The sequence below is a fragment of the Lactuca virosa genome, chromosome 6 (genome assembly GCF_052849685.1).
Source record: "Lactuca virosa cultivar CGN04683 chromosome 6, Lactuca_virosa_CGN04683_v6, whole genome shotgun sequence".
Classification (NCBI taxonomy): Eukaryota; Viridiplantae; Streptophyta; class Magnoliopsida; order Asterales; family Asteraceae; genus Lactuca; species Lactuca virosa.
Window position 1 is genome coordinate 112,722,408 of NC_136431.1, and position 71,431 is coordinate 112,793,838.

Genomic DNA, 71,431 nt, shown 5'->3' on the forward strand with positions numbered 1-71,431 from the left:
ATTATTAACTATTTTTAATTAATATATTAATCATATAATATATTAATAGATCATTTATCTCTCCCATTTTATCAATCCAAGCTATTTCATGGTTATGAGGGTAACCCAATAAGGACTTTACTTTTATTCATCAATATTATACAAATTTAGTTATGATCTTAGACACCTTAATCCAACAATTGTGGCAGTGAAGCGAGTCAACGAATAATAATCCCATCGATCTAAAAGTGGTCTGAGGGAGAAGGAGATTCGGGATGGTCACCGTCTTGAAGGCCTCAGAGATTGAGATGATATAGATTTAAGCCCCAAATAAACATTCACCATTAGAAAATGGTGCTCCGACAAAGTGGGCAGCGATGAAGTTATGGTTCTCCAACATGTATGGTGTCGCGGCGGTGGTGTAGGGAGGATGGCGTCCGAGAGAGAGAGAGAGAGAGAGATATGATGATGATGATGATGATGATGGCCCCTTATTTATTTCTTAAAAACAAAATTAAAAATATTTTTTTAAAAAATCATAACTACAAAAAATATAAATTAAATTTAAATGTTATGAAAATCAGTTTATAAACAAACATGACCTACTAAGCAATTAATAAAACTATATTAACCAAACATATAAGACTTTCAAATCACATGGACATAGTGGTGGAGCCAGGAATTTTAATACAGGGTACAAACATTATCAAGATATATTTTATTTAGTTATCCTATCCTGCGAATTAAAAAGGCATTGTAAAATCCTTTTAGTTGGGGATACAATAACATGAAAATGCATATAAATAACTTTTTTATATATATAAAATAATTTTTTTATATATATAAAATAATTTTTTTGGGAATGTTGTAGTACCCCACCGCCCCATGTAATTCCTCCATGGATAGATCTAATTTTGTTTAGTTAATACTATAAAGAACACTCGTATAAAAAACTAAGAAAACAAAAATAATTGCATAAAAAAGCAAGAGATACAATGAATGAACATTTACGTGAAACTGAAAAAACCTAAACAAACCTTTTAATGGTATGTCAAACAAAAAAGAATTGATATTGACCTTGATAATGATAATATTAACTGACGTAAGCAAATACGTCATCAAATTCATTCTCTGCCATCGTCTTTTGAGGGAGGTAGAAACACATAAAACGTCAGCAGTTGCGTATGGAGCGAGCTGCTCTTTTTGAAGTCAAGTTATAGTTTTTTTAAGTCAAAGTCAAAATACTAAAAGATTCTCAATTCATTATTCATTATATGGAATCTGAAACAGTTATTTAAAATTCATTTCAGTTCTTTAATACAATTCAATATATTATATTTCTTTTTTTTTCTCCTTATCAATTGGGTTTGTACTTTGCAGCAATTATTTATCTCGTATAATAATAATAAAATATGTCTTTGAAAACTTCCAGTTTAGACCTGATGAGTTGCATAATTAATTTATTTTAATATACAGGTTTCAGTCAATAAGTGTTAAATTTAATATTTAAAACGACAAGTAACTTTTACAAAAATCATTACTATATGCACTGAATCTGATATTAAACTCTAATTGGGTATGACTGAAAGTGTTTTTATTAAATTATTCATTGGTTACAATCAATGGTATGTAAAGACAACATCACCCTTAAACAAATAGTAAATATCGTTTGACCCATCCAATTAATAATGTAATAGAAAAATGGTCCCAGTTTTGAAGAAGGTTCCCACACAACCTCCCTTAATAAATATGTTCAAAGACAATAATAATAATAAATGTTGTGTATTCAAGAAAATTCTGCATTTAATACCACGCATACGTTTTTGCTGAAAATGGAAACCGTTCACACACTTTCGTCACATTGTAATACAAATTCGATATGGGTTAAATGCATCAATACTTGGTATCCTTTTTATTTGTTGGTGCTTGGTGTCAACAATAATTAAAAACGTGTGACGGGATTCTTTTCGTTTTTTTAAATAATATATGAACTAGTACATATAGGCATAATACTAAATAAGGAAAATTACTATAAACCAAAGAAAATCTCGTTGACCTAATCTTAATATTTATTATTAAGTAACGATTTTGCTAAACAAATGGCACCTTTACCAAGCCTTTAAAAATTAGGGTTAATGTCTAAATTATTATATTATGTAATGATTTTGCTAAACGAATATCACCGTTACCATCCTCTGGTGGTTCCCGTAGATCATCGCAAAGAAGAAGGCACGACCGAAAAGAGAAAGATGATTTAGGAGATATCAAAGTTGATCCACCAAATTTTGAAGGCTCCTCAACCACAGAAACTATCTCGAATGGATCTAAACCATGGATAGAATCATTGAGGTTAACGAATATGATGAAAAGAAAGTGTCAAAGCTAGTGGTGATCAAACTTGAGAAGCATGTTTTGTTGTGATACAAAACATGAAGCATGAAGGAGAGTTTGAAGGAAATAAGAAGGTCAAGACTGATAGGTTTTCTATATACTTACTTAGACTAACAATAGCATCGGAAACATACAAATTAATCTAAGACAAGCAAACCATTAAAACCTACAAGGATTTTTAACCTAAATAATAAGAACAACTACAAGAGGGATCAAGAACACTAACCTTTAGCAAAATCGATTTGCTTGAAGAACCTTTGATGAAGATATTGAAGTACTCCAAGCCAAGGAAGATAGTAACCAAAGTAGATTACTTCTAATGGTTCACATCCAATAAGTCCAAATTATTAGTTTTTTAAGAAGATTAGCCCTTAGAACAATAGAAATCGATTAAGGAATTAACCAAGAGATGAGAATAACCCTTAGATAAGAGTGTGACGAATTTATGAGGTGATAGAGGGATTTATAGATTCTGGTTGCTTGGAAAGAAAGTTGATTTTGAATTGGTAACTAGATAAATATAATAATTAAATAATCCAATTTATCTAAATTCAAACCTCCTTCTCAGAATAGCATGGGATAAAAATCACAAGGCTTGTCCCTTGTTGATTTTCGTCCCCCGTCATATGGGATCCAGAACCTTCCAATATTCAGCTATTGAATAATTAACATTTATCCCATGCACTTTTAATTAGTATAAATTAATTACATATAAATTTTAAACTAGTTTTTAATTAATTTATCATCTTATGAATAATTAATAAACTATTTATGTCTCTCTCTCATAACATTCTAATATTATTTGGATCATTGAGAGCAACCCAAAAAAGATCTTGATATTAATGGAAAGTCTTACCAATTGGTTATGACATTTGACACTATTCCAACAAATACATGGTCCAAACTCAAATAATGCATGCAAAAGATGTTCGTTCCTCATTCCTACAAATAGGACATTTACATTTGGATGAGTAGCATGGGGCAAGGAACTAAGGAAGTGATGGACTACATCAAAGAGTTTGAGCAACTAAAGATCTACACCAACATTAAGGAGGTCGAGGAACATACAATATCAATATTCCTCAGAGGCTTAAACACTTCCACTATTAAAAATTAAGTTACATCCTTTATGGACCTTTGAAGTTGCTTGCAAACTTGCCATAAAAGTAGAGAACATACATAGAATACAAACTCCCTATAATCCTTTAACTAAATCTACTATCCCCATGAAGGATACTAAGAGAAGGAGATCGTTTCGGTTCGAAAGTCCTATAAGGGTAAGGAGAATATGAGAGAAGGATCTGGAGAACTAAAAAGAATTAAGGGGGTGTTTGGTACAGAGAAATAAGAAGTGGGGAATAGAATTATTTCCATTTCTCTTGTTTGTTTTGTATTAAAATGAAGAGAAAAGAAAAAATATTGAATTCCATTTCCATCATTTTTATTATCTATTATTTATAGGGAAATGGTGGGAAACAACATGTAAACGCATCCGAAAAAAAATCGAAGAATTGTGGAACAGCCAAGCTCTCCCCATTTCGATCCCTAAACACCACATTCATTGATATTTTTTCTACCTTCAAAGATTATTTACCAACATATATGATTATCCCATACTTAACACGTGGTCGAAATGGGGAAACCTATGAACGATCTAGCAAAATGTACACCTGGAAAGCATGGAAAGACACAATCTCTAAATTAGGATTTAAAATGTTTATTATAACCATTAATTTATATTTAAATTGTTTTTGTTAATAGTTAATATAATCATTGTAAATTTTCATTCTTAATACATCTCTTGATTTTGTGTAAGTCTTACAATATATACATACGTAGATTTTGAGAACACAAGGTTTTAGTAAGAGGCGGCCAAATTAAATTGTATCTATAAAATTGCAACAATTAAAATTTTAATGTGATTTTGTATATATGTAGATGATATGATCACAATAAAATGAAATATGAAGACAATAAAATAAGGAAGCGTGTGATTTTATTTCTCTAGTGAATTCTCAGTTCTACCAACACAAGATAAATGATTCTCATAAATATTTCTCTAGTGAATTCTCAGTTTTACCAAATAGGGGAGTCAATTCTTTTTCTCCACCTTAATTATCTTTCTCTGCATTTCTATTCTCTGTTGTAATTCTATTTTTTTGTACCAAACGCACCCTAAGTGTTTTAAATGTCAAGTTTCAGACATTTCACTCTCAATATCCCAATCTAAAAGCTCTCACACTAAAGGAAGTTGAGGAATTTCAAAAAGGAGATTGAAACAGAAGAACAATCTACTTATGATGAGTCTGAAGAAGTTGTATGAGCTGACTTATAAGAAATATTGATGGTTCGTAGAGTTATATACGTTGTAGAGGCCCTTACGAATAAATCTCAAAAAGAGAATATTTTCCATTAAGTTGTATTGTTCAAGGTAAAGTGTGCGACTTGATTATTGATGGGGGAAGTTTCGCAAACACAACCTTAACCGATATGGTTGATAAGCTTGGTCTTTCCAAATTACAAGTTACAATACCCACAACCCTACAAGCTTTAATGGATGCTTCTGATATTGATGAGTCAAAGTGAAGTGAAAAAGGAAACTAGTAAGGATGTGTGTATTGATGCTTCTAATATTGAAGCATCAAATTTTAGACGAAAATAAATACTATCCATAATTAACCCTTTATTGAATGGATTTGTTGATGTGTTACTAGAGGAATGTCCTACTTTTTTTTCACCCATTGCAGACTGCCTTAAATAATGAACTTTTGATTGGTCCAACTCTACACAGAAGGAATTTGAATCCTTGGAGAAGATGGTCAGTTCAACACTTATAATTGCCCTTCCTAACTTCGAGACACTTTTTGAATTAGAATGTGATGTGAGTGATGTAGGAATCATGGTGTTTTGATCCAAGTAAAGCAACATGTAGCTTATTTTAGTGAGAAGTTCAATAGATCCAAACTCAAATATAATACACATGATAAGGAGTTTTACGTCATCAGTTAAGCAATTGATCATTAGTCACATTACCTCAAACCAAAGTAGTTTTTCGTCTTCTAAGAGCACGAGGCTCTCAAATATATCAATAGCATGCATAAACTCCACCTAAGACATGAAAAATGGGTTGATTTCGTTTAAATGTATCCATTTGTGTCAAATACAAGGCTAGTTCTTTGAATGTTGTGGTAAATACATTTTCTCATAGATACTCAATGTTATCTATCATGGAAGCTCAATTCCTTGGATTTTATTCATCAATGAGTATGAGGTTGATTCAGACTTCACCCTTATTTTACAATCCTCTCCAGATATGTCTCAAGGACTTTATGTTATTCAATATGGGTTTCCCTTAAAGTGTAATAGGCTATGCATTCTTAAGGGCTCTATTTGGGATTTACTAATCAAGAAGTCCATAAAGGAAGGTTAGTTGGTCACTTTAGCAACATAAAGATTGATGAGATTATGAAAGAACATTTTTTTGGATAAAAATTATAAAAGATGTTCAATCTCTCATTATGTGATATGTTACCTGCCACCAAGCCAAATCCACTTCTCATAAAGGACTATATATTTTGCTTACTACTCCGTAACTGCCTTGGGAAGATTTGAGTATGGATTTCATCATGACCTTACAAGGACTCAAATAGGTAAATAATCGATTATGATGGTTGTTGGTAGATTTTCCAAAATGTCTCACTTCATATCATATCAAAAAACTAAAAATGCATCTAGATGCAATATATATATATATATATATATATATATATATATATATATATATATATATATATATATATATATATATATATATATAAAGGCTCCCCTTGTAAGGTAGATTTTATATGAATTAATATGTGTGATTTAAAACTCTCTCTGATGAATCTTCATTACCTTTATAGGTCTTTGATCTTGGCGGTTCATTCATGGTGACTTGTTCGTTTGTAGAGTATCATGGTGGATTTCGATTCCTTTATCATAAATCAAGATGGTTCGATCTTTATGGATGATTGTGGTGGGAGCTATCTTTATTCTTGTATTTATCTTTAAAATCATGTTAGGTAAAAGAGTTTCACATCATTACCACCCAACCACAATTTTATGGTCACCTTTAGTCCCAATTTCCCCACTAACAATCGTTTCCTGATATATATATATATATATATATATATATATATATATATATATATATATATATATATATATATATATATATATATATATATATATATATATATATATATATATATATATATATAACGTTTACATCTTGTTTGTCACAACAGAGCTTAACACCACTTCCATTCGACATGCTCCGCCTTTGTAGTTACTAGAGTTTGATGCTGGGAAAAAAGTGTAGATGGTTTACCATACACACACTCATACTTACTCCTAGCATGTTTGGTCGAACCCACCGGAGACAACATTATTTTTCTTTCTCATTATCTCTCATGATTTTGCTAGACATCACACTTTCAATGCCCAGGACCCTTACTAAACTTTATTGAGATATACAGGAGACTTACATTAAGATTTCATCATTTTTGGTTCAATCTTCATTGTGTACCGGTGAACCCAATGAAAATAAAACAACCACCAAAAAATCATAATTTAATTGTACTTTTTTAGATAATGGTGTTGGAACCTGAAAGTGAACCTCTAGCAATCCTAAGTCCGGATTCGGAAGTACTTGCATTCCGGAACAAAGGGTCAGGAGTGAAATGTGAAGAGTGGTCTGGAATCTGTCCGGACCAGGAAAGAAGAAGATGCGAAGCTGAAGGCATTCTGGAATGTATCACATGTCCGGAATGAATGCTAATCCGGAGCAACTCTATTTTGTCTTTGTGCATTTATTTAGTTTGTCTTTGTATTGATGTGACATTTCATAGGACTTAGTCTTTTGTTGTATTTAGACAATCAGAATGTCAGGAACATTTCTATTGTCCAGTCCTATGCAAGTATTCAAGTTAATTCGCTGTAACTTTCACTCCTATTTATAGGAGCATTCAATACAAGTCAAATACGGATCATTCACTCAACCTTTTGGCATTTCACTAAGTTTATTTAAAACATTCTTCTTGTTCTTCATTTATTAGCTTTACCTTGATCATTCATTCTCATTCCTCATTTAATGACTTGATCATTTGTTGAATATATTATCTAAGACTTGACTGGTCTTTCCAGGCTTGACTTGAGCATCTATTAGCAAGCAGACATTGATCTTCATCATTCACTCAAGGTTTGAGTTCTCAAACCTTGTCCCTGCGCATTAGATCTATCTTGTTCTCACAACTGGTATCAGAGCTTGAGTGGTTGTCCTTTAAATCCATAAGATCATATTATAGTTGGTTTGAAATTACCTTGGTATTTCAACCATTTCTGTATTAAGGATAAAAGTTCTTCTATATACCACTTTAGCTTGAAGATATCTTAAACTTCAATGGCTTCTTCTAATCCTCAGCAAATGATTTCAATGCAAATCGCAAATAGTGTGGGTGGCCCTACACGTGCCCCATTACTAGTTGTGGAAGAATATGATCACTGGAAAGTTAGAATGGAAAGATTTTTACTTGCCAAAGATAAAGGTGAAGAAATATGGAGATCCGTCAAAGAAGGTCCTCATGATCCTGTAAGAACAGTTGTAAGAGATGCAGCTGCTCAGCTCATGCGAGAAGATGAAACTCGCCCAGCTCCTCTGACTGCAGATGATATTGAGAAGCTGCATGTTGATCAAGTTGCTTTCTCAGAAATGGTGTTTGGTGTTCCTCCTTCACTCTTCGAGCACATCAAGCTATGAAAATTAGCCAAAGAGATTTGGGACACTCTTCAGGACCTGATTGAAGGTTCGGAAAATATGAAAGACAAGCGCCTCACCTTAGTTGTCAACGACTTCGACACCTTCACTACCACTCTTGGTGAATCATTGGCCTCAGCCTCCAACCGTTACCGTATCGTGGTCAACAACATAACTGCTCATGGGATTGTCCGAACTCCTTTGGAGTAGAATCTCAAATTCATAAACAGTCTCGGCAAAGGATGGAGAAATGTAAAATCTTGTCTCCAAAGCAATGGTTCCTTGAAAAATTTGAAGCTCTATCAACTTTATGATGAACTTCAAGGACATGAGTCAAATGTTGCTCAAACCATAAGGGAACTCTCCGGAGGTCCTCTTGCCCTTGTCAGTTCTTTCGAATCAACCATTCCGAACTCATCTTCTTCAGATCCCTTTAAACCTATTGTTCCATCTGTTCAAACATCCGCACCCATCTTACCCACACAAATTTATCCTGTTGATGATTTCGAAGCCATGGACTCTGAACTCTGTTTCCAACAGGAGTTCGCTCTACTCTCAATGAAATACAAACGTCCTTTCAATCCTTCTTACAAACCATACCAAAATCGATTCCATGCTCCTCACCAGAACAATCCTCAACCATACTCAGCTCCGGAACCAAAATCAACTTCGGAAAATCCTCCTGCATACAAACCAAACATCACTAAACCAAACTCTGCTCCGGAACCCTCTCAGAGTTCCAAATCGGACAAACCAAAAATTGTGTGTCATAGGTGTGGACATGCAAACCATTTTGCTAAAGATTGCTTGGCTGATGCTCCGCATAAACCAAAAATCAAGGATTCAGCTTACTACGTCCGAAGAGCACAAGAGATGGCTGAAAGCGAAAAAGCCTTTGTAACTACGGTTACAAGAGATGTTGAATGATATTGTTCATCCGGGGATGATGATGATATGGTAACTGGAAGGAACATGTGTCTGATGGCAAGACAAACGGTTGAATATGATGAAGGATATTGGTCTTCTGGGTCGGAAGATGAAGATGATGTTACTGAACCTCACTACTGCTACATGGCCACCAATGATCCACCCGGTCGAAGCATCGTTCAGCAGGTAAAATCAATGATCTCTGCTAATAATTTTGATTTGTCTCTTTGTGAACCTTATCTGACCCAAATCCAAACAGATATGAGCACCATTTATAAAGCCTATGAGTCTTCCATAGAAGCCAGTGAGAAGAAGGACTGTGCAATAAATCGTCTTAGGTTACGTTTTGAGGATAAAAAATTGAAAATCGAGTCTTTAGAGCATGAGCTTGTAATGTCAAACAATGAATGTATCATTTTGAAAGATAAATGTGAAATCACCTATTCTGAACGAAATGTTTTAGTTTCTGATAACAAACGTCTCAATGCAAAGATAGATGCTTTGCATAATTCTGTAGACATGCTTGAAGCGGACATTCGGATGACTCATAATTTTCGTCATCCATGGTCTAAAGCACCTGGTCTCGGAAGCGAGTTTCTGAAACCAATTGTTAGTCCCCTGAGGGAATTGCAAAATTTGACATTCATGGGAGAGGTTCCAAACATCAAACATTCGGACACCCCTGTTTCTCCCTTGTCTCCATTTCCTGAGACTACAAACCATTTTGAGTCCCTAATTCCTGAGTTCAAACCAATTGTTGTCAAGTGTCCTGATTCCACGCCACTTCCGCCTCTGATAAACCTGGACCTGAATCAGACCACGGATTTTCATCACAGTCTTGCAAATTACGTAGATTATGTTCCTAGAAGTAATCACGTGAACAATTGTGTGATTGAAGAAATCATTCTGGTGACAACTGAAACTACCGCCTCTGAGTTTGTATGGGCATCCTTAGATGATAAAGTTGAAGTCTCAAGCTGTGTGTCCTCTGATTCTTGTGAATCGGATTCCTTAGTCATCTCAAAAACTAAATTAGTTCCCATTACTCCTGAGTTTAGGAATCCATCCGTAGGACAAACCTCAAAATCCTCGTCTCATCCTAAGAGAAAACCAATGCTGAATAGGAAGGATATTGTAGATCCCAAAGTAGAAGCTCGAAATGCACATAAAAAGGAAGTTAAGGCTAGACAAAATTCCAGGTTCATTGCAAACTCCAAACCAAGTTTATCCCGAAATTCTCATGCATCAACCCATAGTCAAAACTCATTTGTTCCCACTAAGATCCTCAAAAGACCTTCTGAATCTCCTAGTCGTGTAAAACCCAAGAAAGTAGACAGTTCTACTCAGCCTAAATCTCGTATGAATGCCACGACAGTCCAAAACACTTCTCCTCAGACTGTTTCATCTGTTTTTATTGCAAAATCTGATGGCACAATTTTTAAACCCAATCTTTCAAAAACCAATGTGTCATCAAGCAAATCCACAAATGCAATGAAAACATCTTTTTCAAAATCTTCAAAGAAAAATCTTGTGTGGAAAGTCAAAACTCCCATTGATGAAACAACAATTCCGGAGGTTACAAATGTTACCAACACTCCGGAATTCAAAGGTCCGAAGAAGACCGTTCGGAACCTTCAAGTCATTGAATATGACTATTGGATAGATGAAAATACATTAGCCTTCTGTCTGTTTCTAAAGAATTCAAAGAATACCACCCAGAAACACAAAGTTGTTCCTAAGTCACAATCAAAGTCCAAAGCCCGTGCCTACGTCCCAAAGTCTAATTCGGAGCCTAAAAACTCCATTACTCACTAATTTTGCAGGCACTTTGTGCTTCGGAGCAAGAAAAAATATGGTATATTGATAGTGCTTGCTCCATGCACATGACGGGGCAGAAAGATTTTCTGCGAGATCTAAAGCTTTTTCCAAACGCTGGTTACGTGACATATGGCAACAACTCCAACTCTCAAATGCATGGTTATGGGATCCTCACCAATGGAAACTTCTCTATCTCACATGTGGCTAATGTAGCTGATTTAAAACATAATTTGATAAGTGTTGCTCAGCTCACTGATTCAAATCGACGTGTGGAATTTTGCAAAAAGTACAGCTACGTAATGATTGAAGACCGAAAAGAGTGTTTAATCAAGTCACTTCGCAATAAGAACATGTACCCGCTCGACATCAACATGATTGTTGGCAAACCGCAACTCTGCCTTCTCACCAAAGTTGTTCCTGATATCAGCTGGTTATGGCACCGAAGGCTCTCTCATCTAAACTTTCGGTACATGAATGATCTCGTATCCGGAAAAATGGTGAGAGGTTTACCTCTTCTCAAATTCGAAAATGATCATTTGTGTGTTGCTTGTGAGTGTGGTAAGAAATCGAAGAAGGGTCATCCTGTTATCATCAAAAAATCCATTTTAGAACCATTGGAGCTTCTACATATTGATCTTTGTGGACCATCCACTGTAGAAAGTCTTCATCATAAGAAATACATTCTTGTGATTGTTGATGATTTTACAAGGTTCACTTGGGTCTTCTTCCTAAGGCTGAAATCCGAAACAGCCTCAGAGCTCATAAATTTTATCAAAGGCATAGAAGTTCTTATCAAACTCCCAGTTAGGAGAATCCGAAGTGATAATGGATCTGAATTCACTAATTCCACCATTGAGAAATTTCTCACTGAAAAAGGAATCGACCATAACTTCTCAGCTCCTTATACTCCACAACAAAACGGTGTTGTCGAAAGACGTAATCGAACTCTAGTTGAAGCCGCTCGATCCATGCTGAATTTCGCAAATCTACCACTCTATCTTTGGGCTGAAGTCGTATCTACTGCCTGTTTCACTCGAAATCGAAGTATCATCAATCGACGCCTCAACATGACACCGTATGAAGCAATGAATGGTCGGAAGCCAACAATATCGTTTTTGCATGTCTTTAGATGCAGGTGCTTCATCAAGAACAACCGTGATCAGCTTAGCAAGTTCCAACCTAAAGCTGATGAAGCCATCTTCCTTGGGTACTCCTCAAAATCGAAAGCTTACAGAGTTCTTAACCGGAGAACTCATGTTCTGGAAGAAAGCTTTGACATTACTTTCGATGACAACTTCGTTCGGAATCCTGGCCCAACTCACATTATGGAGTTTGATGCTCCTCCGCCAGTATGTCCGAACCCCCAAACAATTCTTGAAGTTGACTTTGAAACTCTCTTTGGTCCTTCCGAAACCGCTCTTGATTCGGAATCTCGATCAAGAACAACTCTCATTCCAATCCCTACTTCGAAAGCCCCTGTCTCGCATAACGTCTCCGGTCTGATCCCAAGCCTCCATCCATTTGATTCCGAACCATTTCAACCTTCTCAGGTTGAGGGGGAGAATGCTCATCCCCCTCTTGAATCAAATATGGATGGCTTCCAAGATGCAGCTGCTGATTTAGATGATTCCAATCCTCTCAACATTGATGAAAATGAAAACTTCTTTGAGTTCCATTCTGATGATGATGTCAATCTCTTTGGTTCAGAAGTTCAGGGGGAGCATCATCCTCACATTCAAACGATTCAGGGGGAGCAAATCAATTCCACTGTTGATATCGGATCGACGGCTGCACAAGAACTCCCAAGATTACATGTTTGGACAAAGGATCATCCTCCGAACCAAGTAATTGGAAACCCCAATGCTGGTGTACAGACTCGTTCTGCTACAAGTATCCAAAATGAATGCCATTTCTCAGCATTTATATCCATGGTTGAACCCAAATCCATTAAGGACGCATTAGAGCATGATGATTGGATTACAGCCATGTAAGAAGAACTGGCAGAATTTAACCGAAATGAAGTTTGGACTCTCGTGCCTCCTACTCAGAATCATCCCATTGTCGATACGAGATAGGTATTTCGCAACAAGCTAGATGACGTAGGAGTTATTATTCGAAATAAAGCTAGATTGGTGGCAAAAGGATTTACACAGATTGAAGGGCTCGACTATTATGAGACCTTTGCTCCTGTTGCACGTCTTGAAGCCATCAGAATCTTTCTTGCTTATGCTACTCACAAAGGCTTCAAAGTTTACCAGATGCATGTTAAGAGTGTTTTTCTTAACGGTGAACTTGACACTGAAGTGTACCTTCAACAGCCCCCCGGTTTTATTAATCTCTCCTTTCGAACTACTGTTACAAACTTCGGAAGGCTGTCTACGAACTCAAGCAGGCTCATCGGGCATGGTACGAGACCCTCACTGATTTTATCAAACGCTCCGGTTTCCAAAGAGGAATTCTAGATCCTACCCTATTCCGAAGATCAAATGGAAAGCATCTCATGCTGGTACAAATTTATGTGGATGACATCATTTTTGGATCTACGGATTCATCTATGGTTGCTGACTTTGCTAAACTTATGATCAATCGATTCCAAATGAGCATGAATCGAGAGTTAAGCTTCTTTCTTGGCCTTCAAGTCAAACAGACTAACAGAGGAATCTTCATTCACCAAGAGAAGTACATTTCGGAACTCCTCAAGAAATACTCAATGGACACATGTGCCTTAGCCAAGGTACCAATGGGCTTCGGACACAAGATCTTTGCCGACCCTTCAGGTGTTTCTGCTGATTAAAAGAAATATCGCAGAATGATTGGATCCCTGCTCTATCTCACAGCAAGTCGTCCAGATATCATGTTTTCAACATGCTTATGTGCCAGATTTCAAGTCAACCCAAAGATGTCTCATCTCTTGGCTGTAAAACAAATCTTCCGATACCTTAAAGGTACAAAGAGTCTCGGAATCTGGTACCCAGCAAATGAGAGCTTCCTACTTCAAGCCTATTCAGATTCAAACTATGGTGGTCTTCAACTTGATAGAAAAAGCACTCCAGGTGGCTATCAATTCTTAGGTGGTCGTTTGGTCAGTTGGTCATCCAAGAAACAGAACTGCATTGCACTCTCTACAGCCGAAGCCGAATACATCGCTGTTGCCAGCTGTACATCTCAGGTTCTGTGGATGAAATCTCAACTCTTGGATTATGCTTACCGCTTTCAACGCATTCCTATCTATTGTGACTCTCAAAGTGCCATTGTGATTTCCCACAATCCAATTCAGCACTCAATGACTAAGCACATTGATATAGGGTACCATTTCATAAAATATCATGTTCTAAATGGTAACATTGAACTCGTTTTTGTTCCATCTGACGATGAGATTGCTGATGTCTTTACCAAGGCATTAGACGAAACCAAATTCAACGGTTTTCTGAACAAAATGGGTATGATGATACCAGATCCTCAGTTCTTTCAAGAGACTTGTTCTCTTTGATAGACGTATTTGAAAGAAAATTAGTTCCGATCTAAATTTTTCATCTCGGAACTACTTTCTCTCTAAATACATAGGATCATTTTACTTGTCTTTATTTCTGACCATCACTTGAGTTTTAAGTTGTACAGTTCGTCCTGATTGTTTGCTATTTAAAGTCCACATTGTCATAGTGCTCAAATTTTCATCTCGGAATATACTTCATATTGGCATCCCGGAATTCCTCTCCGGAAAAGGTATTGCATTCTGCACTTCGGAATTTCAAAATTTACTCCGGAAGATTTCTCAAATCTCACCCCGGAATGCTTTACAAATCTTGCTCCGGAATTTTATTTAGAATCTCACCTCGGAATGCCTTCCCAATCATGTTCCGGAAACTCTTTCAAATTCACTCCGGAAATTCTTGAATTACTATTCCAGAATTTCTGCTCCGGAATCACCAACCTTTTCAAATCAAACTGAATTTTTGTTCCGGAATCTCACATCTTTTTTCGAAATGACACTAAATTTTTGACTCCGGAATCGAAACTCTCTCCGGATTATTTCTCATTCTGGACCTCTTTTCAAAACAAGCATGTTCCGGAACACAATTCCTTATCCTCCGGATCATACTCTATCCGGAACCGCTCATCCGGAATTCCAAAGGATAATAAGGTGAAACATTTTTGTTTCAACGGTTAGTTTTCTTGAAGATCCTATCCTATCTTCCTCGATTTTTGTGACACGATTGCACGCCCCCATAAAGTAGCCATCGAATCGCCGGTTTGGGTTTTCCATTTTTAGCCACAAACAACCTCACCTTTCACCTCCCAGGTCAACTCAGCCCCCTAAACCTCTTTCTCATTTAATGCGACCCGTTTCTCGTTCGGATCCTCATCATTACCCACTAACCCGACCCACTTCCCTTACCTATAAATAGCAATCAAAACCCCCTTTTACCTCTTTACGCGCCCAATACTTCCTAAACCCTTGATTTCTCTATGTGTTCTTCGTGTTCTTCAAGAATTCATCATTCTGCAATAATGGCTTCTCCTCCTTCACCACCAAAAACTGCTCCAACCACTTCAACTCCCAAGAAATCCATTGCCAAGAAGAAACGGTCAAAGGGTTCATCTTCATCAACCTCCCCTAAACTGTTTCTAACGGACACTACACAATTGTTTTCCCTAAACCCTGAAGATTATGACGAATCAGTCCGTGTTATGGTGGAGTTCATCGCAAATCACCCTATCTCCATCCCTTTCACTAAAATTCCTGAACCACCTCTTCCACTTCATCATCTCCATAGAGCATTCACCAGAATCAAGGAAATCGACGGTGTATTAGAGACGCAAATCATTGGAGATCGAATCATTCCCATCTACAAATCCACTTTTCTCAAGGCAATCGGTGTTAAACCAAACCCCAAAGGATTCACAGTCCAAGAACCAACCACTAAAGAGTTTTAGACCTTTCTGAATCACATTGGCTACAATCAAGATTACAGAGCCAAAGACTTCAAGAAATCAGCCGTCTCCGGACTATGGACGGTGCTGATGCACTTTATCATTCGAGGGTTATCCGGCAAGCATGGAGGAACTGATACACTTAGCAAGGACTGGCTTCATGTTGTCTACATCATTTACTCCGGACGTGACAATGCGGTTGATCTTCCGGAGGTCCTATGGCAAGATTTCTGCAAATTTGCCATCAAGAAGAAGGACAACGAAATTTCGAGCCCTAGATTTTGGTCACTGACGATTCAATAAATCTTCAACGAGCCTTCCGAACCAATTCCAGTCTCCACAATTCCTCCGGAGGTATGTGTTTCATTCAAAGTTGTCAAGGCCTATAGAATTCCGGACCAATCCTCTTTTGGTCCAGTTAGACGACTTCCGGACCACATGTTGGCCTTAATCCCTTTCGATTCCATTTATCTGAAACAACACTTAGAGACTTCGGTTGTGTTTGATCCAACACAACCTGCCCCAGTCTCAGTTGAGCCCACTTCGGAAGAGGCCAATCCTACCACGTCCGGACCTAAGGTTAAGAAATCTGCCAAACGAAAGAGTTCTCCCACCAAGCCAAAGCCTAAAAAGAGAACCAAATTCAGCTCTTCCTCTCCAAAGGAAGATGCTCATGACATTCAGGCTGACTCTAGCCGTCCGAACACCCCTCCTGCCCACTCATCTGAGGTACCCCTCAATGTTTCAACATCACCTGCACACACTCACGGGAGTCTCCACATAATCCACCCTCACCTTCTCAAAAAGGTGATGTCGGTGTTGACAATAGTTCCTTGAAGCCCCCTGGAACACACCCACGAGTCTCATTTGATATCCCTATCGTTTCTCACGCAAGCACACACTTCGGAACCCCTGTTCCGAACCCTAAGATTTCCGGAGCTGGATCAGTCCCTCCGACTCCGGATGCCCCAACTGATCTGATACCCGGAAGGTGTATAGGACGACCATGTGCTAACGATCCTCAATGGGAAGATTATGTTAACAGCGCTGTTTCGAGACGTCCGGATCTGACTAGAGCTCAAGTGGAGGCCACTCTCACTTCAATGTACAACAGAGCTCATCAAATCAATCTTCCATATGTTCCTCCTATAGATGATGATTCCAATCAGGAAGTTGATTCGGAACAACCTCCCATCACCACTCGCACCAACGTATTTCGAACTGATTCGGATGAAGAAATTTCCGAAGAAATAATGATCACTGATGAAGGAAACTCTGTTCCGAACCCCAACTCCATGTCATCCATCCGTTTTCAATCCAAGCCATCAGCTTCGAAGTCTGCGTTTGACTTCGGATCATCTTCTTCAACCACTCCGGATGGTGAACCCAGCTCCAAACTACATGAAGATGATGCTATCACCAAACCTGGTCCCTCCACACATACTTCATCACATCAAGCTCCTCCGCAACACTCAGATTCTTACTCCGAATCCTCTGCTGGTGATCACATTGACCCATTTGCTCTCCTTGACATTCAAACCAATGTGTTAGATACGATGAAGAAGGTCTCCTCAATCGAAACATCCGTAACAGAGCTCAACACAAAGCTGGATCAAAAGGTTTCCGGACTGGATTCTAAACTTGATGTTATCCTTCAGTCTCTCTCACAACAGTCCGGACCTTCAGTTGCGGAACGAGAAGCCCAACTTGATCAATTAATTTCTCTCCGGCTCAAGCACTCCATCAAGGAAGTTGAATCCAAATATGATGTCATGGTTGACTACTATCTCGACATAATCACCTCTATGCTCAAAGTCCATGATGACTTGGTGTTTGCTACAAACGATATCATCAAGAAGACCCACATTCATCATGAGAAACAAATCCAAAGGCTGGAGAAGGAGATCAAGAAGAAGGATGAAATGAACCTGATCATTCAACAAGTTCTCATCAAGCTTCTTCGCTCCACTTGGAACATCGTTGATGTTCCGAATCGGAAGTTTGATGAGATGATAGCTATTCTTAGTCATTTGTTCGATCACCTTGCTGCTCAAGCCCCCACGTCCGAAGCATACGATACCCTCACTCTTCAACTCAACACATGCCTTCATAAAGTCTTCTCCAAATTTGATGATCTAAAGGACTCTTTACGACTTGCACCGGTTCCAAGATCCACCAATGCAAGAGGGGGAGAAGGTCCTAGCCAGCCATGGAAACCTGTCTCGGAGTTCACACTCGGAGATGAAGACTTGAATTCCGATGATGAAGTCCAAGTTGTGTCCGGACTTCTAGGAAATCCCTCTGATGAAGAAGAAGACAGTGAAGAAGAATATGTCACCAAAGGAGTTCTTGGTCTCGAGGCTCCGAAAAAGCTATTTCCAAAGAAGCTGACTGAGGAAGAGAAGAGGATATGGTCCGCAACTTCTTGGCCATCCTCTCTACCAGATGTTCTTCAAAGGGCCATTCAAATGGCCAAAGCCAAAACCTTCCTCACAGCTGAAGCCTTCCGAGCCACTCCTTCTATGCTTCCACCTATTCCGGCTCCAAAAATTGCTCCAATAGACCAGGGCTCTCCACTCCGGATCCCTGATGACATTCCGGAAGATCCTCTTCCGAATCCCACTCCGGAATTTGTGGTGGATGAAAACATGAAGGTCGTCATGGACACTCTAAAAAGAAACAAAGGCAAAATGCCAATGACTGCTAAACAACAAGTCTTCCACTCCGGACCTCCTCTCAAGCAAAAACAAGGATGGTCTCAGGAGGAAATCAACAAGGCATTAGAGGACAGCATCCGAATCCAATCTCTTAAGGATAATCCTGATCTGATGCGTGGCATCTCTCCTCTTTGCCGTGAAGGCATTCTCTGGGATCACGAAATCGTTCTGTGCATGTACTATGATGTTCCTACCAACGATTCCGAACAGCTCGATCTTCCTCTCTCTCCATACAGCAAGTATTACATCAAGTTTTCTCCTCTTCACCCAAATGATGATCCGGAAGTGATCCTCCAGACTGAAAGAGAAAGGCTTGAGACATTCTACTCCAAGAATGCTCAACCGCTTAAGGAAGTATCGACTAGAAAGAGAATCACCAAAGTCCATGGATTTGCAAGAAAAATCCTAGTAAAATTCGAACTCAACTGCCTACTATTTCGATTTCACGTCTTCCGAAACAAGCCTAACTATCGAACCTTTTCTGATGCAGACTTCCCTTCCATGAATCCGAACGACATTCTGACTCTTGCTGCTCACTTTCGAGGAATGCAAAACAACGATATCGATATGGGTGCTTTCCATGCTGCTCTAAGCTTCCTCAAAGATTATGTCGCGTAATTTTTCAGATGTGACTATGAGTTGGCTCATCTCTACAGAACTGAAGCCTACGTTGCGAAGATCACCTATGTTCTTCCCGAAGCTGGTCTGCTTGAAGATGGTCCAATTGATGACCCGGTTCTAGGGTTTTTCTACACAACCAAGAAGACAAACAAGAAGGACTTTTTCCGTGTCCTCAACAAACACCTAGTCCCGACCAAAGCACTCCGGAAGTTCATCTCTCGTGCATCAAAGTCCAAAGCTCTGGAACAGGTCAAAGCAAAGTTCGTAAGTCAACTGACCTGGTACATTGAAGTCAGAGAATGGTTGTTCCGAGCTTTCTCCTTCATCAAGGAAGAAGCAGTGTAATTGGATGGGTTGCTAAGTTCACTTAGGGGGAGATTGTTGGAACCTGAAAGTGAACCTCTAGCAATCCTAAGTCCGGATTCGGAAGTACTTGCAATCCGGAACAAATGGTCCGGAGTGAAATGTGAAGAGTAGTTCGGAATCTGTCTAGACCAGGAAAGAAGAAGATGCGAAGCTGAAGGCATTTTGGAATGTATCACATGTCCGGAATGAATGCTGATCGGGAGCAACTCTATTTTGTCTTTGTGCATTTATTTAGTTTGTCTTTGTATTGATGTGACATTTCATAGAACTTAGTCTTTTGTTGTATTTAGATAATCAGAATGTCAGGAACATTTCTATTGTCCAGTCCTATGCAAGTATTCTAGTTAATTCGCTGTAACTTTCACTCCTATTTATAGGAGCATTCAATACAAGTCAACTACGGATCTTTCACTCAACCTTTTGGAATTTCACTAATTTTGTTTAAAACATTCTTCTTGTTCTTCATTTATTAGCTTTACCTTGATCATTCATTCTCATTCCTCATTTAATGACTTGATCATTTGTTGAATATATTATCTAAGACACTGGTCTTTCCAGGCTTGACTTGAGCATCTATTAGCAAGCAGACATTGATCTTAAGCATTCACTCAAGGTTTGAGTTCTCTAACCTTATCCCTGCGCATTAGATCTATCTTGTTCTCATAAATGGAATTTAGTTTTTGTTGTTGGAGTGAATGGTGGCAGTAGAAAGTGGACGATGATGGTAAGAGTGGATGGTGTTGGCATGGTGGTGAGAGTGGATGGTGTTGGCCTAAAAGGACATTTAATTGTATAAAAAGGTTTAAATTACATGCATAAAAAAACATTAACCTACAATACCCTTAAAATTATAGATTTTTTCAACTCAAATAAATTTAATGTTAAACTATATATATATATATATATATATATATATATATATATATATATATATATATATATATATATATATATATATATATATATATATATATGATGACACGCCCCTCAGAGCAGGCCAGAAGTAAGAGAGCCCTCGGCAAGGAATTCCCAGCGAGGCCTAACCAAGCCCGACTCGGCCGCCTTGGCCGCCAGGGACTCTAGCGGGGCGACCATGCAAGAGCCCCGCCCTCGCCAAACGTCGTCCTTTGCTACAGTCCAAAGATAACGGCTCCAGGCGACAAGGAGCACATCCAGAGCATTATCGCTTGGACCAATCCTTAGCTCTAACACTACAAGGAACACAACCCACCAATAAGGACGGCGGATCTTGTCGGGATCGCAGTCCTTGTCCCTCATACGGGCCGAGGAGGATCCTCAGTATAAAAGGACAATCACCCTGCCTTGATGGGTAAGCTAATATTCCCGGATCCTCAACCCTTACACTCATTCACTCTACTGACTTGACCGGCGGAGCGTTTTTCCGGGACCTCCTCCCGGAGAGCGGCTGACAGTTTTCCTTTCCTTGTGACCTTTCAGGTTTCCTTTCGGCGATCACTACTAACAGCTCAGGTGGTCGGAGACCAGGTCGCATCAATATATATATATATATATATATATATATATATATATATATATATATATATATATATATATATATATATATATATATATATATATACGACTAAGTTATTTTGTTTTTTACATCTATTGTGTGCCCGTAAGCACAATTATGGACCCATAGATGAATAAAATCAATGGTCATGATCTGAGGGTCTACGATATTACAATAGGGTAACATGTATCATATAATCACTCAAATTTAATTAAAAGGGTATTTTAGACAATTAACTATATTTAAAAAAGGAAATTTTCGAAATTAAAGGGATAATTCTGATTTTTTTTTAAATTAATTCAGTTTCAGTTCTAATTTAATTTGTAATCATAACCGATTATAACTTATTTTATTCTGTCAGAATGTGATTCTATTATAATGAAATTTTGTTATAATGACATTCTGTTAGAATAACAGTTTATGACATACTTTAAGAATACATAAATAAGAAGAAAACATGAATAAATAAATTATGAACCAATATATAAAATCGATTCTTGAACTAATAATATATCAAATAATTATATTCTATGATTGTGATACAAAAAGAACATTCTTGAATAATAACAACATTATGAAAGAATAACAAGTGTAATTCTTAAAAAACAACAACAATCTTCAACTGTGAGTTTGATCAATCTTCGATTCATTCTTCACGTCATTCATATAAGGTCTTCAAGCCATTCCTATCACAAATGCAACAAAAACATCAAAATCCAACAAAAAACACTAATTCATTATGAAAGAATAATGTTGCTAAGATTCATTTTATACATTCTGGCGGAATACATTCTACTATAAGACACTCTTGTTCTCCATATTTTCTTTCTTTTCCATATGAATGACAAACTCTTCAAAACCTAAAAAGAAAAAAAAACATTAAAATCTAACAAAAACACTAATCTATTCTAAAATAATATTATTGATAAGATTTGTTATATAAATTTTTGCAGAATACATAAACTACATTCTGCTAGAATACAAACATTCTAATAGAATGGGTTTATATAAATAAATTCTGACAGAATACACACAATTTCACTCACACTTCATACTCAACTTTCACATCATAATAGACTAATTTCTTCTAAAAAACAACACCAATTGGGTTTTTTTATACATTGCAAGAGAGAAAAAGTAAAAAACAAACATTAATGGCATCCTACTGAGAATTACAAGTTTAATCATGCATAGATTGTTCAAAATCTTGATATATATTCTGGTAGAATATATAGAATATGGCAGAATACATGGGTGTGTTAGCAATATTTTCTTAGAAATTTCATCCTTACCACAAACACAACTGGTCAAATATTTCACACGCATGCTGATTGTAAAAATTACTAGAAACTATGTTTTAAATATGGAATTAGTCAATTACTGAGAATTTGGTTTGAAACATCTCTTATGCTTTCTAACTATTGGAATTGAGAGATGAGATGATAAACTTTTCTGGTCACCAGTGCCATTGGATGTCTCCATTGCAAAAAAAAGGACACTTGAGGTTCGATTTCCTGCAACACGGGGAGCATGCTATGTGCCCATTCTCACACTACAACTAAAAAAACATGTTATGATTAGTACAATACCATTGCAGTATTCAGATATTCAAATTCGAAGAGGGAAAGTATTAATTACCTGGTAGATTGGCGCACAATCGAGCAACTGCATTAGGGCCAAGATAGTACTTCTTCAAGATGACTGACACTCAATGCAGTCAAAGCAAGAGGTCGACGAACATGAAGATGAGGAAGAAGAGTAGTCAAACAAAGGATCTAGAAGTTGTTGTCATGATGGCGGATAATAGTGGATGCCAGATCGTGTCTGAGAAATATAGGTAGAATCGTTTAGATCTCGATACCCAAACGGAATTACTACTTCCTTCGACGGTGGTGCTCGGATGTCTGGAATCGATTTCTGGTGGAAAAGAGGAACAAAGGTAACGATGATTTGAGGAAGCTGTCGTACTCTTTAGGGTTAGGGATGTTGGTTTTGTAGGGTTTAACTAATTAAGGAGAGATTAATTGAATTATTTTTTACCATAATTAGATATACTAAGTTTACCATTATACCCTTTTTTAATTTATTTAATTATTTATTATTCCTGAATTTTCATTGGTGCATACATGCACACAATAGTTATTAAAAACATTTCAACCTATATATATATATATATATATATATATATATATATATATATATATATATTTATATATATATATATATATATATGTGTGTGTGTGTGTTGAAATGTTTCTAATAACTATTGTGTGCATGTATACACCAATGAAATATATATTTATATATATATATATATTTATATATATATATATATATATATATATATATATATATATATATATATATATATTATATATATATATATATATATATATATATATATATATATATATATATATATATATATATATATATATATATATTGATGCGACCTGGTCTCCGACCACCTAAGCTGTTAGTAGTGATCGCTAATATATATATATATATATATATATATATATATATATATATATATATATTTTGCCGGACACAAAAAGTTTTAATAGGCACCCAAAAAAAATTGCAAACAAATCTAAATTAGTAATGGACACAGGTATTTTAGACATTGTATTTAAAAAACAAAAAAATAATAAATAAATAAATAAATTACGATGTCGGAATGGAAGCAATGGCCTGTGCCCTCCGGGCTCCACTATATTACCCTACAAAATTATTTTTTATAGAAACACCATAAAAACTTTTTTAATGATATTAATATAGCATATATGCACACAGGTTGTATTTACTCTATTTTTTATGTTTCATTTTTTTGTAATTTTTTATAATTTGCACGATCATTGAATCTGTGGAGCCCACACATGAGGTGGGGCCCTAATGTCGAGTCCTCATGAGACCCTTCTGTCTTTCGGTCTTTCCCATGTAACTCTCCAAATAATTCCCTCGTCTCCAAATCCAATTCAAAAGCACGTATAAAAGACTCCCATGGGTTCCTCAATTCTCCTCATCTTCAAGTTCCAGATTCCGACTTTAATTCTCACACGTTTCAGCTTCAACCGGATAGAAGATTACCAGATAGAGATTCGATTCAAGTCAACCTTGGTTCAATCGCATTAGAAGATGAGATCGCCGTCGAAATCCGTAACAAAAAGAGTAAGAGATGCTGAAGCTGAGTTGAATTTGCCTCCCGGTTTCCGATTTCACCCAACAGACGAGGAGCTCATTGTTCATTATCTCTGCCGCAAGTCCCAATCGACGGCGGAATTCGTTGGTGTCGCTTCACCACCGTTAATCATCGCCGATGTCGATCTCTACAAACACGATCCATGGGAGCTTCCTGGTAACTTTCTTTTTCAACTCCATACATCTTACTTCGCAATTTACAGGTTATTCAATTCTGATTACTCATGAATTTGTCCCTAAATCTCTTCAGAAATGGCTCTGTTTGGAACAAAGGAATGGTACTTCTTCACACCAAGAGACAGGAAATACCCTAACGGATCAAGACCAAACCGGGTCACAGGAAACGGGTACTGGAAGGCTACTGGAGCCGATAAACCCATAAAGAGAAAATCCGACTCGAATACAATCGTTGGGATCAAGAAAGCTTTGGTCTTTTACGCGGGAAGAGGTCCTAAAGGGATCAAGACGAATTGGATCATGCATGAATATAGACCAAATTCTACCCCTTCTAATCACACCAAATCCCATTCAACCATTTCCAAGGTGCGTTGACATTTCATTTTGCATAATTTGATCGATTGGTGACTTCTGGTTGAAATGTTATGTAAATACCATTGGGGTTGACATGGGTATGTTCTAATAACTGTAGTTGGATGATTGGGTTTTGTGTCGTCTTTACAACAAGAAGAACAATCCGTTAGAGAAGATCATATCAGAAGACAATAAGATGCATCATAGCCGTGATCTTCATCCTGCATCACCATTAGATGAATCACAAAGTAACAACAGCGATAGTAATCATAGTATGAATTCATTTGAAGATTCAGAAGGTGATTTTGGTGGTAACTTTGAAGGTGATGTCATGTTCTTAAGCGACTTGCCACCTGGATATTTGACCAAAGTCAAAGGTACAAGTAAGCAAAGCAGCATGAAAGTAATGGAAAATTTGGTCCAAAGAGAAGATGATGGGAATGAGTGGCTTGACAGTTTAAGTTTGGAAGATTTGAATCATTGGTTGGAAGCAATGCCTCCTAATCATGATGTTTATGAATTGCCAATCATTTATAACCCAAATCAACAGTATTTTTTGAATTAGTGTTTTGACCATTTTAGGAATTTTTAAGTATTCCAGTATTTAGATAAGATGTAAAATTTTGCATTTCTTTTGGTATCAAAATTTTTATCCAATAAATAATTTTCATACAAATCCAATACTTCTTCTCACTGTTAAATATTTCAATCAGGATCTATATAATCGTGCTATTAAATGCAAAAGCAAGGTATTTAATTTGTTGTATTAGCGATGATTGAATTTAATCTTTTATTGAAAAAATTGAGAGAATTTTTACAGAATACAATGTAATGTGGTTTGGATCTCCAAAGGGTCATTCTAAAAAAAACTATGTTTGAAAATTTTAATTATTTACAAAAGAAAAAGAAAATCTTCCTAAGTCTTATTTATGGTACTATTTGGTGTATTTGGTGGGCGAGGAACGACATAGTATTTAATAACACTCCTTCAAAACCGGCTAAAACAGCTGATAACGTGATCTCATTGGTGTTTGGATGGGTAAAACATAAGGGCAAAATGGGAAATGGAGATTGGGTGAAACGGTGTTGTAACCCATTCACCATCTTGTAAACTGTCATATTTTGGTGTTTTTTTTCTTTTTTCTCTGTTTCTGTTTGGTGGTTCTCTTTTCCAGCTTGGCATCTTGCCTAGTTTGGTTAATAAAATTCTTGCTTGTTCCAAAAAAAAAAAATTACAAAATAAACATAGACATCAAAAACATTCAAATATATATATATATATATATATATATATATATATATATATATATATATATATATATATAATTTTTTAATTTTTGTATTGTTATAAAAAAAATTAAAAAAAAAAATTGTTTTCAAATAAAATGAAATTTTAAGGGATTTGTTATATGCACTATATTAGTAAGTTTGTAAAGAGCAAATGTTATAACTCAACATATTTATGATTTTTAATTTGTTATGATTCAAAAAATGTTATATAATCCAAAATATTAAGATCTAAAATTATATGATTCAAAATGTTATTATCTAAAAATACTATGAACAAAATTTGTTATTAACCAAAATCTATAATAAAAGACTTTATTTGGTCTGAAAATGATATGATTTTGATTCAAAAGACTTTATTGTGATTTTTAAGTTTTGATCTAAAATCTAAATCAAAATGGTATGATTCAAAATTTGTTATGATCCAAATTATTATAAACCCAAATTTGTTACAAGTTCTATATACAAAATTTAAACAAATATATATTTTTTGATTTTAAAAAAAAAATTAATGAAACTAATATTTCTTAAGATTAAATTTGAAAAATTCATAATAGATGATATATAACAATCCTATAAAATGATTTTATTTTTTTTGTAAAACAAAAATTTTCTTATCTTTATTTTTATAAAATAAAAAAAAATAGAGTCCTTTAAACAAAACGTATGTACCTTTAACAAAAAGATATTTGCTGTTTTTTTACAAAGTTGTTAAAATATAAGACGGAGAACTCCTTCATTTTCGTTTTTGAATTTGCGGGAAAAAATATATAATATCTTACAAAAACTAATATATTCTTAAAATTAAAATATAAATAATTGAAAACTTATTAAAATTTTATTTTTTTACAAGCATACTAGTATAATGAGCAGAAGTATCTCTTAAATTTATATGGTTTTTGGAGTTTTTTTGTTTTTATAAAAAGAAAAAGTATATATGTTTTTCTTCAAACTTTCATAACAATTGCTCATTTTATAGAAAATTAAATTTTAAGAATTTGATTTTTTTTCAGATTTCTTTTACAAAGAAAAAAAAAGTTATTGACAAAAAAAATTGGGAGAAAAAGTCACCAGATAGTCTGATTACACGTCAATTTGCAAAGGGTCTGAAGAGTCCCCTCTACAAATTAAATGGTCATATTTGGAAAAGTTTTATTTTTTGTAATTTTTTAAAATTTCTTTTGAACTTAAACAAATATATATATATATATATATATATATATATATATATATATATATATATATATAATTAAAAAAAAAAAGTTATTCACATGTAACCTACAAAGAGGCCATTTATATGATGTTTAGAAGCTTGTGGTAACTAAAGGGAGGGATGAATGGATGATGTTCGCTGGCAGTTCCTCATAATTTTCAATCCATTCCGGAGCTATCCTTTTTGGCATACCATGCAAGCATGCACCCTCAAGGCAAAGTGCAAAATTTTGTCCATAGCCGCTCATTAATGCAAATAACAAACGTCAATACATTATATATCCCTTTCAAAAAGGAGCTGATATTGCCACTGTATTTTTTGATATTTCCACTGAAAAAAATATAAATTGCCAACTATGCCCCTATTTACTAAAGAGAGAGACATATCAATCTTTGTTTAGAAAACCCATGATCTTCGTTTGGTAGTTTCCGGGCGTGTTTTGCTAGGAGCGTTTGAGAGCTTTTAGCTTTTAGTTTTTGACAAAACGCTCCAGTTTGAACAAAAAGTTTCGTTTAGCAATACAAGCGTTTAGCTATTAATTTAAACAAAACGCTACAAATCTAAAAGCTACTTCATGTAGCGTTTAACAAAACGCTACTGAGCTTTTGAAATCAATTTTCATAATTGCCCTTAAAAATATACTTATATATTTATTTATTTTTAAATAATTGTCCTTTTATGTAATTTTACATGTTTCAAAAGCTTCTAGCTACTTTTGTCAAACACTAAAATAAAAAATAAAAGTTACAACTTCCAGCTATTAGCTATCCGCTTTCCGCTTCCAGCTAACAGTTATTTTTGTCAAACACGCCCTCCATAACACATAAATATGATGTGGGTGATCCATCATCTGTAAATGTAGAAATTCGTTGACCTCAATAGATACAGAATTTCCATATGGGTAAATACTCTTTAGTGTTTACCATTTGTAAGCCTCTTGAATGCACAAAAGATAGAGCAAAAAACATAGATGAATCGGAAACTCAAAAAAGGTTGATACTTTCTATGATGAATTGGTTATCCATCATAATCAAAGTTTAAGCTCATGAAAACAACGACGTCGCCAGCATCATTGAGAATGGTGATGGTGCTGAATAATCACACATGGCAACGAAATGAACAATATTGAATGCTACATGGGTGTTCGGGTTTGAAGTTCTATACCAGCATGAATCATGATGTTAATTAGTTTATTTTAAAATATTAAACCTTATGGGAATTACTAAAATCAGTCAAATGTGAGCATGCTTCAGTCGCCATTGGTTGTGAGCCTATGAGTGATGTACACTTACTTGTTCTTCTTTGTTTTGAGTGATATAAGGTGGCCTTCGAGATAGGATGCGTATTTGAAAATGGAAGGTGCAAAGGTTCATTTGTTTCTAATTCTTAATTCGTATGATACGCGTGGAAACTCCAAAAGACTATGCTTCTTCCTCTTTGCCTCTTTCAACCGATTAACACCATAGTTACATATAGTAGCCGGCAGTTGACCAGTGGCCATGGCTTGTAGCTGATTCATTTAAAGTTTTAAACAACTCCATTACCCTTATTAGAAGCTTTAGCTAACGGAGCCATGGTGGGTGATGGTTCTTTTTTTTAGCGCAACCTGCAGCGTTGAAGACAACAACACCAGAAGAACGACGATAGTTGTGAATACAAAGATGCTTTCAAAGATATAATTTATTTCATTAAAAAAATCTCTAAATAGCAATCATTTCCTGATGTGCGTTTTGTTAAACAAAAATAGGATTGCTTTCTTTTAATTAAATAGGGCGTAGTTGTCAATTCACATTTTATTTAAATGAATTTTATTTAAAAGTTGCAGTGGCAATATCACCTCCTTTTCAAAAATGATATTCGCTATCACATTTAATTTATTAACGCCTTACTGTTATTACTGAAAGATACTTGCCAGTTACCAACCTAGTGGCCAGTTTGGCAAATATGGCAACATGATAAAACTTGAAAAAACCAAAACTATTTGATCCTTCTATATGATCTATCTACCATACAATATACAGAGTGATAACACCAGCTAAAAACAGTTTAAACCGATTCTTTCCTTCTTTTTCGTATATAATATTCTCCTAATGTAGCTTTTATTATTTTTTCCACCTTTATCCTAGCAACATCTACAAAATAAATATACAAGGGTTTCACTATCCCCTCACCTAACATTACTCTGATGCAAACGATACACACACCCCCACCCTCTCTCCTTCCCTTTCTCAATCGTCACCAACAACACCTTCAACAACTCCCCCGCCTCCTCCTTCCCCGAACACTCCAAATTCGTCTGAAATAGCGGCAACGGCGTCGGCGGATTATACCACCGCTGCTTCCCACCACCACCACCACCACCACCCCGGTTCACATTCTGTCTCACCACCACATCCGAACTACTCCCGACTATATGCACCACCTCCTCATCAACATCCACATGAATCACACTGTCCAACCTTATCTCCGCTTCAATCACCCAATCGGGGTCCGCCGGGACGCCTTTGAACTCCGGTTTCCCCAAGTTTACCAGACTGGTGGAGGTGACGATCAGGATGAGTCGTTCGGTGATAATGACAAATTTGCCCCCTTGTTTTAAGGATTTGGATAGGACTAGGGTTTCGTCTTTTAGCATTAAGGTGTCGTCGGAAACGGAATTGGTGATTACTGAGATGCCGATGGACTCTTCCCATGAATAGGGTTTTAAGGGGTAGTTTGGGGATAATGGTCTTGGGAGACGGACTCGGAGGCGTTGGGATCCCATGTTGTAGAGTTTGCTTCGGTTTCTTATGCTGCGAGCAGTTTTTTCTGTTACTTCAAGAATGCTTGCAGCTGGCCTTGCCACTAGTCCGGTTACTCCCAGTGCTATACCTGAGAGGACTCCTGGAAGCCCATGTTTTTCAGCTCCTCTTATTGGTGATTGGAGAAGACCAGTCAGCCCTTCCAAAACTTCATTTATTACACCTTTGCCATGAGACGACATCCCCTTTTGTTGCCTTTCCATTTCTGATGCAGATGGGTCATCCATTGTAAATGCAACAATACCCTGAGAGCAAGTATCATGAAATCTTTTTTTTTTTTAACAAAATAATACAAAAAATAAAAATATGTATAGTATACCTTATGTGCTGCTCTACTGACTTGAGTGGCAGCATCACTTATGGCATAAACTGTATTACTAAGAAGACTAGTAGTTCCTTGTGCCATGCCTGTGATAAGTCCTGCTGGGCTCTGCAAAAGTAATTAATATATTTCAAAGGTGAATCAAAGCTTTTAAGGGTTTAAAGCAACATGTTAGATGTGACATGACAATGACATTACCTTCATGAAGCTCCTGGCTGGAACTGAGAGGAAATCTTTGATGCCAACTCCCACACTCCTTGCAAAACCCATGGGATTTCCTATTACACCAGCAGAACCAAAAACCTGAAGAAAAATAATCACATTTTAACGACATTGTAAAATAAAATTCAATTTCACATATAAAAATATCTAACCTTGTACATTTCATGAAGAAGTTGGCGAGTGTAATGTATGATCAAGATCTCTCGTATGGATTCCAAGCTAGCCAGCTGATGAGAAATTGTTAACCGCCTCAGATGAATTCTTGCTCCCTCCACATCAGCAAGAGCCATTAGACCTCTCTGCATGTATAAGTATTAAGTAATTAACTTTATTTTGAAAAATATCCAAATACTCATACTTACATGGATAAGAAATTCTCCTGATGTAAGTATTCCATTCCTTAGCATCCATGGACTGCTCGAAAAGCTGTAAAAACAAAAAAAGAAATCAGGCCCAACATATTTACACATATGCCTACTCTTCTCAGTAGGGAGTGAAATGAATCACCTTAGGGTCAAAGTGATGGGGGCCACTTCAAGCAGTTCAACGTATATTTTCTTCTGTTTTCTTGCAAGGAGATATATTTTCTGCCAAGGTGCACCAATTGGCACTATTGATGGTAATAAAGGGAAGCTTTCATTATCAACAAGATCCCCACCTTCTGCCTTTTCAGTCTCTGAAAATTTACCTGTTTTATTTACACTGAAGTTTGAGGAAAGAGGCAGCAGGACTGAATCCATATGTGGCATTCCTCTGCTATGGAACCTTGAGGATACTGCCTTAAAGAAATCAAACAGACTTAAAATCACATCTTGCTCAAGCTCAAGATGAAAATCTGTCATTCTAAAACAAAGGAAATTGTTAGTAATTAGTAATTCATAAACGATTAAGGGTATTTATTTACGTATTATAAACAGAATAATACCTTAAGTTTATATGCTCAAACGAAAGCAAAGCTCTATCTTTATTCCTCCATTTTGCTGCAGCCAATGAGAACACAGGCTCACATGAAGCATCTTTACTTTTGTTCGGAGAGGTTGCCATTTGTTTATACTCATGATCAAAAGATAATATAACAGGGTAAGGTGTGGTTGGTAGTTGGTTATCAATCTGTAAACCGAAAATTTTTAAGGAAAACTTTTGTTGATCCAAACTTTGAACTAGATCAATGCTTGTGTTCCTTGCACATGCAAAAAGCAACTCCTACAAATGGGGAAATTTTATAAGAACAGTGAAAATGACATACATGATGCAGTAATGACATACCCTTAAATTTGTTTATCAAGTAATGGTACCTGTGGTTGAGAGCTCATAACAGAAATTCCAATGAAGGGAATGGAAACTGATAATCTTTCTTTGTAAAGAACAGAACTTTCTTGCTTTTGGTCATATTCTCTTTTATCAGTTAACCGAGGAGAATGTGAGATTTTTATATCATCAAAGATATGATAACTGGAATCAATGATGCTGAGGACCTGTATGATAAGGAGCACTTAGAAAAAGAATAAAGTGATAAATAGGAATGGCTGCATCTGAAATACAACAATTATACCTTCAATGCTCCTTCAGCATGGACAGATATTAGCAACCTTCTTTCAGGCTTCTGCCAAAAGGAATCATGAAACAATGGTTACTACGGATTTTACCCCATGTAGATATTTTTGTATAAGTTACAAATTTACCTCAGAAGTTGAAGGTAAAACCACAGGTTTGTACTCTTTGGCATCATCAAGAGTATAAGACCCAACTACCCTCTCAGCAAACACCTTGGAGATTAAAACATATGAGTACTTAATCAATAATTACAAAATATATGACTTGTAAATGGAATGCATACCTCAACAGTTAGACGATGTGGGTAAGAAGGTTCATCCCATGCATAAGGGCAAGATGTGTACGAATGTATAACAGTCTCAAACGCTTCACATTTTTGTTGATAAATACGTAGTCTCTGCAACATGTCAACAAAATTTAATCATTAATCATTAATCATGATGTACAACTGTTTCAAAACATAGGGAAAGAAATCAAGAATATGCACTAACTAACTAACCTCCTTTGAGAAATTATCAATCCTGTAAGGCATAAATCCCGTATCATCATCGGATAAAAGAATCAAATTCGTCCCAGAATCGCCATGTGGATTCCCAACAATCTTGTCATCTCTGATTGCATCGTCAGCATTTTGGACCTCTACACGTACCATACTTACAGCACCAGTAACATAGTTTCTCATTTTCAACTGTGTATCACCTAAATGTTCTGGAAAAAAACATCCTGACCACTGCCATCCAGGCTCATCAAAACGAGCAGACACCAGTAATTCCCTGTTTTATGTTATAAGTACATATAAGTGAACTGTGGTAACAAAAAGTTTATAATTAAAAAAAAAACGAACAATGTACCTTGTTATGTCTGTCCAATGAATATGAGAATGCTGTCCCACCTTCAAATGGTATATAAAGTCGGACCCTTTCTGCCTATAGCACAAGTCCTTACTGCATGCATTACTAATAACATATCTAGGCTGGAAATTGATAATCCTTGTTCTTCCAGAATATGGCCCAGAAATAGCACTAGATGCAACAGATATTACATATGAAGCATTGGTTGATGATCGGGGGACAAGGACTGTAGTAGAACCGGTTGGTGGGACAAGGAAGAATTGACTAGACCATGTGTAGTTTGAGGTGCTTGCCACATCAGATTCGGAGTGGGACCGACTAACTCTGACCATGATCTCACTCGAAGCAATACTAGGGTCAGGAGAATACATGCGAAAGTTGACTTTTTTGCGACTTGTTTCATCAAAGTCAATCTTTTGACTGTTTGGAACTAAGCTTTTTTCCTGATCATACAAAGATGGTTTTTGTGTGCCGATATTCTTCTTGTTTGATCCAGATGAACCAAAAGATTCCTTTCTAGTGGAAACAAGGTTATTGTTTAGGGGAAACCTCATAGTCATACCATCATTGTTTAAGATTTGGTTTGAAGACAAAAGGCCCAAACCATCTTTTTTCCCCAAAAACGGGTCCTCTTCATCTAAATCATAACAGGAAGGCAAAGTGTCACGTGTTGTCAGATCATTAGTTGAGTTTGCAATCATGAGGGGAAAGCCACAGCAGTTGTACAATAAGAATGGAACAAATATGCAGATTTCACGAGCCCCAGAGAAAGCATCCATCACCTTTTCCATTGTCACATATAATGGACCTAAACAAAGACACATCAGCTTTTGTGAGTGTGAGTGTGTGTGATAGAGATGAGAAGAAAAAAAGTGTGATCCACCTTTAGAAATGTCAGCAGTGAAGTTAATGGATTCTGAAGAAGAAAACTTTGTTCCGCTAAATTTAGCAATTTCACTGAACTTTTCTGCACGTGGGAACTTCAGAACAGATGGTCTAAACCCGCGTATATCAAAAGTTAATGAAAGATCATGTGAAGAATCAATATGATAAAAACAAGTTTCAACCTGAGCAGATGTTAAGAAACTATAAGTCATGATGAAATGATATCGACATTATGAAAATGAGGAAGTGTATAATAAGATACCAACCTCTGAAAGCAGCATGCTACGTGAAACTCCAACACTTTCAATCATCACAGATACTTCAACTGGTAAATAGTTTTTCACTATTAAAGGATTACTTAATGTAATCAGGTGAATACACCTCTTATTTGACAGATCCTGATTCTCTATCTTGTCAGCAATAGCATCATGAATATATAAATTTGATCCCTTTTTTACCCTCCCAGCAGAAGGCAAACACACATCATGCACAGACACACAACAACGAAAAGGATCACTACTTGGAAGAGAAGGGTAGCAGACAAATGAACGCAAATGTCCAATCTTACTTTCATTAGAAAGAATATTGGAAATGCTATAAGCTTCACTCCATAGGTAAGTGCTTCCTAATGGACGCCATCTTATCCTACCAGATTCTGCTAAATGTAGAGGAAGAGGAAACTCGTGCCCTGGATTTACAGGGTCCAGAATCTTGGGAGATACACCAAATGGGATATCAAATCTGACTTCAAATGGCATTGTTGTTGCATTTGTGAGTATGACCTGGCATCAAAAACCCTTTTAGAGAAAATAGAAACCATTAGAAGTGGAACTAAACATGGGTAAACAGTAGACTTACTGTTGAGTACAAGCGGACTAACTTTGTGTATCGTTGAACTGAAACATCAATCACTACAGGAACAACATAGCCACTATTGACACTTTTAGAAATATCCCTGGAATTGTCAACTGAATTGGAAAAATCCACCTCAAAGAAGCTAACACCAACAAGATCGATAGAAACAGGAGTTGACAAAGTGGAAGTTCCTTCAAGCTGAATAACTATATAATGATGTTGTGCATCAGCAAATTTTTTGTCTCCTAGATTGTCAGTTGAATGGCTAGGTTTAAAGCCAAAGGTTTGTTCATCTGTATTATCATCAATGTACACTGGATATGAAGAACCAGGCTGCACGTATTTCCCATCTTTCAATATATTGAAACCATCAGCTTTTTTAGAGGCATTGGAAATGTAAAACACTAGAGGGAGTGAAGTTAAGTTTTCAAGTGTGTAAGGGGCGTATCTACTGGCTAGTGTATTTTCATTGGTGTGAGCTGTTGTTAATCTTGAGTTTTCAGGAAAAACATTCAGACTCATGAGATCCCAAGCATCCGTAATCATATCAAATGTTCTGAAAGCAACCTCAATGAAGGATTCGGTGACATTGATATTGAGATTCATTGTTGACTCGAGATGAACATCTGTCATGACTGGGCTGTTTTGAAGGGCGCTTTTTCCTTGCTCTCTTCTTAAGCTTACTTGGAACTTCCAGGGCTCAAGAAAAGGCTCCCACAAAACCTAGAGAACATAATCAAAATAAGTTATCATAATACCATCATTACATAAATTGCTAGAAAAAATACTTCACCAGTTCACCTTATGAATGTTATTGTAGTTCACTTGAAGCTCACTATCAACCGATCCTTCCATCACATTTGCAGTTATGATACCATGAAACAACAACCTTCCCATAAGAATCTCTAGTAGAGGACCATTGGAGCTCCACTAGATAATCAAAATCACAGATTAAACAAACATGAGTTATAGTTTTGAAAAATGGGAAAACAGTTTTACATATGGCAACATACCTTTTGATCTGTCAAAAGAATGGAAATCTTTTGCAAGTGAAATCTGAAATTTACACTGCCAACTGGAAGCTGAGAAGATCCAGAATCTTCTGGAAACACAAATAGCATAGTTTGCCAGAAGTAAAATGTGTGATGTGAAAGCCAAACATCTAGATTATCACAGTGAACCTCTGTCTTCAAATGCATGAGATCCATATCATCATTACCAACTTCAGCTTCTATATCAATTTCCAATAACTGAAAAAGGGGCCAAGAATGGACACTCTTGTTCTGAAATAGTTCAACTGTTCCCATTGCTTTTCCCAGATTGGACTTCAAATTTACTTTTTCACCATTGATGTTCGCCTCAGTGCACCTACTTTGCAAATAAATATATAGAAAACTTCCATGATCTCTTCCAACAAAGGAATTCTGCTCACGAACTTGAGGAGCCCCAAAATATTTAAATGCTTCTCCAGAAACCTGAACAGGAACACGGATTTTTATATCAATATGATCCGACTTCACAGTTAATGAAAACCAATCTTCTGGAGATAAATAACTGGAGACGCTGATAGATTGAGGTGAGTTTTCTGCAGTATCAACACGAGAAACCGGCTCTGAAATGGATTTTTCTGGTTCCTCATTCTGGATATCAGTTTTGGGAAGATTTTCACAGCAAGAATTGACAAGGTCAACAACTTGACTCCATTCAGACAAAAATAACCAAATGTTAACACAAGGAAGGGAGAACCGAAGATGATTTTCTCCTTCATCTGACATCAAGAGCTTCATGTTAAGAACTGGTACTTTTTTGGTACAAGATGTGCATTCCAGTAAGACAACAGAGGTAAGCATTGAAGAAAGTGTCACACAAGTGAATGATATATCAAGAGATAGAGGCTTGTCGTTTCTCAATGATACTGAACATGAGAATTTCATGTCAGTTTTGGCGATATGTTTGGTAGCATCCGATTGTATCTTGTCAGAGTAAAGTTCTACTGACATGGATTGAACAGAGCATCTGATTTCTGTAAAGCTCACACTTGAAGATTCAATAGGAACTGGAAGCACATGATTTTCTTTAAAACTCTCTTTTGAATTGAGAAACTCTGAAACATCAGAAGTAAAACACATGGATAGAGTTTCAACAGATGTGAACTGGTCGATGACAGCTAACAATGCTTCAAAGCAGCCAAGTATTTCACTTCCTGAAAAAAGAAAGACAACTGCATTAATCAAATATCAATTATGTACAAAATTCAGAGTGACATAAAAGATGATATTCTACCTTCAACAATAAATTGACATTTATTAACCCTTGACATGATACATGTTGCACAAGGAGAATCAGATCCATATGGTATTCTGATCCATATATCGCCACTAAAAGGAGCAATTATGCTGACACTTGTCACTTCAGAAGCATTGTCTTGCCAAAGAATATGATGTAGAGATAAATCCCTCCCAAATACATTTACACAATAATTATGATCTCCAATAAATCCAGGTGGAACAGAACACTCCAAAGGGATTTCTTTTAATAGAATGTCTGAATCACTATTCTCAATAAAAGTGAAGTACAGCTGAGGAATATTAAGCTTTAGAAACTGGTAATCAGCATTAGCCACAGGTGTAAACAAAACGGAGTCCAATATCTCAAACTTGTAAGTGAAAGGAAAGCTATCTGTGTCCTTGGAATTATCGATACCAGATGACTCTTTTGCATTCGAGTTCCAATCAGGCATTGAGAAGTAACCAATGAGTACAGCTAGAAATTCAGTTGGCAATATGCATGAAACATTCTGAATACTAAAATCTAGTTCCATTCCATGATTCCCTTTTCTCACTCGAATGTTGATAACTGGAGAAAGATTCAGTAAAGCAGGGCCCCACAGAGAGTCTAGTAGAGTCTGAGGAAACCATTGTGATGAAAGGCTCAACCCCTCAGTTGAACACAACACATCCAGACAGCTTTCATGGATAGAAATAGAAGATTTAGCAGTAGGAAGTGTAAAAGATGCAACAATGGATGAAGAGTCATGAAGGTGTAGTCTAATGCTTCTGAGATCAAGATTGATTACAACCAGATCAGGATTCTGGAATTCCTTTTTTGCCCTCGACTTTGAACAATTTATCTTACCCTCTCTTATCTTGACAACCTTCTTCCAGTCTGGATTGATGTTAATAAGTGAACTCTCGAGGCTAAGAAGAGATCTGTCATTGTGTATTGTAACAAAAGGGTAATGATCAACTGAAATGCTTTCCCAATCTGAAGAACAGGTGTCATAAAAATTGGAACAACCAACTCTTTGGAAGTCAAAATAAGAACCTGAGAGGACACTGTTACTGTTACTTCCCACAAATTCTTGATTTTTGTCATCATGTGAAGGACTATATTCAGGTAGCTTATCGAAAAATTCAATCAGCAATCCAATAATATGTGGATAGCAATGAAGATCAAGATCACTCAGCCATATGCTCAACTCACCATCATGATGTAACATGAGGCATCCATTAGGTGAAACATTAAGTTTCTCATCATGGCTTGGCCCATTAGTTGAAACATTTATAAGGTCCGTGTCATCATCATTTTTCAACAAACGAGACGTTACTTTTAAACCCTGTGTACATATCCAGAAAGATTGTGTGTGTTTCATAGTAATCAATCTCATATCCAAATCATGAAGAGAAACAGTTAATGTGCAACTAGCATCTAAGCCATTTTCAAGGTCAACAATGAGGCTAGCAGACTCCAAATTGACAATAACAGAGATACTGCTAAAGTTGTTTGGGTTATTTGAATCTGTATCAAACGATGAGGTTGCTGACGTGGCATCCAAGTGTGAAGCTTGATGGAGCATGTCGATGCTTTCAACTAGTTTCAAAACTGAACCAATTATTGATGGTGACATGTGTGCCAGAAATGGTGCCACCACTACATAAACCTGAAACCAATTATTCATGGTGACAAGTGTGCAAAAAATTTAACTTTTAGTAGGATAATATAAAATGTGAACTTCCAGAAAGGTTTACGTACCTCCATTGCTTTCAGTAATGATTCATCCTGGACAATGCACGATGCTAAAGCAGAAGAAGCATTGAGCTTCTCCAAGATAGGAAACGTATATGGATAGAAAGGTACAAACAAGTTTATCTGCAGGAAGTCGAACATCAGTTGTGTGAAATGTGAGATTTTGAGTGAAAATGAGAGAAGATGCTGACCTGGAAGTCGACTAATTTAATTTCCAAGAGATCATACAGATCTTGAATCCGAGTTCCTTCTAGAAGCTCACTTGAAGAATTGTCATCTATTAAATTCCTCATGAATTGAGATGGTACATTGATATCTGGTGCAAAACAGGCAACATCATGCTTGGATGAAAAGGTGACAGCTGTTAATCCAAGAACCTGCATGTTAAGGTTTGAAGTTAATACAAATAATGTGAAAATTGTATGACCATTTAAAAAGAAATTAATACCAATTTATGTATCTCTGACTTCCCATTCTCCCATGGAACAATTATCTTGATGTTTATTAAACTAATATCCCACATCATTCTCTTCCGACCTGACAACATGTATCTGCAAAACAAAAGAAGAGAAAATACATAGTTGAAGAGATGTTGTTAAATACAATGTTGCTACAAATTCCATTTCTAGACACTAAAGAAAATAATATTCCAGTAAGATCATAGGAGAAGACATACTCGGCTTTCGATAATAGACGTGACTTCATGTCTTTTATCCCATTAAGTGAGCTTAGGACCTGTCACATGAAACCAATGAAAGCTGTTACTCAAAAACCTCATAAGGAAAAGTAAGTTAATCTTTCATAATAAGCTTCAAGCCTTGAATTCATGTTAGTTGTATCAAAAAATTCTGTAGCACTTTTCCAGTCTATCTCATCTAATCATATAGAATCTTTGATCTGCATCTTCCAGAAGGTTCTTAAAAAAGAATGCATCTACTTTGAGACATGTAGCACTTAAAAAAGCATGCAAGTACTTCAAAACATGTAAACTAGAATAACACTGACCCTTCCTTCATGAGATTGAAAGGAAGCCAACACAGTATAAAGCTCCATGAAATTAACAAGATATGTTGGATCACACGTCATTTCAATCGGCTCAAGCAAGACCTAAAACAAAGTTAAGGGTCATTGTCATTATCAGAAGTTTATAGCACAAGATATTTTTTTTATTTAAAATGCAAGTTGGGTACCTTCAATGTCAAGTCACCCTCACGATTTGCTTGTGGTATGTAAGCTTGGATATTTAGAGATGGCTTCTCCACTTCAATGAAATTCTCCTCAGAGATGACCTGAAAGAAAATGGCAAATAGTCAAAAAAAAAAAAAAATCAAATAACTCAAGACTTCCCCAATAACAAGACATGCAATACATATGAAGACACAAACCCTTTTCACACGTAAAACGACTTGCTTGTTTAATGGATTAATCATCTCAACACCATTGATTGATGCAGTAACAACAGCAGATTCCTCCCAAATCATGCACTCCACAAGATTCTCCTCAAAAACCAGTTCACCAATAGCACAATCCAAATTCCTAGAAAAAAGAATAAAGTCTTAGAAACTACATTAGGTAAATATAACTAGATAATAATAGATTATACTTATTGCGCAGAGTTGCAGAAATTCGATGTATCGAGCATTTAATGGAGGACAAAAGAATTCTATCACTTCCAGCAGCATCAAGAACAGGGGAAGGTGCAGGATGAAACTTTGTTGCCTCATAAATGTCCTGTATCATATTATATAAAGATCAGGTAAAGTGAAATCATTTTGGATAAATAAGCTTAACAGTTAACACACGTACCTTAATTACTTCATCTGAAACAACACCAGAAAACTGGCTGGAATCATCTGTGCCTCCAGCACCCAACATACCACGGGAAAGCCACTTTAACCATCCTTGTGGTTTGCCAGATGTTTGGTCATCATCCATTGACTTGTCAATGGGAGTATTTGCTTCACTATTTCCAAAACCAGAAGCTGAATCCACCAAGAACTCCTACATGTTCATAGTCTTTAATAAAATGTATAAGTAAAAAGCACATGCAATAGATATTAACAACAATGATCATAATCATACCTGAAGCTCATGTTCAGCAGCAGACCTGTAACTCAAGATATCTTCTATATCAGATATTTTCTCCATTTGGTCCAACTCCAAAACAATTTCCTCATCCAGAGGCTGATCATAATTTATATACACCAAATAATGTTTAAATCATTTACACCATTTAATGTTTAAATCAAGAAAACTATATGTGTAATGACTAATGACCTCACCTGCTCTTTTCGAAGACATTCCAGTTTCAATTTGTACAACTTAACATATCGTCGTTTTCTGCCTCTGTAAAAGTAAAAGATTTTTAAGGGTTTAAGACTTCAAGCATTCCATGATGAAAATGCACACAGCAAATAGTATAGCATGGTAGATCATAGATGTTAATCTTGAATAAAGAACAACTTACAGACGTTCTCCTAAGTATTTCCATGAAGTTTTCTTCATTCTTTTACGAACATCAGATAACACAGAGTTTTGAGCATAATGCCACCATTGTATCTGCCATCCCAAAGGTCTTTCTGATATAGGTATCCCCCAAGGGCGATATCGTCCATATCTAAAAAACCAATGTCCCATCTTTCACAATCTGAAAGTGTAATTAAAAAAGGATAACACCAACATTCCACTTACTTCTCTCTTAGCTGACAGGTGCATAGATAATCATACAGATAGAGTATTTGCTGCAACTGATCTTCATCAAGGGACAAGACCTAAAAGTTGGTGACATGCTGACATGTCAGTTGAATGTTATGAAATCTGACATAATAAACTAAGAAATGATTAATTAGTTACTTATAATTACAAAAGTTAAGAAACTAACCAAGCCAGATAACTCGATATCAACCGAGTATTGTGCTGCATTATTCTCAAGCCTTCCAGACCTGTTCACCTGCAATGTAAAACAGTAAAAATCTATCTAATGTGCAAAGTACAACAGTAGAAATTTGTTATGAGATGATGCATACCGAAAGAGAAGCAGATACATCGACTGGGGACAACAAGTGAACATGTTCATCATTTTGAAAGCTTGCAGCAACCATTGGCATGGAGTCTTCACCACTGTTGGCATACAGATCTTCTGCAGATCCATGAAAGGTTTTACAGTATAGTTCCAAACCTTGTATCTCAACAAGTTTGTTTACTTGGCCAGCTCTCACCTTTCCACTTAATACCCTGAAAATATATTAAAGTATTATGTCTATTTTTCTTTGAAATATGATATATACAGCAATATGATTGTAGAGAAAGAAAGAGATACCCAACAAGATTTTGCTTCATTGCAGTCAAACTAGCCAACTTCAAACCAAATACAGTTTGTGCCTTGTCATTTGAAATATCTCTATATACAACATGGACATTCCTGATGGTGACTTGAATGCCATCAATAATCTGGAGAACAGATGGAAATAAATAAGTATCATCAGAACATTACACTTAAAATCAAACCTTATTTGCATATAAGTTTAAGAAAACTTGTATTACATGATAAGTAACCCTAACAAGAAACAGAAACACAGATGTATGTGTTTATGATTTTATCATGATTAAGAAGTTAAAGCAACATGGAATCTCACTACCTTTGCAGTAATGTATGACATAAATGATTTCCCAGTTTGATTATCATTATCTGCAGAACAAGAGAATATATTAGCACCAAATATCTGCAAATTTGATTAGACTTCTCTAGATACATGGATGCATATCATCCTAATGCACAATGAAAAACAGGAGTTACAACAATGTAACCTATAGGTGGACTTCAGTCACTCACCACACACACGTTGTGATAACTTTGCCAATTCTGCTGTAGCAAGTTTGGCCTTTTTTCCAGCAAATTCTCGTCTTTCAACATCATCAACACTCCACTACAAAAAGAATAGCTGTTTACATTAGCTTTTTTGTGGTAAAGAAGGCCAACTTTGCTGACCTGGCAGGGAAAACCCTGGGCCCATGCAATGTAAAGTTATCTAATATGATGGAGATGCACAATACTCATATCTTGATATGAGATATCACTTACCTCTTCATCCTCACGTTGAGAGGCACAAACTAATATATCCTCCAAAATTATTATAATAGGGTCCCACCCAAGCTTTTTCCAAGGAATTCTAATGCTTAGCCTCCCAACCCGACCTATCAAACACTCACAAATGTCAAATCATCACAGCCATAGCTCAAACATTAAAGAACCACATCCCAGAAATAACAAAGTAAAATAAGTATTGCAAGTTTAAGGTTGATATCGATCACCTTGCTTTAGAGCAAATGGAAGTTCTAGATAATCAAAAGCTTCTAGAATTAACTCCACATTTTCTAAGAATACTTCCTCTGCATTAAAGGGAGCGTAAAAAGTCAATAGAATAGATTGTGATCAAAAAGCTCGATATATACAAATGACATTATAGTATAAGAAATTCATTGCATATTGACATGATACGCCACAATATAGAAAGAGATGCTTTTAAAAATGTTCATGGAGGGAGACCAAGTTACAAATAAAAAAGAATGAGAAATGGGCATTAAAAAATATGAATGACGAATGGCATATTGGTGTCAACCATTAATGTGGTAACAATGGTATGAGTATTGAGCTTATGTTGTTATACCCTTCAAACTACATAAATGTAAATGAATAAAAAGTAAATATATTGTGCTGATAATAGTGAAAGTAGCAAGCCATTAATAACAAACTAAGTCAAAAAAAGGTCATGATAGACACTGGTGACTTACCATTCCACAGTGTGATCTTGAGTTGTTCTCTGTGTATATCTTTAATATATTGGCCAAGATAACCTAATATCAGCTGCCTTACTAAACCTTCAAACATTTCCTATACCAATTATCAACTCAGAACATAAATAGTCTGTAAAACTGCAATGTTAGTAAGCAGGGATAATTACTAGTAGAAAAATGATAACCATAGACGAAAATATAAATTACATATGATTGGCAAATTGAATTGGTAGTTAAACCATTATGATGATAACTGCGTCAATAAAAATCCAAAAATGCATCAACATCACAATAATGTATTACCTGAAGTCAGCAACCTCCGTGCCAAATTAGCATGGGGCTACTATATGATCAAATGACTGACATTTATGAGTTAACCTAAACAAAAAAAAAAAAAAATCAAAATCAGAAACGAAAACAAGGTGCTCTAAGTATATAATTCCCAAAAACCCTAACTGATAAATTACAGAGAGAAAATCGGGCTACAGAAAATAGTATCAACACATGACATGTAACAAAGAACTGTGTTTGCATCCGTGGTCAATACAGGTAAGAAGGCTATGTTAGAGGAAACGGCGGTGGTTGAACCATAAGAAGATGTGATTTAAGATGAAGAATTATACAAATAGAAAGAGGAAAAGAAGACAGAGAGAGAGGTGGTGATGTGTCTAAGTAGTGGATGTCGGAAGAAGGGCGGGACGGCGAAGGGAGAGAGAAGAGAGAGAAGATTACCGATTTGGGAGTCTGCCTTCGAAAAGACGAAGACGATGAAGAATTGGAGGGTTTCTTTTTCAAATTCTTCGAATGTGAAAACAGCACACGAGCAATGAGCTTGTGATTATAGACGTGACCAAGAAGCATCAGAATTGCCGATGCCAAAAACAGTTTAAAAAAGGGGGTTTAAAAGGGGGCGAATCGCGTTAGTAATTGTGACTTGGTACCTCTCCTTCTCTATCTTTCTCAGATAGATTTTGATCGGATTTAAGTTATTAATATTTTTTGACTTTTAACTTAAAAAAAAAAAAAAAAAAAAGTTAAAAATTACTAAAATTTGTTTGGTAAATTAAAAAGATTTTTTAATCAACTTTTAGTCGACAAGTAAAAGTTCCCGGAGAAAATATAAGAATTCTATTTTTTGTGACTTTTTAGCTTTTATCACTTAAAAGTCATAAAAAGCAAAGTCAAACACATTTTAAACACCATCTTTTAAAAAAAATTCTTTTACAAAAAGTCTTTTTATAAAAAGGACTTTTATGTTTAAAAAACAATCACAACACACCCTAAACTAATTGTGTTTAACAAAATTAATCCAAAAAAAACTATGCTTAAAAAAGCATTAACATATGTATCACTTGTTAAATTTATCCACCTTATTTTTTTTAATGACGATATAATTTATAAATACAAAAGTATATATATATATATATATATATATATATATATATATGACTTGGTACCTCTCTTTCTCTATCTTTCTCGAATAGATTTTGATCGGATTTAAGTTGAGATATTTATTAAACTAATCGTGTTTAACAAAAATAATCCAAAAAAAAACTATGCTTAACAAAATATTACCATGTGTATCACTTGTTAAATTTATATATATATATATATATATATATATATATATATATATATATATATATATATATATATATATGCTTAGGTTATTCTATTCAAAGTAATTATTATGTTATTGTATGTATAAATGTGGGCCAATCAATTTTACTTATTTTAAGTAGGTGATTATTACATATTATTAAATTAAATATAATTCAAAAATACCATCTATTCTAACTAGAAGGGTATTTTAGTCAATTAATATAGATTTAATAAAAAAAAATTTGCATATTTTAAGGAAAATTGCATATTTTAAGGGAAAATGAATTCTATTAATTTTAAAAATCTTATTGTATGGATGATAATTCTCCTAATTCGTAACATTCTGACGAAATATGTTTATCAATATATTGAAAAATAACAAATATGATTGAACCATACAAGAATACACATTCTGACATAATATATATTTTGATTTAATGAACTTCTTGAAGAATAACAAAATTTTGGATACAAGTTAAAAAAAATCATTACATTCTTAGAAAAGAAAAAAATTTATATACTATTCTATGAGAATGTTAAGGAAATACAATATATAAATCATTCTACCAGAATATACTATTACATATATATTTTTTTCATTATATTGTATATTATTCTGCTGGAATAATCCATTCTTTTTGGAAGATTGGTGGTCATTGTTCATCTTCATCCCATACAATGTTCATCTTCAAGATTCTATTCTGATAGAATCGGAATTCAAGATTCCATTCCAGTAGAATGTTGTAAGTTTCATATGTACCCTGTTTTGCTTTGATATCTCTCGTTTCGTTCCCAGCCAAGAAAACAAGAACATTCTTGTTCTTGATTTCATGTGTACTTGCAACTGAGAAATACAACCACTCATTGTTATTGCTTAATCTTCTTTCCATGGCAATTTCAAGCAATAATCCTAGGGTTAAATGATCGACCTAACAGTATATCTACGCCTCATCCCTCACCATCATCTAACAGTGATGTATCGATTAAGTCATGTATCATAAACTCCATCTGCATAGCTCACTAGAGGTCTATTTGCAATTGATCAAAGTTTTGTTTAGCAGGAAAATTATAAATCAAGATATACCTCTGAATACAAATAGTAACGTTGAAACATATTACAACATTTAGTATACCTTTTACATAACCAATCTCCCCTTTTCAACTCAACCTGATCCCGATTGTCTCCAGATAAGTAATGGAGAAATTTGAAAACGGTATTATCATTCAAGAGGTGGAGAAGTTTCACAGAGGATTATTGTCAAACAGGTGGTGTGCTTCAGCTTAGAAGCATCGTAAATTAGAAACCCAATGAAGAACAATGTTATATACCTCATGAGATCATGTCGATCACGGGCAAAGTTAAGATAAACATATTTATGGGTGATGATTTTAGGGTTTGACATAGATGCTTAAGCATCTTACCCTGATTCAGAAGGTCGTGATTCAATCCAGAACAATCGGCCGTGAGAGTCGACGACTATGCCTCCGAGACACACCCAACGCCACCATAACAAGGTGGCAGGTAGTCGACGATGGCAGCAATGGTCGGCGGCCATGGCAGCCGACGGTGATGGTGATTTGAAGACGAGGACCAAACAAAAAAAAGAGGAGAATGAATGAGGAGAACCATTACATTGGAACCACAACTACAAGCCAAACACCTCTAGATTGACCTCTCCTTCTCTAAATTAGTACAGTTCCTCGATCACAGCTTCACCTTTCGTCCCTTCCCCCTCGTTGTTCCTTGTTGAAGCCGCACCCACCAAAACCGGTTGCAGTTTAAAGGTCGACGGCTACGGTAGGGTTTTAAATTATGATTATGAATGCTGATGACGAAGAAGACACTTCAATGAACATGTATGATCCTAGAAACTAGAACATCTAATGAGTTGATACATGATATTGTTTGATAATAACTTTGAGTTTTGAATTTAATGATAGTAAGTCTACTCTAATAAAAGAAGTTTTTTTTTTGCCACATGTCACACTCTCATTCAATTTCCCAAATGTCATTTCGTGATTATTTTGAATTAATTTCTTTTCCACATGTCATTTTATGAGTTTTTCTCTTTTAATAAATTTCATATAATATTTTAATGTAATAATTACAATAAATGTAGTAATAAATGAATATCAATTTCATTAATGAACTTGCTTTCTTATTTCAAAATTCTCAAATTAAAGCTCATTACTTTATTTTGTTTATTTATTTAAATTTAAAAGATAAAAAAAAATCATTTTTAATAATTCATTAGTTTTCTTAGTTTCTTATAAATCCAAAGTTCTTAAATATTTAGACATTTATATTTATTTTTTTAATTAACCCATGTAATACATGAGTCTCACACCTAGTTTACTTAATAATACTTTACAAAGCCTCTAATATGTCAGGGTCGGGCCTGTCCATATTCCATGTCTCTGCTAACCGAACATTATGTGGATTTTTTACTTAGAATTCAGAATATAACATCCTATTCATGTTCCTCAACTTAAGGAGCTTACTCTAGTGAGCAGGCGAATAAGACTGATTTTCCTTCATTGGGTTCTTCCTTTTTCTGAGACTAGAAAAGAGCTAGAAAATTACAAAGAATCAAAGTTCATGCAAAGGTCTTTAAACCAACCATTCAATCCAAACCTTTTTGTATGATACCTACTCCAATTAATACGAAAGTCTTTAAACCAATATTTCCAATCAACCTTTTTTGTAGGATACCTACTCCACTTCATACAAGGGTCTTTAAACAAACCATTGTGAAACTATTAAATACCCCAAATAGTTGTGAAGTCAACCACAACAAAACTCTTTCTTTGTAACAATAGAAAAATGTAATTTGGTATGCGCAATAAATCCAATCGTTTAAAAAAAAAACAAGCATTGAATATTCCGTAATCCGTACAGTAGCAACCTATAATAACATTTTGTTCTTTCAGTTTTGATAGTTTGTAATTTAGAAGGTTTTTGGCAAAGCTTAAATAAAGAAATTTTTAACTTATCAATGGTTCCACTCTGATAAGGTATAAATAAGGGGGCTGATTTTTCCACATGAGTTTTTTTATCCCTCCACCGAATAATTAATGTAATGACAATTATGTCCCTCTTTTTTAATTTAGAGATATTGAAGAAAGGCAAGAACCAAAAAAAAGTCAAAGAACTAATGTATTGACATTTATCCATCGGCTGCATCTTCCAACGAAGAAAGTCAAAGAACCACAAGTTTAAACATCTACCCTTCTCCAATGGCGTCAACGACTCAACGCCTTTCCAAGTCCTAAAAGTCGAATATCATTTTCTAAAAAATGCTCGATTCTCCAATGTGGATCCTCTTGATTATCTTCATTCAAAAGGTATTACTGTTTAAAAACCTTTTATCCGTGGCAATTCGCCATAACCAAAAGTCAGTTAGACTAATTCACCTTTTTTCTTCGATTGACAGAAAACTCCGAGAAGTTTATTCCATCGATTGCATGGCACAAATCGGCGATCATCGTGTAGAACAGTAGAATTCTTCTCTCTAGAAGCTCCCGGAGTTCATCGAGATGGGCGAGAATCAACAGTAGCAATGATATCTTCAAGGAGACCGGAGGAATAGAATCCGGAAACCATTTATCAACGTTAGGGAGGTTATACGCCTGGGAGAAGAAGCTTTACGATGAAATTAAGATATGATAACAGATAACAGATCGTTGAATCATAAAACCTCAAATGTTTTGTGTTTTTTGAGTTATTATCGATGATTTCGACATTTTTTAGGCTGTTAATGAAATTAAGAAGCTTTACGATTGAAAAATCTTCCCAATTAAGCGGTGAAAATGGTAGCAACAAGCATGGAATCGAAGAACAAGTCAACGATTTGTACTCCAGAAACACAAAGATCTGCAATTCCATCTCGAAACGAATTGAGAAGGTCAGAGACGACGAACTTCAGCCACGGCTCATCGAGTTGCGACTTGCGACATGGGTAATGATATTTCACTACTGAAGGCACAATCTGGTTCGTTAATTGCTTGCCGGCTTGGGAAGGGGTTTTTGCACACAGATTGCAGATAATACAACCAAATGTTTAACCCCAAAATTCCAACCAGCTAAAAGGTTGTTCTTGGTGGCCTCTGATTCCACTTTTACTGCAAATTGCAATCAGGTTTTAGATAGATGTGGAAGGGGAAATTACTTGAATTTTATTTGGGTAATGAGAAGATAAGAGATCATTAAAGGTTGACGTTGAAGAACTTAGAGTGATACCATAGAAGGAAGCATGCGAGGACGGGATTCAATTTCGAATTTGATGAAGGCGAGATGCAGTAGTAATGGGAGTGAAGGGTGATTCTTGGAGAAGATTCAGGAAGGAGTGCCCTGCGTTTTGTTTGAAAAATATATTTCTCTCTTCTATAATTAATGGAGGGCATAATTGTCCAATGCATTAATTTTTCAGTGGAAAGATAAATAAACGCTGTGGAAAAATTAGCTCTTTGTAAATAATAATAATAAAAAAAAAAGTAGTTGAGTAAGGATTTTTTTTAAAAAAAACAGTTTATATAGTTTTTTGGGATTTTTCATAAATCCCTTACCCAGGACCTATAAAAACTCATTATTTCACCGTCTAAAGAAATCGACTATTATACCCCTTAACCTAATAAGCTTGCTTATACAGAGCTCATCGTTTCTCTCATGTCGTTGAATCCTCAAGCCATCCCTCCCCTGCTCGACGCCGTTAGCCATCTCGTCGCCACTGCCGGAGATCGACGCAGCCCACAGCAACACCAGAGATCAACGCATCCCACAGCTAAGGTTCGTTTTTTTCTTTTTCTTTATCTGTCTGCTTGCGTTCATGTGAGAATTTCTTCTCCTTGCTGTCGATTTATGCTGCTGTCGATCTTCTTCTTTTCGCTTGTTTTCTGGTGTCTAAAAGCCTAAGACTAATTAATCACTGATCGGGCATGGACTCGTGTTTCTTTCATTCCTTGTTGTTTATGGTTTTGTTTTCCTTTTTCTCTTGCAGCAATCCTTTTCCTTTCTGTTAGATTAATTTTTTGGTTCTCTGAATTTTCGATTGATATGTATTCTGATTTGAATTGGAACTCAAAAAAATGTGGTTTTGTGGTATCTGATATAATTTGCCTTGTTGTCGATTCCTTTGATTTGAAGGTGTAGTTTACATTGGAATGTGAAATAAGAACTGATTTTGAAGGATGAAATACCTTTGAATGCGTAGTTTACTTTTGAATGTGAAATGAAAATCGATTACAAAGGCCAATTGTGTATGTGTCTCTAGATGTGTGAAGTTATGTAATTGGTGTATTTATTGGCTGTAATTCTTTTTTTTGCATTTGGATTCAGTTTTGTCATCATAATTAAGGAAGTGTTAAAAGATGATGTGTCGATCTTCACTTTCTTTTGGCTCTGTAACTCTGTTCTTCATCTTTAGGTTTTAAGGCAATCTTTTTAGACATTTGAGTTTTGGTGCTACAGAATTTTACAAATGAAGTCACCTTAATAAGTTTTTAGTGTTCATGTAAGGTAACCCATTTTTGCTTATAATTATTGGATTATTTAGAAGATCATATAATGAGATTGATACTAATCAGTAATCACAACAAACCTAGTTGTCAATAACTTATATGCCATTTTTTTAACCTTATTTTGTTTAAGCTTAAATCCAAGGATTAGCGAACATACTCTCATTGATTTGTTTATTTTTGACTTGTACTTTCATTTCTTCCCATTAGAGCATTTTACTTTATAAAATCTAATACCTATTTAGCATTGTTACTTAAATACAAAGCAATATTCACTTGTATTACTGAGTGCCTTTTCAAAGTAGATGTTAAAAGTCTAAAATTTGGTAGTGTTTTTTTGTTAATAGACTCGTTCATATTGATTAGTTTAGTTAATTTCTCAACAAAAATTGGTATGCCACTTGTTGTAGCTTTCACATAAAGAAGTAAAATGGTAATTTTACAAGTTTGATGGGTAATTTCAGAAATAAATAAAGTTAAGGGGCTGTAATGTACATAACCCTTTCCTTTTTGTATATAATGCTGCAGATTTTGCAAGTCCACCTTCTTTTCCAAGTTCCATCAATCCGAACAAAACCCTAAAAAATTTCACAGATCAACTGAAATTACAGTCATGGTATGTTATAATATTCTATCATCATCGTTTAATTAATAATATAAATCTGAGTTGTAAAATGTTTTCTTGAATCATGATGCTATGTAGGCTGCTAAGATTCTTGCAAATTTGATTGTAATGGGCTCTGGAATCTTGATTAGGGGAATGGTTCAAGCATATCGTCAAGCTCTCCAAAGTAAGTTATCTACTACAAACAACATGTTGTAACTTTGTTTTCCTTAAATCTTTGTAGATTTGTAGCCTTTGGATCATATACTTTGTTTAGTAGAAAATATATAATTGGTGGGTTATAATCTTGTTTGTTATCTGAGCAATTTTGACTTGTAGTTATCTATGTGTGTATATTTGTAAATTATATAACTTTTGGTGTCAAAATTGCAGATGCCTCAAAGTCAGGGGTTGCTCAAGAAACGTTACAGAATGCGGTGCGTAGAGGAAGCAAAGCTATGACTGAACAAGAAGCCAGACAAATTCTTGGTGTAACCGAGCAATCATCCTGGGAGGAGATTGCACAGGTTAGTACTTTCTAGGGCTATTTTGATGATGAGGATAAGAAGGGCATTTACGTCTTTTGCACATACAAGAACAAGTCTCTGTCCCATCTTTTTGGGTTGGATAAAAAGTTGTAACTTTTTCCCCACTGACACAGTCACACAGTCCAATGCATGTCAAACACAGTACAAAGCTGTCGCAGTCAAAATGCATACAATGTTGTAATAGGAATAAATGAGAATAGGATGCTATAATAAACAAATTAATGAAAGTATGTTGTTTTTTCTTCCATTTAAGAAATAATATATTTGTTGAATCTTTATACAGAAATATGATAATCTATTTGAGAGGAATGCGAAGAATGGTAGTTTTTATCTGCAATCAAAGGTTCACAGGGCCAAGGAGTGCTTGGAGACGGTTTATCAACCGAAAGATCATCCAGGTGATCCCGTTGGTTGACCGTTTGACTTTTTTTTAACTAAAAAGATATTTTAAACATTTGTATATTTGTAGTCTGATAAATTTTTAAAGGAGATGGATTTTTGTATTCTTGAATTGTGTTTTCATATGCTCTTATCAGCCATGGATTTATCATAATGAGTATGAATAAATTTTAAAGAAGATGGTGATTCTGGTAAATTTTATTGAAAAAATTATATGTAAAATTATACGTCATTAATAATCTATTTGCCTGATGTTATTGTTAGTTGTTGAAAAGGTTGCGAGAAAATACAAATATTTATTTTTTATCTCTTCATGTTCATGTTGTAATGTTTGTCCTGTTGTCAGATTTTATTATTATTATTATTATTATTATTATTATTATTATCGAAAACCTAATTCACTTCTTAACGACTTTAACTTTTTGATGCTTTATCAAAGCATAAGCACAATTCAATTAAATTAAAAAAGGGGTTAAAGAAACTTTTTTTTAATACTTTGTCAATACCATCCTATAGAATTTTTGTTAGGTATTTAATTAGATATAATTTATTTTCTGATAATGATATTAGGGTTAATGTCATAAAAGCCCTTAAGTTTTTCAAAAATATTTGGTTTTACCCTTGGTGAACATTTGTGTCTACTAGTACCGGATATTTGTTAAAAAAATTGTGTTTAAGCCCCTTTATCAGGTTTCCAACCCTTAGCCGGTTACTTCTTCCTCTTTCCTCGACGCTATGAAAACCCACCAACAATCTCCCCAAACCTTCTTCTTCTCGCCGACTGAATAAAAACAGTTTGAGCAAATCCAACACCAACCCATTACGTTTTAAACAAAAACCCACGAATTTCATCAAGAGTTTTAAGAAGGTTTATCTGAATTTCATCTAAGAGTTTTTAGGATTCAAGCAACTGTTAGGAACATCGAATCACAAAAGAAAAATCCCATCGTTGTTCTTCACCAATCTCTCCACTGCCTTTGCAAACCATCTACCTGTAATTTCTACAATGATAATTTTTAAAAGACGATTTAAAGGTCAGAAAGACCATATGCAGTCCCCTGATGTATTTTTTTCACCATTTTTATACAACTTTCATGGTTTCTGTGAAGATCATAACTCGATTGCACAATTATTTTACTTCTTCAAAAACGTATTTGGCCCATTCTTTGGAACAATTATTCAAGTATTTAGCCTGTAAAACTGAAATTAATAAGTGACTGAAAAAAACACAAATCCTGGAACTAAAAAGCATAAAGATTGGATAACTTCAGTTGATTGGAGAACTTCAAGTTCATGGATTTGATTGGTGCCTGCAAGATTGATTTTGACTTTGCACTCTTTGACCAACATGAAGAAGACGACGATGCAAAGTCACTCGTTGATTTTTCCCACTGATCACATGTAAGATCAATCGATTTACTGTTTTACACAGAATGATAGGGTTAGAGAAAGAGGCCATTAGGTCGTGATGATGTCGGTGGTCCAATTGATCGGTGAAGAGGATGAGGAAACAACGAAAGAAAAAGGAAACAACGAGATAAATGGGTAACCGGTTAAGAGGTGAGTGGTTACTGGGTATAGCCTGTTAGGGGGGAAGGAGTCGTAGCGGGTTGGAGGAGAAGAGGGATAAGCGAGAGGAGAGTAAGATAGAAAGAGAAGGGTGCTTCGGTTTGAGGAACCCGCTGGAGGTTGAAACCAAAGAAGAAATTTGGGGAAGACGGGTTGGGAGGAATTCGGCTTGGGCGAGTTCGACTATGTTCACCTTGGGTCCAGCGGCTTGAGCGGGAGGAGATAAACCATTCCGTCCTCCCTTAAAGGGCATTGGTGACAAAAAATAAACAAATGTCGGGTATTAGTAGACACAAATGTTCACCAAGGGTAAAACCGAATATTTTTGGAAAACTTAAGGGTTTTTATGACATTAACCCATGATATTAACCAATAAGTAGATAATTTCATATTTATGGAGAGAGCTGTTCACTAAAATGATCAAATTTGAAATCCAAATATCATCTAAAACCATGTTTTCTCAATTTCTATCACAAAATGACCAATTAATTGTGAGTTATCTGAGAAGCAATGTGAAAAATATCAATTGAATCCGTCCATATTCCATGTCTTTGTCGACTGAATGTTATGTAGATTCTTTACTTAGAATTCAAAATATAACATCCTATTCTTGTTCCTCGGCTTAAGGAGCACTCTAACGAGGAGGTGAAGAGATATTCCTTCATTAGGTTCTTCATTTCTTTGAGACTAGCAAAGAGCTAGAGAACTACAAAAAAATCAAAGTTCATATAAAAGTCTTTAAACCAACCATTCCAATCAAACCTTTTTGTATCATACCTACTCCAATTAATACAAAAGTCTTTAAACCAATCTTTCCAATCAAATTCTTTTGTATGATACCTACTACAATTAATAGTCTTTAAACCAACCATTGAGAAACAACCAAATACACCCAATCATTGTGAAGACAACCGCAACAAAAGTCTTTCTTTTTAACCAAAGAAAAAATTAATTTGATATGCCTAATAAGTCTAATCATTGGCAAACAAAAAGACGAGAGTTGAATATTCCATTCAGTGGAAAACCTAAAATAAAATGTAAGGGTAACACATGATTTTGGGGGTAGCATGTTTGGAATTTTTCACTAAGTTGGAAAATTCATCAAAAAATTTACATTACATCTGAAAATTTGAGGGGTGGTACAGACTACCATTTGCAACCAATTAGGTTTGCCCATGATTATACCACCATGAAGTCAAATCCCATAAAGATTTCACCACCTCACAATCCGAAAAAAATGATCCATTGTTTGAGACTCATGATTACAAAGCGAGTAAACAATACAATCAATGTCGAAACCCCTCGTGTCCAATTTAACCTTAGTTGGAAGTTGAATAAGAATCACATGCCACCCCAAAATATTAAGTTTATTTGGGTTCCATTAATTCTGTCTAGTAGGACACCCACCGTTATTCAAACGAACGCCTCAATAAAATGTTTGGCGGAAGATTAAGGATCCAAGCTTAATTTAACAGAACGAGTTTAAACATCTTTCTTTGAAACTTTGATTTTGTGAACGAGTCAAATATCTTTCCGAGTGTATTGAAACGACTCTTGAAACTGGTCAGTTTTGATGAATCACTCTTTGTTTTGGTGGGAGACTAAGACATAGCTAATCTTACATAAGTTCGCTAACTTCCTGAATTATTCGAAAAGTTCACTTACGACATAAATTTGTGAATTCACAACCTGTTTGTTTGTTTTTGTTTTTTCGTTTTTTTTTTGCGAAAAATGATGACCGGGGCCACTTGAAGAAGACAATTATCCCATATGTTTTTTACGAATTTATAATCATTTTGTGATAGTAGTTGAAAACATGGTTATCATATGATATTTGGCTTGAAAGTGAATATAGCTCTTATAGAAGCCATACAAAAAGTATAAACTTATATATAAGACCTCCAATGAAAAAGGTACAAGAATTTATATACGTCTGAGAATTCTTCATATGCTTTCAAGACTTTGTTTTTATAGAATATTTAGAATCTTCTTGTGACACCACCCATGACCTTTGACGGCCATGTGTGTTTAGAATAACTTTGACATAACACCCAACAAAGACTTCTACATGCCAGCTACAAATTAACATACTGGAATATTATTAAATATACAAAAAATAGTTTGATTTCTTTTTAATAAATAAGTCTCAAAATTTTGAAAAATAAGGAAGAAAAGTAAAAGGGAAATAAATAGTAATACTAATACATGTATCCCAGAAATTCTCCGCGCTAAGATGCGCTGTCTCTTCTCAAATCTCAATTCTCATCTTTTAAGTTTTACGCCTTCCCTTAATTGTTGTTGACAGAGAAACAAAAAGGAAAGACCAAACCCTTTCTCTGTTTACTATATCATTTTCGTTCAATTTTTTCAACAAAAAACAGAAATAAATCTTGAGTTTTGAGTGTTTTATATTACAATCGACCATCCGTTCTTCATCTTTTTTATCTTTCGATTCATCTTTTACTATAAGATACCAGTTTATCAGATCTGCCATCTTCAGTTCGATCAGGTACGATGCCTTTTCTTCGAAAAATCACTTTTCTGATCTGTGTTAGTTTAGTTTCAATTTTCTCGATTGACTAGATCTTGTTTTGTATTGTAGACTTCTGATTCGTATTTGTTCGTAATTTTTGTTATGTAATTGGATGTGTGTCTAGCTCATACGTCATTGTGATTAGTTAGGGTTTTATTTTATTTTTTGTTCTCCTGGTTGAAGGTTTTGCTGTTTTGATTTGTAGCCGCGAGGATTAACTAGATGTGTGAAGTTATGTAATTGGTGTATTTAATGGCTGTTATTTTTTTTGCATTTCGATTCGGTTTTGTCATCATAATTAAGGAACTGTTAAAGACTATACGTTGATCTTTATTTTCTTTTGGCTCTGTCTCTCTGTTCTTCATCTTTAGGCTTTAAGGCAATCTTTTTAGACATTTGAGTTTTGATGCTACAGAATTTTACAAATCATGTCGCCTTAATAAGTTCTTAGTGTTCAGGTATCCCATTTTTGCTTATAATTATTCGACTATTTAGAGGATTATATAATCAGTTTGATACTAATCACAACAAACCTGGGATTCAATAACTTATATTCCATTATTTTAACCTTATTTTGTTTAAGGTTAATGCAAGGAATGGCAACATAGTGATTAGTGAACATACTTTCATTGATTTGTTTATTTTTGCGTTCTACTTTCATTTCTTCCCATTAGAGCATTGTACTTTAAAAAAATTTACCCATTTAGCATTGTTACTTAAATATCAATATTCACTTCTAATTGCACTAATAATTTAAACTAAACATTATTATTGTTCTTCTTTTTCCAGCTACACTTGAATACTCTTCGAGTGTGTGCTTCACTTGAAGAGGGTTAGTGCTCTTCTAGGTGAAAATGAAGAAGGCATTCAGGGACATGTAAGTAATAAAAGATTTATCCTTCATGTGAACCATGGTTATTTATATCATCACAGTTATTTATACGAATCACAATTATCTATGTCAATCATGATTGTTCATATGAATTTGATCTTTTTTCCTTGCAGTAAGAGAGGAGTAAATAAGAAAGTTCTTAAAGTTCCTTCGATAGAACAAAAGGTTCTTGATGCTACCAGCAACGAGCCATGGGGTCCTCATGGAACTCATCTTATTGATATTGCACAGGCTTCAAGAAACTAGTATGGCATAACTTATTTTCCTATAAATTTTTAAAACAATAAATGGTTATTTAGTGCCCAAATTAAACTGCTTTTTATTTTTTATTTTTTCAGCCATGAATACCAAATGATCATGTCAGTAGTTTGGAAGCGCCTCAGTGATACTGGAAAGAACTGGCGCCACGTGTTCAAGGTTTACAACTCTACCCTTCCTGTGTAAATTATTCCAACATGTGTCAAGGGTAGTTTTGTCATTTTAAGTACTTTTGTTTTCTGCACCAGGGTCTAACGGTTCTTGAATATTTGGTGATAAACGGATCGGAACGTGTCATTGAAGATATCAGAGAACATGCAAACCAAATAACTGTATGTTTTTATTCCTTGTAACTTTGTTATTTCTGAGTTTCTTTTTTATATGTTAATGTTTTTATTTTTTAATAGGCGTTGGCTTCTTTTCAATATATCGATTCAACGGGGAGGGATCAAGGAAGCAATATAAGGAAGAAGTCTCAGATTCTTGTTGCTCTTGTGAATGATAAAGAGAAACTACAAGAAGCAAGAGAGAAGGCAAATGCCAGCAGGGACAAGTGAGTAGTGAATATCTTAGATTCTTAGAAATTATTATTAGACAGTGGAATGACTTTTTTAACCTTTTGAAGTAGATTCCGTAATACATCGGGAGATGAAGGGCGTTTTGGTAATAGAGAAGAAGATCGTAATGGTTATGGGAGAGAAAGAGAATGGGGTGATGATGAATATCGTGGAAGAAGTAGAAGCAATGATGGTGATTATGGCACAAGAAGTCAAAGCTCTGATAGAGAGAGGGATCGATCATTTGAAGATGATGGTCATCGTTCTTCAAGGTATACCACTTTCCAATTATAGCAACATGCTTTCATTGATTTGTTTATTATAGCATCCTACTTGAAAAATGATAATTAATTATATTTATAATTTTATATTCATTGCAGAGGAAGCAGTGCTAGAGTTGAGGATGCTTCTCCGGATGGAAGGTAATTTAGAGGGTGGAAGGAATCTGCTTTTTGATTAAAAGACCAAAATACCCTTGTTATATATACAATACATTGAAATAAAATTTTCTTTTTTGGTGGTGAGGGCAGGGGGCTTGAACCAAAGTTATCTGGACAAAATGTTGGTGGGCCTCCTAGTTATGAAGATGCTGTGAGTGATGGTCATAGCCCTGTTGATACCAAGAGGTAAATTAATTAATTAATTAATAAGTCAAAAGATTTATTTACTTGTAGTTTGTGATATATTTATAATAATGGAATCTAGTCTAACTTATAAGCATTTGAAGGAATGGAGAAACTGCAACATCATCACCTCAGGTGAACATTAACCATCAAGAAATTCCGGCAGCAGCTGCTCCACCACCACCAGCTGCCGCCGCCACACCACTTCCAGTTACCACTACGCCGCCACCACCTGCAGTGACAGTCAACAATGAAAACGACGGGTTTGACTTTTTTGATCCCCGTGGTGCTGCTCCTGCTCCTGCCCCTGCCCCTGCCCCTGCCCCTGCCCCACAAGCATCAGGTGGTGGAGAGATGGAGGATTTATTTGGTTCTCTATCGGAGTCTTTCTCTTCTTCAAATGCATTGGCTCTTGTAACATCTACTTCATCTATAACCACTGAAGTTCATCCTCCAGCAAATACTAATCCTTATCTCACCTTCGACACCTCATCGACAAGTCAGGTGCGCGAGTGTCTTAAAAGCTGGATTCTACACACACACACATTGATAGTTTGCTTATATTGTAAATGTACACTCTTTATGCATTGATTGCAGGCATTTGATGATCCGTTTGGTGATGGTCCTTTTAAAGCTGTTCCTTCTTCTACTGATGGATTTTCGGCTCAACCACCAACATCACCCTTCACTACAACTGCTGAACCACCATCATTTTCAGTTGACCCAATGTCAGGCTCAGGGGGATTTGGGGATACTTTTGATTTTGATTCAACTGTTGACATTTTAGCTGATATACTGCCTCCACCTGGACCCTCACAAACTGCTTTTCCTTCTCAAAATGGTCAAGCATCTAGTTTTTCAGCAGAACCTAACCAGACCACATTTCCTTCGAGTTTTTCAACTCCATTTGGCCAACCACCTACTTTTTCATCCCAAGGTCAAGGTGGTCAACCGATGCCATCACACCATCCTTTTCAACCTCAAACTGACCAATCTATGCCACAGGCAGCTTTTCAACTATCAGGTGGACACCAGTCTATGCCACAGTCAGCTTCTCAACTTCCAGGTGGCCACCAGTCTATTATGCCACAATCAGTTTCTCAACTTCCAAGTGGCCAGCAGCCTATGCCACAGCCAGCTTTTCAACTTCCAGGTGTCCAGCAGTCTGCTTTTCAAAGTCCAGGTGTCCAGCAGTCTATTATGCCACAGTCAGCAGGTATTCAAGTTCCAGGTGGCCAGCAGCAAATGCCACTGTCAGCTTTACAAGTCCAAGGTGGCCAGCAGTCTATACCACAGCCAAATTTTCCAGCTCAGGGTGGTCAATATGCCTCACAGCCAGGTTTTCCAGGTCAGGGTGGCCAGTCTGTGCTGCAGCTTGGTTTTCCAGCTCAGGGTGGCCAAGGCAGCCAAAATGGTGGTTTTTCTTCTCAGTTGGGTAGTGTGAGTGTCTCAGGGGCAGGGGCCAATGGTCAATCCGTGTTGCACCCTGGTTTTCCAGCTCAGGGAGGACAGTCTGTGTTGCAGTCTCAGGGCAGCCAGTCTCTATTGCAGCCTGGTTTTGTGGGTCAGAGTGGCCAAAATGCATCTCTGGGTATTGGTGGTTTTCCTTCAAATGGTCAACTTGCTCAGCCAAATGTCTCACAGTCACAGCCAGGCTTTACCAATTCCAATGGTCATGCTGAGTCAAATAACTTTTTTGGGGGTTTCCAGCCACAAAGTTCTTCTGCTTCAATGGCGCCCTTATCACAAGTCACACCTACACATGCCCCACAATACAACCCTTCAAATTTCTATCAACAACAACAACCACAACCACAACCACAACAACCAGCTCTCACTACTTCAACAGGCGCTCTTGCTCTAGTACCGCAACAACCAACAGATAAAAAGTTTGAGACCAAGTCAACAGTCTGGGCTGATACATTGAACCGAGGGCTTGTCAACTTGAACATATCTGGAGGTAACTTCACCATTTCATCTCCTAGTCATTCTAGTGTCAAACTGATCACATTATCATATATGAATATGATACTTACTAGTTATGTACTTATTATGCATGTGTGCAGCTAAAACAAACCCATTATCCGACATTGGAATCGACTTTGAAGCCATAAACCGTAAGGAAAAGAGGATGGAAAAACCAAGCCAAACCCCAGTCATTTCAAATGTCTCCATGGGTAAGGCCATGGGTTCCGGTTCTGGAATGGGACGTGCTGGTGCTGTTCTAAGACCCACACCAAACCCCATGATGGGTGCACCCACTGGCTTTAACCAGCCCATGCCTCCTCAGAATATGGGAATGAACATGGGTCAAGGATTTCAGATGCAGCAAGGATATCCCCCTGGCTCAGCCATGCCTGCAAATTATAATCCAATGATGGGTAGAGGTGCTGCTGGATATGCTCAGCAACCTTATGGTGGTTACAGATAAGATTTTCAGCCATACCCCAACTCCAACCCCATTATGTTATTGTGATATATAAGAATTCTTTCACTTTGTAATTTTGTTATGAGTTTCTTTTCTTGTAATGTTCATTTTTATTATTCAGGTTTTTGTCTCATTACATATAGCTTTCTGTATACCATCAAGGACACCTAGTCTCAGGTTGCATCTTTTTTATACATTTAAAACATTTTTTTTGGTTTCTTGTTCATTCTTGAACCATGTAATGCCTAGTTGCAAACAAGAAACATTAGGATTCACTATTGTTTTTAATTATTCATCTTCCAATTTTCTTCTCTTTTTGTATAAGTGTGTGTATTTTCCAACCAAAGTTAGAGCAAACAATATGTGTATTCAATCAGAATTACGTAAAATGGGCACCAAAACTAGTAAGTAATTTAGTTTATTTAAAACAACAATAAACATATTTTACTCCAGAAAGACTTGTATCCTGTCACCCATTGAATCTTTAAAATCTAGCAACAGCTTTCCTCCCACTTCAAATGATACATCATCTAACAATGCCTTTATGTTTACTCCTCCCAAAGCTGTATGACAAAATCAGTGATCGAATAGGATTAGATAAACTTTTTAGGCATATTTTCAATAACAAGAATGAGAAGGATGTTCACATCTTTTGCACGTACAAGAGATCAAGAACAAGTTCTTGATCCATCATCTTTTTGTGTGGGACAAAAAGTTGCAATTTTTTTTGTCTCATTGAACATAGTCCGTGTCTAATGCATGTCAAATACAGTACAAAGCCATAATGTTTTGTCAGAGAAAATGATACCTGGGACGATATTCGTGATGCCATCCAGAAAACCAGCCTGAAAACATCATCACATTCACTAATATTAGTCCCTGAATTAGCTCTTTCATTACTATTTTTTTCACTTAAAAGAAACGACATACAGGAATTCGGATATCAAGTTTCTCAAAGCCATCTCGCCCAGTGATTTTGACTCTCAAAGAACGAGACCAGATCCCTGAGAAAGGATCATTTGAACCTCCACCACCATACTTATACATATCTGGATTCATCAGTTCAACAACAGGCTTCGATGCTTCTTCACCTTCACCTGTCTGCTCTTTATCATCTTGACCCCATCTTCTAATACCATACGGATTTCCGCCACCTGGCAAACACATAACCAAAATCAATCACTCAAACAAGAAAAAAAAACCCTTTTGAAAAGTGAGGTTCTTGACCAACCTGTTTGCCACACAGGCTGAGTGTTCTTAGTAGCATAAAGTTTTTCTTCTTCATAATAGGTGTTGAAACCCAAGATTTCTTTGACTTCTTCAAATGATGGCATGCTTGCAGGAGAAGGCACACGCCCTCCCTTAATAGCCACCAATGCATCATCCATGGCACGAATGGATACTCCCAACAAAGAAAGAGGATAGGCTATAAGTTTATATCCAATCTCCTCAAGTTCTAAAGGAGTCAGTATTGGTGTTTTGCCTCCACCTTCAAGCATATTAGCCTACACAAGAATCAGAAAAAAGGTTAAGAATCCTTAAAGTTATGAGTTTCTTATGTTAACAATCAAAAACGAGATTGCTAACCATTTTAGGAACTCCAGGAGAGATTTCACAGAATGCTTTCATCTCTTCTTTTGAAGCAAGTGCATCAATGAAAAGTACATCAGCTCCTGCATCAGCAAAAGCTCTTGATCTCCAAAGAGCTTCTTCTAAGGACAATGCTTGACGTGAATCTGTTCTTGCTACAATAACAATGTCAGAACCACTCTCTTTCCGAGCATCAACAGCTGCTTTTATCTTCATCACAGCTTCTTCTCTAGATACCACTTTCCTTCCTTGTGTATGACCACAAGCTTTTGGGGATACCTTGCAGTTTGAGCATTATCAGCAATCTGTAGGACCTACAGATGAATATAATGATAGTTGATGTTAAGAAATGAACCTGATCTTCGAGAATTATTCCTGCAAATCCTGCTTTGATGTATCCCTTCACAGTTCTCTTCATGTTCATGGCGTTTCCATATCCGTTATCACCATCGCCGATCACTGGAATGGATACAGTTTCTGTAATTTGTTGCCCTTGCTCCACCATTTCTCCGTAAGATATTAGGCCGGTATCTGGCAAGCCTAATCGAGCAGCCGATATTCCAAAACCTAGCGAGAGAATCCATCAAAAGCAAAATTTATAGGATTCATCAGACGAGGTTGCACATTAAAACCAGTTTTCACCATTCTCTTTGAAGCATGCCCAAAAAGGATGCCTGAATCGAAATTCTACAAATGATTATGAGAAAGGTACCAGTCGTGAAGCAGAACTGAAAGCCAGCTCTCTCTACAAGCTTGGCGCTGAGAGCATTGAAACAAGCAGGGCCTTGATGAATTCCAGGAGAATCAAGTAGTTGTCGTAGCTTCTTCGCCGGAGAAGAGTCTGAAGTGGCGTCGTAGGCCTTTCTGTCTCCTCCATAAGAATTAACGACGATGGAATTGGAGTGGACTGAAGGCCGTGATTTCCGAAGAATATCATATCCAATGTTTTTCTTGGTAAGAATCGGATTAATCAGGTAGCTAGGAAGTGTAAAACCTTTAAAATTTGAAATTAAGTTCTCCGGCGATGAGGGAGGAGAGCGGTGGCGACACACGGACGAGGAGAGATTCATGCTGTGTTTGGGGGTTGGAGACTGGCAAGATTCCGTTGGCTTGTTTTACTTATGAACTCATTTTATATAAAACCCCCATAAACTATGGCTAAATGACAAAACTTGGTAGAGTTTATACTTTATTTTTAATTTGGTCATAAATCTTGTAAAATGTTACAAAAATCAGTATATGGTTCAAAAGTTCATCGTAGATTTAATTAAACAAATAGAAGAATCTCAGAATAGACGAGATGATTTAACAATACTTATTGAGTATGAAAAAACAAAAGGAAATAAAAGTTAAAGACTGAAAAAAAATGGAAGGATAAAAAAATTATCATACTCTTCAGATAGAAGTTATAAATTGATTTCATGGTCAACCTACTAAAAAACTACAAAATTTCAAAACCAAAGATACCATTTTCATCGATTGTACAATATCCCTACTAAAAAAACTCAGATTATTCACAATTAAGAGAGATCTGTCTAACTTTACTTTAAGCTAAAAAAATAAAATAAAATAAAAAATTCTCATATCAAATCTCTTATACACCAGCTTCCTCATCACCATGTTTGCTTTGTTCCAACTCATTAGTAGCAGCATCACCATGGCTTTTGTCTTCTTCCTTATCAAACCTGCAAAAAAAAAAAAAAAAAAAACATCAAAAAACTTAGTCATGATGGGTTTCATTTTGCCTTTTCTATTAAGCCCAAAAGATGATGAAAAAAAACATACGCTGAATAAACAACAAGCCCAACAGCAACAGCAGCAAAAGCTAAAAAGTACATCCAATCGACCTGACGATATGTGACAATGTCAGCTTCGTTTAAAAAAAATAAACTAAAAAAATTAAACTCGATATTAACCTTTTCATGATACACAAAGATGCGTATCAAAACTGACCACATGTCTGACGTCAACAAAGACAGATTTAGCATTGTGGACCCACTAATCTGCATTTTATACCAACACAAACAAAGTTCAATCATAGAGTTCTTAAAATTTCCATAACTAGAAAGATGTATAAAGAATGTTGCAAGGTCTCACCTTTAACAGGATTGGCACACCTGAGTAAAATAGAAACATTGCTGCTGCAAATCCAGCATAAGGAAGCACCTAATAAAAATATACATGTATTTAATAGAGGTGTTTGAAATTTTTTTGTAGGTTAATTCCATTAATTTGATTATTACATCCTACTTTCATTATTTCTATTACAGTATCGTTAATTCTATAAATCTACCCAATTATATAGCATTGTTATACAAAAAGAAATCTTGAAGTAAAATGCTCAAAAAAAGAAAATGAAGGTAGGATGTTGTAATACACAAATAAATGGAAGTACTTTACTATTTCTTGCATTTAGCCCTTGTAGGATAAATCTATAGATGAAAGTACAATCACACACACAGACACACGGTTATAGAGAGAGAGAGAGAGAGAGAGAGAGAGAGAGAGAGAGAGAGAGAGAGAGTACCGCTCCTGATGACCAATGGATGGATTTAAGTTCCTCACGCTCAAGTACGCTTCTATAGACATTGTTAAAGACCACAAAATAATGTAAAAAATATACAAACAAGATCAAATTGGTATTATTCTTCCTTCCAATTCCTCAAAAATGCCCTCATTTGGTCAAATATATTTTAAAAATCATGTATGTATAGACAACACACTAAATGGGAAAAAACACTTAACAAAAAGAAAAAGAAACGGGTGTCAAATGTCGAATGATTACGTGTTTTTTTTTATGGCTTAGAGGCTCTCTATAAAATAAATGTAGTAACCCTTTAAACTATTTTAAACAAAATGTTGCATATAAAAGAAGGATACATTTGAATACCACTGAAAATGGCACCAAAGAGACCCAACATTGCCATGAGTTCAACTCGATCTGCTGTTTTCACAAAAAACTCCTGCACAAGGGTTTTTCAGTAAGTGTATGCACAGCATTGCTATTTCTTGCATAAATGACAATTGTTTTTGCTCACCTCACTAACATTGCAGACAGCATAAAGTGTAGCTCCAGCAATAACCAACAAATCCCCTTTAATAGGATTGCTCCCACTCTCTAAGCATACACATAAATTAGTAAAAAAACGTATAAAATCCTAAATCCTGTATTATATTCTCATGTAAAAAAAAATGAAATTGAAAGCAAAACGCTAAATATATGCTCACGTGAACGATCTGCTGCATGCACATCTGAAAAAATAACAAGCACGAGACCCGCAACACAAATGACAACACCCGCAATTTTCTTGAATTTGTAGTTTGTTTTCAAGAAGAGCCACGTCAGGATTATGACTGATGGGATTGACCAACAATCCAGCAGCATAACACTCGTTAATGATGTGTATTGATATGCCTTCACCACTGCTCAATATATATATATATATATATATATATATATATATATATATATATATATATATATTAAATTAAGCATGGTTAATTTGTAAGAAATTATTAAACATTATATCGTTTTATAAACTTACCAAGATAATTTGCTTCTACGTCTATAAGTCCAAGAAGTAAGTAATAATACCATTTTGCCTGTAATGTTATAAAACCAATCAACTTCAATAAAAAGTTATGCTATGAGAAGAAAGATGGATTGAAGGTTTAATTACTAACTTTCATCTCATGTCTCCTGAAAATCAAAATCCCACCATAAACAATCGCCAACAACACATAATTTGCTAAAGACTGTGATGTTGGTGCATTGATTCCTAAGTTACATAAAACAATATAAATTAGAAACTATATTACAATCAATTATACAAGTACTATACCTAGAAAAACGATTCACACAACGTTTATGTTATTCAGTTCATTGGGATGCTAAGCATGCGATATAAAACAGCCATATATAATAAGAGAGTTAATTTTATTTGTTTTTAGTAGAATAGTTACAAATAATTAACGAAAACGCAAACCTCTTCTAGCAAGCTCAGATGATGTAAACCCAGTTGAAGTGATAAAAAGGGAGAGAATCTGTCCGAGAAAAAGGGCAAACAATGTCTTCTTTGTAAAAAGACCCTTAAAAGACACCATGATTCGATATCAAAACCCTTTAAGAATCTTAGAATACTTGCGAAAAACACCAAATTCAAGAAACCCAGAATGCCCAAAGCACAAAATCCCCATTCCTGTTGCTTTTGAAATCGACAAATGTTTATGAATGAGTGTAAAAGGATGGGAAGAAAACAAAATTTTGACCTTACGTAAGCAAATTAAATACCACCTAAGAATTTATTGTTGGATTTAATGCAAAACGCAAAAGAAAGAGAAGAAAAAAAAACTCCGTTTCAATGATACGTTGAGAACGATTTGAAGGAAAGAGTGGAGAATGAAAAGGGATTCTTAAAGAAGAAACAGGGTTTTGTGAAGAGGTGAGGGAGGGTTTAGGACTGTTTGTTGTTCGTATTCTTAATCGGTGGAAAACGGAATGACCGAAATTGCCTCGGAGATCTTTTTCAAGTATATATACTTTTTTCTCATCTTTTTGTGTGCATGTTGGTAATTTATTTATTTTATATTTAATTAAATCTTTTGGATAAATCCAATCTGCTTCTATTGGTGGTAATCCATGATATTGGATTTTAAATTTAATAAAATATGACATTAACAAAAAAATATTGTAGTTAATTCATAAAAATACAATAAAGGTTCGCATTATTTTTTTAGATAACCATTAGAATTTTACTCATAAAAAAACAACAATAATCCTCCCAAAAACATGTTCGCTAACTAGCAAATACACATTACCAAGTTGAAGTTCAATATTGTTTTCGAACAAAATTATTTCTTTACAAAGTAATTTTTACCTCTAATTAGTTACCAAAAAAATCCTGAAAAATCTTGCTAATAATTTGTGGGATTGAGCATGGCTTAAGGCATAAATTCCACATAATCCACTAATTAGGGATCTTCGTAACCATATATCCGAAAATTTCCAAAAATAGATATTGATATCCGATTTTGTATCCAAAAATTCGGATATTCGAAATTCCAAAATTTCGGATACGGAATCAAATATCAGTTTAGATATCCGAAAACACAATCATCTATATTTGTTTCTTCAAATGTTATTACTTGTTTAAATGTTAACAATGAGTAAATATAACATTCTAGTGTATTTGTTACCCCTTGTGAACTAAAAAAACATCCAAAGTATAAAACACATAAACAAGTTTCCAAAAAACAATCCAAAGTATATCGGCTAGCTTCTCAGCCGATATACTCTCCTGGATCAGAATGAAGCGAGCACTCTTGATCAACTGATCCACGATGACCCATATCAAATCTACTCCACGTGCGGTCCTGGGAAGCTTCGTGATGAAATCCATAGTGATATCTTCCCATTTCCACACGGGAATATCCAACAACTGCATCTTGCCGTGAGGTCGCTGGTGTTCGGCCTTGACTTTCCGACAAGTCATGCACCGCTCTACGTACCATGCTATGTCTCGCTTCATGCCGGTCCACCAGTAATCAGGCGAAGATCCCGATACATCTTGTGGGCCTCATCCATCAGAGTCTGTCGTACACCGCCCCAGTACGGAACCCAAACCCTCCTATGCAGGGTCAACAACCCATGGCTGTCATTAGGGATGAGATTTAGAACCGGAAAACCGGACCGCAACCGGAACCGTTAGAACCGTAATATATAGAACCGGTTCCGGTTCCGGGTTTAAAAATTGGCTTTATCCGGGTTCCGGGTAATCCGGGTTTGGGTCCATCGGGTCCGGGTAAACCGGGTCTAAAAACAGGAATCGGTGTTAGGAACCGGAACCACTTTTAGGACCGGAACCGGTTTTTATGAAACGTTTAAAAGATGCATATCTCATTCGTTTCAACTCCGATTGACATGCGGTTTTTTCCAAAGTGTAGTTTAGAGTTTGTACATGATATTAGACTATAAATTTGCCATTTTTAGTTTTATATTCATTGACTTACAGTCCCTCAACGTCGATATATCAAAGCTGAAAGTTTTTAGTTTTTTAGTTTTTTTTTGTATTCTGTGAAACTTTTAAAACATGCATATCTAATTCGTTTGAATTCGAATTGACATGTGGTTTTTTCCAACTTGTGGTTTACAGTTTGTACATGAGATTAGACTATAATGTTGTCATTTTGGTTTAATATTCAATGATTTACAGTCCCCCGAAGTCGGGATATCAAAACTGAAAATTTTCAACTTTTCAGCTATTTGTTTTTGTACTTTGTATTCTGTGAAAATGTTAACACATGCATATCTAATTCGTTTAAAGTCGGATTGACATGCGGTTTTTTACAGAGTGTAGTTTAGAGTTTTTACATGATTTCAGACTATAATTTTGTCAAATTTGGTTTCATATTCAATGAGTTACAGTCCCCAAAAGTCGGGATATCAATATGAAAATTTTCAAAGTTCAACCCACTAAATAGTAAGTAATTACAAAAAATATACGGTTTTTCCGGGTTTTCCGGTTCTAAACCCACTTTATCCGGTTCCAACCTACCCACTTTGATGTTTCCAGGTTTTCCGGTTCTAGACCCACTTTACCCGGTACCGTACCCGGAACCGGTTCCTATATACCGGTCCGGTTTCCGGTTCTACAAAATCTCGTTAACCGGTTCCGGGTTTTTCGGGTCTGGGTCCATCCGGTCCGGGTTTGGACCCACTTTCATCCCTAGCTGTCATAGTCAAATGAGGCCACCCGGCCTACGATCCTCTTATACTTCCGACGCTCTTCCTTCATACCCTCAACCTGCGCCTCCCGGATCCGCTCCAGCAACAGAGTAATCGCTGTCATCCTCGGACATATATCTTGTATCGGAGCCGCCACTGCCTTGCGGCTAAGAGCATCGGCCACCACATTGGCCTTGCTCGGGTGGTAAAGGATTTCACAGTCGTAATCCTTCACCACATCTAACCACCGACGCTGCCTCATGTTCAGATTTGGATGATCCATGAGGTACCTCAAACTCTTGTGATCCGTGTAAATGGTACAATGAACCCCATAGAGGTAATGCCACCAAATCTTGAGGGCGAAAACTACAGCCCCAACTCCAAATCGTGTATTGGGTAGTTCGCCTCGTGAGGCTTCAACTGCCTCGATGCGTATGCTATTACGTGACCCCGTTGCATCAACACTGCACCCATGCCTATGATCAAAGCGTCACAGTAAACCACAAAGTCATCGACGCCCTCAGGCAAAGTCAGGATCGGTGCCTCGCATAACCGCTGTCTGAGAGTCTCGAAGGCTGCCTGCTGCTCAGGCCCCCAGCGGAATGTCACCGATTTCTTGGTCAGTCGGGTAAAGGGAACAACGATCTTGGAGAAATCCTAGATGAATCTCCGATAATAACCCGCTAGACCTAGAAAACTCCGAATCTCAGTTGGAGACCTCGGAACCTCCCACTGCATCACGTCCTCTATCTTGGCCAGATCGACCAGAATACCCTTCTGGTTGACAAGGTGCCCCAGAAACTACGCCTCGCGCAACCAGAACTCGCACTTAGAGAACTTTGCGAAAAGTCTCTCCATCCTCAGTGTCTCCAGCACCTCCCTCAGGTGCTCCTCATGCTGCTCATGAGTCTTTGAATAAACCAAGGTATCATCAATGAAGACTATCACCGACCGGTCCAGCATCGGTCTGCACACGCGGTTCATGTGACAACCATCAAATTTCGGTCAAGTCAAAGTCAAACAAAGTCAACTAGTCAAACCGGTCAACTCCATTAACCCTTGTATGATAGGGTTTACGTTATGTAATCACTGTACAATTCGCTATTTTAATGAGAAAACATCATTTGGAAAGTTCATGTGTTTGATTTTCCTTAGCCTTAACAGTGCTAAACAATGAACCAAAGCGATAAAACACTATTGCACAATCATCGGGATTGTGTAGGACACTAAATCATGGCTTAACGGGGTCTAGGGACCTTGCGTTGCGAAGCCGGACACTCAAAAAGATCACAAACGAAACCTCTCGCAATCTCATTCAAACCCTACTCAAGATTACTTGACGCTAATAGGATCGAAACTCATACACTACGATATAAATTGACGTTAATAGCAACATAGTATAGTACAACGTTATAACTATAATCAAATTAAATTATGATACCATATTAAAATCAAATCAAAGTATAATGCTCTAATTAAATTTAAAAGAATCAAACTTGAATGCTATAATTAAACTTCAAATCAAAGTAGATTGTTATAATCAAATAATAACTCATCTTTTATAAAACTCCATTTTTATAAACTTTACATTAAATTTTATAAAACTCTATTTTTATAAACTTTACCTTAAATTTTATAAAACTCTTATATTAATTATGTAAAAGATGCTTGTGTTAGTGGGAAATTATGAAGACCACCAAAAGCAAAAAGATTATTCTCATGGTCTCCCACTGACACCTCCCATCCACTTTTCTTTCCTTTTTCTCCCAACACATTATTCTCTTCACCACTTAAACCTTCTCTATTCTTTCTCTCACTCTCAATCTCGAAATTTCCTCCAAGAATACTCATATTCCATCCAAGAACAATCTATTATACTCAAATCTTCATCCTTCTTGAAGCATTCATCAAGGTATGTTGTTAAAAGTTTCAAATTCATACAAGAAACAAATTAAATCCACCAAAATAT

General features: G+C 35.9%; 6 protein-coding genes across 10 annotated transcripts; 3 read left to right on the forward strand and 3 right to left on the reverse strand.

The window, feature by feature from the left end:
• The first annotated feature begins 24,045 nt into the window (after positions 1-24,045).
• On the forward strand, positions 24,046-25,492 carry LOC145122620 (NAC domain-containing protein 67-like). The gene is made up of 3 exons (XM_079058188.1): positions 24,046-24,437; positions 24,531-24,823; positions 24,930-25,492. The coding sequence occupies exons 1-3, from the start codon at positions 24,218-24,220 to the stop codon at positions 25,374-25,376; spliced, it is 960 nt and encodes a 319-aa protein (XP_078914314.1). The 5' UTR covers positions 24,046-24,217; the 3' UTR covers positions 25,377-25,492.
• Positions 25,493-29,152: 3,660 nt separating this feature from the next.
• LOC145122619 (vacuolar protein sorting-associated protein, putative (DUF1162)) lies at positions 29,153-44,506 on the reverse strand. 4 transcript variants are annotated; one of them, XM_079058186.1, is made up of 43 exons: positions 44,354-44,506; positions 43,925-43,999; positions 43,619-43,718; positions 43,139-43,216; positions 42,909-43,021; positions 42,660-42,753; positions 42,466-42,515; positions 42,147-42,277; positions 41,854-42,061; positions 41,709-41,777; positions 41,519-41,598; positions 41,295-41,444; positions 41,110-41,173; positions 40,910-41,011; positions 40,634-40,828; positions 40,431-40,558; positions 40,213-40,363; positions 40,018-40,116; positions 39,833-39,934; positions 39,504-39,562; positions 39,276-39,378; positions 39,019-39,204; positions 38,834-38,950; positions 37,085-38,741; positions 35,815-37,004; positions 35,603-35,731; positions 34,805-35,524; positions 34,213-34,728; positions 33,945-34,128; positions 33,062-33,869; positions 32,710-32,983; positions 32,494-32,607; positions 32,339-32,422; positions 32,209-32,259; positions 31,952-32,131; positions 31,582-31,859; positions 31,345-31,499; positions 31,164-31,266; positions 31,019-31,082; positions 30,809-30,955; positions 30,633-30,737; positions 30,432-30,542; positions 29,153-30,357 (listed from the first exon to the last, which is right to left on the reverse strand). In XM_079058186.1, exons 3-43 carry the CDS (start codon positions 43,713-43,715, stop codon positions 29,479-29,481), a joined length of 10,125 nt encoding a protein of 3,374 aa, XP_078914312.1. In that variant the 5' UTR covers positions 43,716-43,718; positions 43,925-43,999; positions 44,354-44,506; the 3' UTR covers positions 29,153-29,478. The 4 variants fall into 4 exon arrangements, with proteins under 4 accessions (XP_078914312.1, XP_078914310.1, XP_078914311.1 ...); XM_079058184.1 differs by having other exon boundaries at positions 31,164-31,499; XM_079058185.1 differs by lacking the exon at positions 44,354-44,506 and adding an exon at positions 44,078-44,096 and having other exon boundaries at positions 31,164-31,499.
• Positions 44,507-48,443: 3,937 nt separating this feature from the next.
• LOC145122630 (mitochondrial import inner membrane translocase subunit PAM16 like 2-like) lies at positions 48,444-52,466 on the forward strand. The gene is made up of 6 exons (XM_079058195.1): positions 48,444-48,568; positions 48,658-50,009; positions 51,266-51,353; positions 51,441-51,528; positions 51,735-51,868; positions 52,173-52,466. The coding sequence occupies exons 3-6, from the start codon at positions 51,351-51,353 to the stop codon at positions 52,302-52,304; spliced, it is 357 nt and encodes a 118-aa protein (XP_078914321.1). The 5' UTR covers positions 48,444-48,568; positions 48,658-50,009; positions 51,266-51,350; the 3' UTR covers positions 52,305-52,466.
• Positions 52,467-56,076: 3,610 nt separating this feature from the next.
• LOC145120315 (clathrin interactor EPSIN 2-like) lies at positions 56,077-61,459 on the forward strand. Of its 2 annotated transcripts, none has more exons than XM_079056144.1 (12): positions 56,077-56,366; positions 57,180-57,267; positions 57,396-57,527; positions 57,621-57,699; positions 57,789-57,872; positions 57,948-58,093; positions 58,166-58,369; positions 58,478-58,519; positions 58,628-58,723; positions 58,825-59,224; positions 59,318-60,680; positions 60,787-61,459. In XM_079056144.1, the coding sequence occupies exons 2-12, from the start codon at positions 57,245-57,247 to the stop codon at positions 61,149-61,151; spliced, it is 2,934 nt and encodes a 977-aa protein (XP_078912270.1). In that variant the 5' UTR covers positions 56,077-56,366; positions 57,180-57,244; the 3' UTR covers positions 61,152-61,459. The 2 variants fall into 2 exon arrangements, with proteins under 2 accessions (XP_078912270.1, XP_078912271.1); XM_079056145.1 differs by having other exon boundaries at positions 56,078-56,366; positions 58,169-58,369.
• Positions 61,460-61,495: 36 nt separating this feature from the next.
• On the reverse strand, positions 61,496-63,853 carry LOC145120316 (Phosphoenolpyruvate carboxylase family protein). The gene is made up of 7 exons (XM_079056146.1): positions 63,451-63,853; positions 63,094-63,305; positions 62,736-63,017; positions 62,380-62,653; positions 62,079-62,302; positions 61,957-61,993; positions 61,496-61,711 (listed from the first exon to the last, which is right to left on the reverse strand). Exons 1-7 carry the CDS (start codon positions 63,806-63,808, stop codon positions 61,593-61,595), a joined length of 1,506 nt encoding a protein of 501 aa, XP_078912272.1. The 5' UTR covers positions 63,809-63,853; the 3' UTR covers positions 61,496-61,592.
• Positions 63,854-64,207: 354 nt separating this feature from the next.
• On the reverse strand, positions 64,208-67,220 carry LOC145120345 (uncharacterized). The gene is made up of 11 exons (XM_079056173.1): positions 66,725-67,220; positions 66,423-66,517; positions 66,284-66,341; positions 65,967-66,161; positions 65,777-65,856; positions 65,619-65,701; positions 65,266-65,317; positions 64,836-64,904; positions 64,655-64,741; positions 64,524-64,585; positions 64,208-64,423 (listed from the first exon to the last, which is right to left on the reverse strand). The coding sequence occupies exons 1-11, from the start codon at positions 66,840-66,842 to the stop codon at positions 64,333-64,335; spliced, it is 990 nt and encodes a 329-aa protein (XP_078912299.1). The 5' UTR covers positions 66,843-67,220; the 3' UTR covers positions 64,208-64,332.
• Between the last annotated feature and the right edge of the window lie 4,211 nt (positions 67,221-71,431).

Coding starts and splice junctions, on each gene's coding strand:
- LOC145122620 (XM_079058188.1), top strand. CDS start 24,218: ATGAGATCGCCGTCGAAATCCGTAACAAAAAGAGTAAGAGATGCTGAA. Junction 24,438..24,530: donor CGATCCATGGGAGCTTCCTG/GTAACTTTCTTT, acceptor AAATCTCTTCAG/AAATGGCTCTGTTTGGAACA. Junction 24,824..24,929: donor CCCATTCAACCATTTCCAAG/GTGCGTTGACAT, acceptor TAATAACTGTAG/TTGGATGATTGGGTTTTGTG.
- LOC145122619 (XM_079058184.1), bottom strand. CDS start 43,715: ATGTTTGAAGGTTTAGTAAGGCAGCTGATATTAGGTTATCTTGGCCAA. Junction 32,132..32,208: donor ATGCTGAAGGAGCATTGAAG/GTATAATTGTTG, acceptor CTTATCATACAG/GTCCTCAGCATCATTGATTC. Junction 30,738..30,808: donor TTCTTCATGAAATGTACAAG/GTTAGATATTTT, acceptor ATTTTTCTTCAG/GTTTTTGGTTCTGCTGGTGT.
- LOC145122630 (XM_079058195.1), top strand. Junction 51,529..51,734: donor ATATCGTCAAGCTCTCCAAA/GTAAGTTATCTA, acceptor TCAAAATTGCAG/ATGCCTCAAAGTCAGGGGTT. Junction 51,869..52,172: donor CCTGGGAGGAGATTGCACAG/GTTAGTACTTTC, acceptor ATCTTTATACAG/AAATATGATAATCTATTTGA.
- LOC145120315 (XM_079056144.1), top strand. CDS start 57,245: ATGAAGAAGGCATTCAGGGACAT. Junction 58,094..58,165: donor GCAAATGCCAGCAGGGACAA/GTGAGTAGTGAA, acceptor AACCTTTTGAAG/TAGATTCCGTAATACATCGG. Junction 59,225..59,317: donor ACACCTCATCGACAAGTCAG/GTGCGCGAGTGT, acceptor CATTGATTGCAG/GCATTTGATGATCCGTTTGG.
- LOC145120316 (XM_079056146.1), bottom strand. CDS start 63,808: ATGAATCTCTCCTCGTCCGTGTGTCGCCACCGCTCTCCTCCCTCATCG. Junction 63,018..63,093: donor GAATAATTCTCGAAGATCAG/GTTCATTTCTTA, acceptor TCAAACTGCAAG/GTATCCCCAAAAGCTTGTGG. Junction 61,712..61,956: donor CATCACGAATATCGTCCCAG/GTATCATTTTCT, acceptor TTTGTCATACAG/CTTTGGGAGGAGTAAACATA.
- LOC145120345 (XM_079056173.1), bottom strand. CDS start 66,842: ATGGTGTCTTTTAAGGGTCTTTTTACAAAGAAGACATTGTTTGCCCTT. Junction 65,702..65,776: donor CTGTCTGCAATGTTAGTGAG/GTGAGCAAAAAC, acceptor ACCCTTGTGCAG/GAGTTTTTTGTGAAAACAGC. Junction 64,905..65,265: donor TCCATTGGTCATCAGGAGCG/GTACTCTCTCTC, acceptor TATTTTTATTAG/GTGCTTCCTTATGCTGGATT.